At 46.5% G+C, this 72089-nt stretch overlaps 2 protein-coding genes across 2 annotated transcripts; both read right to left on the bottom strand.

Moving 5' to 3' along the window:
- Window positions 1–26898: 26898 nt before the first annotated feature.
- Window positions 26899–60381, bottom strand: LOC147959706 (uncharacterized). Its single transcript, XM_087532855.1, has 2 exons — window positions 60035–60381; window positions 26899–27259 (listed from the first exon to the last, which is right to left on the bottom strand). Exons 1-2 carry the CDS (start codon window positions 60379–60381, stop codon window positions 26899–26901), a joined length of 708 nt encoding a protein of 235 aa, XP_087388981.1.
- Window positions 60382–63056: 2675 nt separating this feature from the next.
- Window positions 63057–64429, bottom strand: LOC147959705 (uncharacterized). Its single transcript, XM_087532854.1, has 2 exons — window positions 64113–64429; window positions 63057–63411 (listed from the first exon to the last, which is right to left on the bottom strand). Exons 1-2 carry the CDS (start codon window positions 64427–64429, stop codon window positions 63057–63059), a joined length of 672 nt encoding a protein of 223 aa, XP_087388980.1.
- Window positions 64430–72089: the final 7660 nt, after the last annotated feature.

Genomic DNA, 72089 nt, shown 5'->3' with positions numbered 1-72089 from the left:
CCAATTGCGGAAGGCTACCCTGCCACTCTCGGCGCGGCCGCCTGAGCTGTTGAGCAGACTCGAAATAGAACAAGGGTGTTGCCAATTGCGGAAGGGCCCCTTTGTGTGCAGGCTTTCATACATAGGGCAGGACCTTCGAGGACAATAACCTCATATATAAAACGGAAATTGCTTAAGGTTTCGTATGACTTAGCTTTCCTGTCGCCGCACCGGCGTCCTTCACGTTTGCAGGCGGCGTCGTTCCCTTGGTTGTCTTCTTCTCCAGAAGCCATGACCACAAGGAACTGCTAAGCCGGCCGCTAGACCAGATTCTCACAACTGCGCCCCCTACCTGGCGCGCCAAAGATGTCGGTGGGAACGACACCTATCGGATCCCTGGGATCCCTTCTACGGTCGGCGGGTGCGGGGTCGTGAGAAGACAAGGTCTAAGAGAAAGCACATGGATCATTTACCCAGGTTCGGGCCGCGAGGATGCATAAAACCCTAGTCCTGCTTTGGTGGATGTATTGAGTGTTCTTGAGCTTTCTGAACTAGCTACGGTGGCCGCCCCGTTCCAAAAAGCCTGAATCCTTCTCCTAGTTGCCTCGGGCCTCCTTTTATAGGAAAAAGGGGCTGCCACAGTGGCACACAGGAGGTGGAAAGGCCTACAGTGCGCGAGCTTATCGCACGGCATTACGAGACAAAGTGCATTAAATGCGCTACACAGGTGTCCATTAGCTTTATCGGGGATGGGAACGAGGCTCGTCCTGTCCGTCGCCGCTTCGCCTCGCTTCGACACACACACAGGCTGGCAATGCATGCAATGCCATGTAGGCAGGCAGGAAGCTGAGGTGGCGCGGTGGTAGGGACTTTAGGAAGATCTGCATGCTTCCACGCACGTGCTTGCTGAGTTGGCCTGGAAGCTACATGTTGCCACGCAGGTGCCCGCCCAGCTGGTTGGGCTGGCAGCTGCATGCGAACGGCGGCGGAGTCTTGGCTGGTGCAGGCCTGGTAGTGGCCCTGCTAACGCCCTCGGCAAGGGTCATGCCGGGGGCTCGGCAAGGGTCTTGCCGTGGCATTGCTGTCATCCCCGGCATGGGTCTTGCCGGGGGTCTTGTGGATTTCCTCGGCTAGGATCCTGCCGAGGGTCGCCGTCTTCTAGTCCTCATCTGAACTCATATATTTATGAGTTTGTTGAAGATTTGCATGCCACCACAGAGGCGCCTCCCGAGCCCTGGTTCCAACGCAGCTGGTTAGGTTGGAGCCGGTGGGCTCAAGGGTGGTTCACTCCGCTGGCATTGGGCAAGTTGCCCCGGCAAGGATCTTGCCGAGGGAGTCCACCTCGCCCTCCTGCCCCCGTGCTTCCGGTATTGGCATCGCCTTGGTCGTCTTGTGCCTTGGCTTCTCTCCAGCGTCCCTCCTCTGCCCTGTTAAGTGTGGCCGCGACGCGTGGCTCTGACTGCCCGTGGAAAAGTAAAGGGGTCAAAAGGAGAGCCCCTACTTTTGTACACCGACATCACTCATAGCATATGACAAGGCTAATGGATTGTCAAACATGATGTGACGAAAAGAATTTTCACATGATATCCTATGGAGCTTAGCATCACAACTAGGAAAATCAACATGCTCATCATCATATTTACCATAAATTGGTAAGTCATGACATGAAGAATTCGCACTAGCATGAAGCATGGGAATAGGTGGATCAACATCATGCAAGCAATCATTGGTGAGATAGTCCACTAGTGGGACAAGAGAAGCACCATCACCTATGTTACCTTTGGAGCATCGCTCATGTGTTGTAGGTGAGGTGTCGAAGACCGAGTCGTGATCATCTTCAACTTGATGGAACCATGTGGGGGGTGCATCATCATTCACCATGGTCATCGTTGTCTCCATTGGAGGTATGGACTTGTCGAGGATAGGCATGTCGTCATGTAGGAGACCTAGCACCAAAGAAGAAAACACACTCGGAGTAGAGGTTAGGTCGTTAGAAATCATAGTGGCCTCACGTGCCGTGTCAACTACCTCACTCACTAAGTGTGGTGGCTCACTCACTCCCTCTTGGATGCTCTCACTCATATGGTTGGTGGAGTCACTCAAATGGCTCTCAACCTCACATAGGATGTCTGGCATTCTCTCAAGTGTGGGGCTAGTGGTGGTCACACTCATCCTCTCATAGGAAATGCTCTCAATGTCACGTATGGTGGAGTCACTCATGTCACTCATGTGGTGGTGGCTTTCCTCACATGGCAATTGGGGCATCTCATGGCATATGGGTGTCGGAGAGATGTGTGCAAATGTCTTCATGCTCAATCATATCGTTGCCGCAGCCGGGGATGAAGGCTGAAGATGGTACATCATCACTCTCCTACAAGACCAAAGATAAGGTCTCATGTGCGGTCTCGTAGCTTGACTCAGAGTATGTGTCCAATATGGGCGCCGTCTTCATGTTGTTGAAGAGGTTCATGCTCGTCGCCGTGGTCGAAGGGGATGGCCCTTGCTCGACTGTCTTGTCACCGTCTTGTTGTTGGAGGCCCATATGATGTGGCACCTCGTAGCTTGTCTCCATGACCAAAGGGAATGTCCCATGCTCGGCCATCTTCCGTGGGGGGCTTCCGAGATGGAAGTGTCGCCCTCACTCATAGGTGGTCGCCTCGTTGGTGAAGATGTCGATGTAGGCGAACTCATGGGAAGTAGGCGAAGATGCCGTACGTCCAAAGGCGAAGATGCCTTGATAGCACTTGGCGACGATGCCGAAGTGGTTGTTGTAGCCGTAGCTTTGTCTTGGTGGTGATCGTCTCACGGTCTTCTCTTATGGTCATGATGTTTGGACTTGGCGTGAAGTAGGGCTTGTTGGGACTTTTGCATTTGCGCTTGGTGACCATCATCCTGATGATGTGGGCGTTGTCGCACTTGAGCTTGGAGTAGATGTCGTTCATCATCGTCGTGCACATGTTGCTTGGAGGTGACTTGCCCTTCATGACGAGGTGGATCACGAATGTGATGGTGGTCGCCATGGAGATGTGGACGTGCACGACTTGCGCTTGTATCGCTTGGGCGCTCCGAAGATGATCTACTTGCTCGCCGCCGCCTAGAAGATGCCGAAGGGGAAGTAGACTTGATCAAGGCCAGAATATCCTCCATCCTTGCATCTTGCTCCTCCTTTTGTGCGGAAAGCTTGTTGTCGATGTAGTCCCCTTTTTCTCGCTTCAGAGTGGCGAATGTCAATGGAGAGGTTCTCGATGCGCTCTCTCAATCTTGATTGTGCGCCTTGCATTTGTCATTGTAGATCGAAGATTGACGCTTTGGTGATGTAGTTGTTCACACCATCGTTGTTGTCGAAGACCACAGATGAAATGCCTTGCCTATACATCACAATACTCGAGCAAATATGAGTGGGAGAAAGAGAAGAACGAATACCAAATGTACCTTGACCGAAGTTGAAGGTGGATCAATGATCACTCCAATGTGGAACAAGGAAATAGCACAATTGGTACCAAATCTTGTCGGTTTCTCACACCTACACAAATAAGGCTTATGGTGGAGCTCGGTGAGGATAGTGGCACAAAAATTTAATGCAAAATGTTAGCAAGAGTCAATAATGTTGAAAGAGATTCACAAATTCGCAAGTGTAACACGTAGACCAATAGCAATATGGGTGGCACACGGAAACACACACATGGATAGATAAATGGGGTTGTGCAACCAAGGATGAGCACAAAATGTGGAATCCACGAAAAACGCTCGTGTTGCACAACTCAAGAGAGACGCTAGCACGATTGCTCAATAGGCGGATACGACACTTGTGCACAACCTATAAGATGCAAAATGTATGAACTTTCTATCCCAAGTATGCTATGTATGTATGGCTCCCGGTGTTATGATCCAAGATGATCTTATATGCAATGTGGTATGATGCTATGGCACTTGCTTACGAGCTCTTTGTTCACTATTTTACTTTTCTTAAAAGCTTTTTTTATATGGCCACTTTGCGAAATGCACAAACCAAGATAGCAATTGCGTATATACGGGAACAATCTTGTGACACAAGGGATGATATGATACCAATATGATATGGTATGTATGCAATGTATGGTGTAGATCACTAATGTGCACAAGTAACGTTGCCGGCAATACTCAAATGGCTAGTCTCGATGGGCAAGTGATGCAAAATGGGCTAGGGATTAACAATGCAATGGCAAGGGAATATACAATGGAGGGATACCACGATACCAAGATGATATGGAGGTTACCGTCCGTGGCGATGATGAGTGGCGGTGTTCTTGATGGAGACACCAAGATGATGGATACTCGTCCCTAAGTAGACGAAACACCTTAGGAAACGGAAAAACCGCGAACTCAAAATCTCAAATGTCAAATGGTGGTATCGGGATGGGGTGGTGGTTTGGGAAGATCAATGGGATTGTGGGAATGCAATGATGGGTTTTGTGAGTAGGCAATGTGGAAATGGAGGGTAAGGTGGTGGACTATACACGGTGTCGGAGTTCGAAGCACGGTCCCTAAGTAGCCGAAACACCTTAGGAGACACAACTCACAACACAAACAAAATTGGGTCAAGTTGCGGTGGCGGAAGTGTATTGTGGGTAAGCCTATGTGGAAGTTATGGTGGTGTTGGTGGTTGATGAATAACCAACCATCCCTAAGTAGCCTAAACAGCTTAGGAGACTTAAATCACAACTCAAACAACCACTAATGCTAAGGGGAACAAAATTGGTTAGGTTGCGGAAGTCGGTGGTGGTTATGCGGAGGTTGTGGTGGAAGCCCAAGGCAAAGATGCCGAAGTTACAAAAATTTGATGGAGTCAAATGGTGATGGTAGTATTTTTGTGGGAAGGGGGATGTGAATAGCTTTTCAATGAGCGAAAGAATGCGAAAATCAGACTCCGAATGAATTAGTTATGGACAAAACGGTGAAACGGGAAGGCTGAAATCCGAGGGGCCGGATGTCCGGGGTGGAGCCCGGATTTCCGGGGCTGTCTGTCCAGAACCGAGCAGATTTGGTGCTCCAGGAGCCGGATGTCTGGCCCGACGAATCCATATCTCGTTTGGGGCGGAAATTTTTGAATTGGGGGCGGAAATGGATGATTCCAAAGGCAAAATTGAAGAGATTTCATGGATGGAAAGTGGGGAAAAGTGGGGATATGCTAGATCCACTTGAAACCAGGCAAATCCATGGATCAAATCCAACAAAACTTCATCAAACGAACAAATCACAAAAAATAGGGGCTATTTTTGGTGGGGATTTTCGAATTTTAGGACGAAATCAACAAAATTAGGCTAGAAAACAAAGAGGGGAGGCTCCGAAATCATGATAAACGTGGCTCTAGATACCAAGATGATGTAGGGCAGAACCCTAATCGGCCGATATTTCACGAAAGGAGCGGATCCCACGAAGAACGCAAGGAATACAAGGGGGAAAACGAGCGAAAACACAAGGGGAAACACAAGAGGAAACACTAAACCAACACGAATGAGTCACACATGTGCTAGATCCTCGAGTACATAAGGAAAGATACAGGATCCACGGAAAACTAAGGACGATACAAGGGTAGCCGGTCTTCTCCGTGAGGAGGTCTTGAGTTCTTCCCTAAAAGGGGTCTTGAATCCCCTTGGGGGATCTTCTTCGGTGGAGGCTCGAATCTCCGACGAGAAGGTATCCAAGTGGATGAGCAAAGCTATCACACAAAATATGAGCTAATCCTTTGCTAACCCTAAAACGTAGGTGGAGGGGAAGCATATATAGTCCAAGGGGCGAAGGGGTACATGGGCCTCGGCCCAGAAGCACTACACGCAAGCGGCTTCACGGAGAGCCGGATATCCGGGCTGGCAGGCCGGATGTCCAGGCTGGAGGAGCTGACTTTGTTGCTCTCTGTTTGGTGGTGTCCGGATTTCCGGGGGCGAGGCTGGATGTCCGGGACTTGGCGAGGCACCGGATGTTCGGGGCCTGTAGCACTTGGCGGCTGGGTGGCTGTTGCTGTAGTGGTCGTCTCCAGCGGCTGGATGTCCGGGCTGGGGCCGGATGTCCGGGTCCTGGAGTTGCCTTCTTCTCCTTTCGGCGTTTCTCTTCATCCATGGACTTGGCGGTTTGTCCGACTTCATGTGCATCTTCGGGAGGGTCCTCTTGATACCAAATCATGCATAACATTCCGGACTTAGGTAGTAGCCATGGCTCGAGAGGATCAAATGGGATATCACTAAGGAAAGAAGTCACCTCGTTCTCGAGAGCTCTAGCTCGGGCTCATGTCATGGGTCCTCTTGGCACTTGATGAGATAGTGATAGGTCCATGGGTATGACCATAGGATGCTCCGCATCACCTCGCCCCCTGCTCTTCATGTCTCTGGCCTCGAGCACGGCTCTGGTAGTCTTGGGTCTTTGCTTCCCCCGCTCCACCAAGCGTGGCCGCAGGCGTGTGGCTGTGACTGCCCACGCACAAGTAAAGGGGTACAAAAAGGACCCCTACTTTTGTACACCGACAATGATGGAATGGAAAATTGTGCTCAATTGATAGAGGACGAATTCTATAAAATGTTTGACAAAAAATCTTTGAATGATGAGCATGATTGCAATGTTGTTAATATAAATTCTTTGAATATCCAAAATGCTAATGATGATTGCACAAGTCAAGACAAAAATGTTTCTTATAAGCATGTCAATTTTTGCGGAGTGAATTGAGAATGCATTTGGACACCAAAAAGGGAAGATAAATTTTGTAAGAAGCATAATATTTAGAAATGAAAAAGTTGCAAGAGAGGCTAGATGATTGTACTGAAAGATGTAATTTTTTTAGCCACCCTTGTGAACTTTGCAATGAATGTGGTCATTTAAATCTCCAATGCAATTTATTTCATGATCAAATCGTGTCCAAAAATTGTGATAACTTGATTACCCTTGAGCATCATAAAGAGCTTAGTCTTCTTTTGGTGTATGAAGAAATGAAAGGTATAACTAAGGGTTTTCCAAATCCCAAGAGATTTCTTGGTTTTGATCTAGAAGAAATTTATATGTTTTGTGCGGTAAATTGCATTGAGAATCCTTATATTGCCAACTATCTAAAGTCAAGAGAACAAATAGAATATGAAGAGAGTACTAATGAAAAGGAAAATATTTCCCAAAACCCTCCTAGTGTTTACTATGATGAATCAGGTAAGGAGGAGGAGCTTCCTATCCAATCAATCTCTTCAACAAGAATCTTGAAAGAATCAATTAAACCCACACATGATGTGGTGAAGAAGAAGAAAAGAATAAAGAGTAGACGTAAAAAGGTATCTCTCCCAAATAATGTTGCTCCTATCACCATTGTGCCTCATGAAGGTGAATCAAATATGTTGATGGAGGATGATGATATTGAGTATGATTTTGTTATGCCTATTACTTGTTGTGATGATTCTGAGTGGGAAGACAACGATATCCCTTATGATCTTGAAAATATTTTTAGCACTTGCTTGGAAGAATACGATAATAATGTTTTCTATACTATTGGTGCCATTCATGCTATTGATAAAAATGATTGTGATGATATGGAAAACCACAAGGTTGGGGATGCTATGTTTAATGAGTATGATATGTTTGAAGATTTATTTGCTGGAAATAATGCTTGTCCTAAGCTTGGGGATGCTTTTCTTAATGAATATGATCCTTTGATTCCTTCTACTTTCGATAAGAAATGTTATTATGATGATAGCATGCCTCCTATTTATGATGATTACATTGATAAAAGTGGGTTTGGAAGAGTGTCAACTCTAGGTAGTAGTGATCCCACTATTTTGCAGGGTGTTGAATCTTATTACAATATTGATGAAAGTGGATTTGGAGAGGTCATGACTTTATTTAGTGATACATCCACTATTTTGGAAGAGGTTTCAATTGACTATGACAATGAAGTTTCTATCTATGATGATTATTATGATGACATGTATGCAATAAAGACTAATATCTCTACTGGCTGCCTACCCATACCTCTGCACTTTGAGTATAAAGCCCGAGCTCTCTGTCACTTTCATTCCACCAGCTGTAACCAAAGAAAAGCCAGATGGATCTTGGGTTGGGTGAGGTCACAAAGGAGGAGGGGGATGCCGTCGATGTGAGGGCTGTGGTAGTGGAGCAGAGGAGGAGGAGGAGGCGCAGGCAGAGGGCACGACGTGCTGCCAAGGAGGAAGTGGAGGAAGAGTTCAACAGACGCCTTGCACGCGAGGTGATGGATACTTCCAACTCCAATGAACTGGAGCTACTTTTCCCAGAGGGCAGGGGAAGGAACCATATTTAGATCATCAGTTGGGCTAGGGTGAGAGCAGCCACGGCTCCACATCCATCCACCAGGGCAAAGTGACATCGTTTCTTTGATCATTATGACTGAAGTACTGAATTTTTATGTTTTTAAGATTGTGTTGTGAGGGAGCAGATGGTTTAATAACTAAATGAATTCAACTTTCTACCTTTGAATGTGTTGTTTTATCTGCATATGTTTGTTATGTGCACTTTTGAACTGCTGTTTTATCTGAAGTTGAACTGATTTGCGGTCAAATGTTGCATGACTTGTATAATAACTATTTTCTACCAGCTAGCTGCCCACCTGCCTATTTATTATTTTTATAATCTGCGAGTCTCCCTGGCTATAAATTCTATCCATCTATGTGTGGTGTGTGGCTCAGTTTCCCCCTCCTTTTTCTTCCTTCTTCCAGAATCAGATCTAGGTTCCTCCCTCTTCTCTGTTGTTTTCTTCCCTTTTCCTGTGTTTTTCCATGGAGGATTGTTCATGCGGATGTCTGGCAAAGATGGCGCGCGTAGCTGATGGCTGTGTATACGAATCTGGTTTGGAGCTCATCGAGACTCAACACCATGGGCAACTTTCGTGTCTGCTGTACAACAACAATGGGTTTCGTGCACCCTATGTTTGTCGCCCGACAGTTGGGGACTTGAAGGAATCATGGGTATGTGTTTCTATTCGTTTTGTTTTCTTCTTTTTATAGGTCTCATTTTGAATCCCATGGACTGAATCTGTATTTTAGTTTTATCAATAGTTTGTCTACAATTTTTATTTGATATTGTCAGAATTTAACAGTAGGGATTTGTGTGTGTATTTGTTCATTACTTAACAATTTTTATCCATTTTTGTATAATCCTTGTTCTATTTTTGTCAGATGTTTTTACTATAGGTGTATTGATATGTATATTTCTTCAGTTTAGTCAGGTCATATGACTAATTAGTTTGGTGTTTTTCTTTTGGTTCCGATATTTTCTTTTCACTTTGTTATGCAACCGTTCCTAGATCTGTGTAAAAATTCAGTTATGTCACGTGTTCACTTTGTTTTCTACTCCCATGGCCATTTGCAGAACCCAGAATCAGGATTGTTGCTCCTAGTTCCGGGATTCTGAAGACGGAGACTTCAAACAAAAACGGGTATCAGTTGATGGAAGTTTCCTACCACATCGACTCTGTAACGAGCCGTAGCAGGTGACGACGCGGCGTGCCATGGCATCGCATGCGGAGGCGAGTCCGTAACATGACTTACCCCCATTATCTTATCTTTTTTAGGGGAAAAACCAGCACCGCACCGAGGGGCATAGTTGTACTGGCACATCTTCCTTATATGGACTTGCCCCCATTATCTATCTTAGGGTGTGTGGGTGCTTATGGGGCGGAAACGGAATAACCGCACTGCGCCTGTCAAACGAGAGCACTGCCGCGTTAGCACGAGGCCGAGCCGGGGGGGGGAGGGGGTCGGGACCCTCCTCCCCCATTCCGGCGTGGCTAAGCCAGGAACGAGCCGTAGCAGGCGAGACGCGGCCTGTCGTGGTGTCGCATGCGAGGCGAGTCCGTAACATGACTTGCCCCCATTACCTTATATTTTTTAGGGGAAAAACCAGCACCGCACCGAGGGGCATAGTTGTACTGATGCATCTTCCTTGTATGACTTGCCCCCATTATCTATCTTAGGGTGTGTGGGGTGCGTGTGTGGGGAGGGGAAATGAAATAACTGCAGTGCGCCTGTCAAACGAGCGCACTGCCGCGTTAGCGTGAGGCCGAGCCGGGGGGAGGGGGGTCCCCGTCCCCCATCCCGGCGAGGTCGAGCCAGGAACGAGCCGTAGCAGGCGACGACGCGGCGTGCCGTGGCGTCGCATGCGGAGGCGAGTCCGTAACATGACCTGCCCCCATTATCTTACCCTTTTTAGAGGAAAACCAGCACCGCACCAAGGGGCATAGTTGTACTGACACATATTCCTTGTATGGCCTTGCCCCCATTATCTATTTTAGGGTGTGTGGGTGCGTGTGGGGGGGACAAAATAACCGCACTACGCCTGTCGAACCAGCACACTGTCGTGTTAGCGCAAGGCCGAGCCGGGGGGGAGGGGGGTTGGGACACCCCTTCCTCCATCCCGGCGAGGCCGAGCCAGGAACAAGCCGTAGCAGGCGACGACGCGGCGTGCCGCGGCGTCGCATGCGGAGGCGAGTCCGTAACATGACTTGCCCCCATTATCTTATCTTTTTTAGGGGAAAAACCAGCACCGCACCGAGTGGCATAGTTGTACTAAGACATCTTCCTTGTATGGACTTGCCCCATTATCTATCTTAGGGTGTGTGGGTGCGTGTTGGGGGAAACAAAATAACCGCACTGCGCCTATCAAACAAGCGCACTGCCACGTTAGCGCGAGGCCGAGCCGGGGGGAGGGTGGTCGGGACCCCCTCCCCCATCCGGGCGAGGCCAAGCCAGGAACGAGCCGTAGTAGGCGATGACGCGGCATGCCGCGGTGTCGCATGCGGAGGCGCGTCCGTAACATGACTTGCCCCCATTATCTTATATTTTTCTAGGGGAAAAACTAGCACCGCACCGAGGGGCATAGTTGTACCGACACATCTTCCTTGCATGGAATTGACCCCATTATCTATCTTAGGGTGTGTGGGTGCGTGGGGGGGGGCGAAATAACCGCACTGCGCTTGTCAAATGAGTGCACTGCCTCGTTAGCGCGAGGCCGAGCCGGGGGGGAAGGGGGGTCGGGACACCCCTTCCTCCATCCCGGTGAGGCCGAGCCAGGACCGAGCCGTAGCAGGCGACGACGTGCCGTGCCGCAACGTCACATGCGGTGGCGAGTCCGTAACATGACTTGCTCCCATTATCTTATCTTTTTTAGGGGAAAACCATCACCGCACCGAGGGGCATAGTTGTACGAACACATCTTTCTTGTATGGACTTGCCCCCATTATCTATCTTAGGGTGTGTGGGTGCATGTGGGAGGGAAACAGATTAACCGCACTGGGCCTGTCAAACGAGCGCACTGCCGCGTTAGCGCGAGGCCGAGCCAGGGGGAAGGGGGGTCGGGACCACCCCTCCCCCATCCCGGCGAGGCCGAGCTAGGAATGAGCCATAATAGGCGACGATGCGGCGTACCGCGGTGTCGCATGCGGAGGCGCATCCGTAACATGACTTGCCCCCATTATCTTATCTTTTTTGGGGAAAAACCAGCACCGCACTGAGGGGCATAGTGGAACTGACACATCTTCCTTGTAAGCACTTGCCCCCATTACCTATCATAGGGTGTGTGGGTGCGTGTGGGGGGGATGGAATAACTGCACTGCGCCTGTCAACTGAGGGCACAGTCGTGTTAGCGCGAGGATGAGCTGGGGGGGGGGGGGGGTTGGGAGCCCCCTCCCCCATCCCGGTAAGGATGAGCTAGGAACGAGCCATAGCAGGTGACGATGCGGCATGCCATGGCGTCGCATGCGGAGGCGAGTCCGTAACATGACTTGCCCCCATTATCTTATCTTTTTAGGGGAAAAACCAGCACCATACCGAGGGGCATAGTTGTACTGACACATCTTCCTTGTATGGACTTGCCCCCATTATCTATCTTATGGTGTGTGGGTGCGTGTGGGGGGGGGGACAGAATAACTGCACTGCGCCTGTCAAACGAGCGCACTGCCGTGTTAGCATGAGGCCGAGCCGGGGGGAGGGGGCCCTCCCCCATCCCGGCAAGGCCGAGCCAGGAACGAACCGTAGTAGGCGACGACACGGCATGTCGCGGTGTCACATGCGGAGGCGAGTCCTTTACATGACTTGCCCCCATTATCTTATCTTTTTAGGGGGAAAACGAGCACCACATCGAGGGGCATACTTGTACTAACACATCTTTCTTTTATGGACTTGCCCCCATTATCTTAGGGCATGTGGGTCTGTGTGTGGGGGGTGGGGGGGACAGAATAACCGCACTTGGCCTGTCAAACGAGCGCATTGCCGTGTTTGCGCAAGGCCGAACCGAGGGTAAGGGGGATCGGGACCCCCCCTCCCGCATCCCGGCGAGGCCGAGCCAGGAACGAGCCGTAGCAGGCAACGGTGCAGCGTGCCGCGGCGTCGCATGTGGTGCCGAGTCCGTAACATGACTTGCCCCCATCATCTTATCTTTTTAGGGGAAAACCAGCACCGCACCGAGGGGCATAGTTGTCCTGACACATCTTCCTTGTATGGACTTGCCCCCATTATCTATCATAGGGTGTGTGGGTGCGTGTGGGGGGGACAGAATAACCGCACTGTGCCCGTCAAACGAGCGCACTGTCGCGGTAGCGCGAGCACGAGCCAGGGGGGGTCGGAAGCCCCCTCCCCCATCCAGGCGAGGCCGAGCCAGGAACGAGTCATAGCAGGCGACGACGCGGCGTGCCGCGGCGTCGCATGCGGAGGCGAGTCCGTAACATGACTTGCCCCCATTATCTTATCTTTTTAGGGGAAAAACTAGCACCACAGCGAGGGACATAGTCGTACTGACATATCTTCCTAGTATGGCCATGCCCCCATTGTCTTATCTTTAGGGTGTGCGGGTGCGTGTGGGGGGGACAGAATAACCGCACTACGCCTATCAAACGAGCGCACTACCGGGTTAGCGCGAGGATGAGCCAGGAGCGAGCCGTAGTAGGCGACGACGCGGCGTGCCGCGGCGTCGCATGCGGAGGTCCGTAACATGACTTGCCCCACGCATCGAGGGGCACAGTTGTACTAGCACATCTTCCTTTATGGACTTGCCCCTATTACCTTATCTTTTCTAGGATAAAAAGCAGCACCGCACCGAGGGGCATAGTTGTACTGACACATCTTCCTTGTGGGCTTGTCCCATGATCTTATCTTTAGGGTGTGTGGGTGCGTGTTGGGGGGGGGGATAGAATAGCCGCACTGTGCCTGTCAAACGAGCGCACTGCCGCGTTAGTGTGCGGCTGAGCCGGGGGTGGGGGAGGGGTGTCGGGACCCCCCTCCCCCATTCTGGAGAGGCCGAGCCAGGAACGAGCCGTAGCAGACGACGATGCGGCGTACTGCAGCGTTGCATGCGGAGGCGAGTCCGTAACATGACTTGCCCCCATTATCTTATCTTTTTTAGGGGAAAAACCAGCACCGCACCGAGGGGCATAGTTGTACTAAGACATCTTCCTTGTATGGACTTGCCCCATTATCTATCTTAGGGTGTGTGGGTGCGTGTTGGGGGAAACAGAATAACCGCACTGCGCCTATCAAACAAGCGCACTGCCATGTTAGCGCGAGGCCGAGCCGGGGGGAGGGGTGGTCGGGACCCCTCCCCCATCCCGGCGAGGCCGAGCCAGGAACGAGCCGTAGTAGGCGATGACGCGGCATGCCACGGTGTCGCATGCGGAGGCGAGTCCGTAACATGACTTGCCCCCATTATCTTATATTTTTCTAGGGGAAAACCCAGCACCGCACCGAGGGGCATAGTTGTACCGACACATCCTCCTTGCATGGAATTGCCCCCATTATCTATCTTATGGTGTGTGGGTGCGTGGGGGGCGAAATAACCGCACTGTGCTTGTCAAATGAGTGCACTACCTCGTTAGCGCGAGGCCGAGCCGGGGGGGGGAAGGGGGGCGGTACACCCCTTCCTCCATACCGGTGAGGCTGAGCCAGGACCGAGCCGTAGCAGGCGACGACGTGCTGTGCCGCGACATCACATGCGGTGGCGAGTCCGTAACATGACTTGCTCCCATTATCTTATCTTTTTTAGGGGAAAACCATCACCGCACCAAGGGGCATAGTTGTACGAACACATCTTTCTTGTATGGACTTGCCCCCATTATCTATCTTAGGGTGTGTGGGTGCATGTGGGAGGGAAACAGAATAACCGCACTGGGCCTGTCAAACGAGCGCACTGCCGCGTTAGCACGAGGCCGAGCCAGGGGAAAGGGGGTCGGGACCAGCCCTCCCCCATCCCGGCGAGGCCGAGCTAGGAATGAGCCATAGTAGGCGACGATGCGGCGTGCCGCGGTGTCGCATGCGGAGGCGCATCCGTAACATGACTTGCCCCCATTATCTTATCTTTTTTGGGGAAAAAACAGCACCGCACCGAGGGGCATAGTTGAACTGACACATCTTCCTTGTAAGGACTTGCCCCCATTATCTATCATAGGGTGTGTGGGTGCGTGTGGGGGGGGACGAAATAACTGCACTGCGCCTGTCAACTGAGGGCACAGTCGCGTTAGCGCGAGGATGAGCCGGGGGGTTGGGAGCCCCCTCCCCCATCCCGGTAAGGCTGAGCCAGGAACGAGCCATAGCAGGTGACGACGCGGCGTGCCGTGGCGTCGCATGCGGAGGCGAGTCCGTAACATGACTTGCCCCCATTATCTTATCTTTTTAGGGGAAAAACCAGCACCATACCGAGGGGCATAGTTGTACTGACACATCTTCCTTGTATGGACTTGCCCCCATTATCTATCTTATGGTATATGGGTGCATGTGGGGGGGGACAAAATAACTGCACTGCGCCTGTCAAACGAATGCACTGCCGCGTTAGCATGAGGCCGATCCAGGGGGAGGGGGCCATCCCCCATCCCGGCAAGGCCGAGCCAGGAACGAACCGTAGTAGGCGACGACACGGCATGTCGCGGTGTCACATGCGGAGGCGAGTCCTTTACATGACTTGCCCCCATTATCTTATCTTTTTAGGGGGAAAACGAGCACCACATCGAGGGGCATACTTGTACTAACACATCTTTCTTTTATGGACTTGCCCCCATTATCTTAACTTCTTTTGGGGAAAACCGACACCGCACCGAGGGGCATAGTTGTACTGACACATCTTCCTTGTATGGACTTGCCCCCATTATCTATCTTAGGGCATGTGGGTCTGTGTGTGGGGGGTGGGGGGACAGAATAACCGCACTGGGCCTGTCAAACGAGCGAACTACCGTGTTAGCGCGAGGCCGAGCCGAGGGTAAGGGGGATCGGGACCCCCCCTCTCGCATCCCGGCGAGGCCGAGCCAGGAACGAGCCGTAGCAGGCAATGGTGCGGCGTGCCGCGGCGTCGCATGTGGAGCCGAGTCCGTAACATGACTTGCCCCCATCATCTTATCTTTTAGGGGAAAACCAGCACCGCACCGAGGGGCATAGTTGTCCTGACACATCTTCCTTGTATGGGCTTGTCCCATGATCTTATCTTTAGGGTGTGTGGGTACGTGTGGGGGGGATAGAATAGCCGCACTGGGCCTGTCGAACGAGCGCACTGCCGCGTTAGTGGGCGGCTGAGCCGGGGGTGGGGGAGGGGTGTCGGGACCCCCCTCGCCCATTCTGGCGAGGCCGAGCCAGGAACGAGCCGTAGCAGACGACGACGCGGCGTACCGCGGCGTTGCATGCGGAGGCGAGTCTGTAACATGACTTCCCGCCATTATCTTATCTTTTTTAGGGGAAAAACCAGCACCACACCGAGGGGCATTGTTGTACTGACAAATCTTCCTTTTATGGACTTGCCCTCATTATCTATCTTAGGGTGTGTGGGTGCGTGTGGGGGGGACAGAATAACCGCATTGCGCCTGTCAAACGAGCGGACTGCCGCGTTGGCATGAGGCCGAGCCAGGGGGAGGGACCCCCTCCCCCATCCCAGCAAGGCCGAGCCTGGAACAAGCCATAGCAGGCGACGACGCGGCGTGCCGCGGTGTCGCATGCGGAGGTGAGTCCTTAACATGACTTGCCCCCATTATCTTATCCTTTTTACGGTTAAAACCAACACCACATCGAGGGGCATAGTTGTACTGACACATCTTCCTTTTATGGACTTGCCCCCATTATCTTATCTTTTTAGGGGAAAACCAGCACCGCATCAAGGGGCATAGTTGTACTGACACATCTTCCTTGTATGGACTTGCCCCCACTATCTTATCTTTAGGGTGTGTGGGTGCGTGTCGTGGGGGGGGACAGAATAACCACACTGCGCCTGTCAAACGAGCGCACTATCGCGTTAGCGCGAGGCTGAGCTGGGGGGGGACGAGGGTCGGGACCACCCTCCCCCGTCCCGGTGAGGCCGAGCCAGGAACGAGCCGTAGCAGGCGACGACACGGCATGCTGTAGCGTCGCATGCGGAGGCGAGTCCGTAACATGACTTGCCCCATTATCTTGTCTTTTTAGTGAAAAACTAGCACCGCACCAAGGGCATAGTTGTACTGACACATCTTCCTTGTATAGATTTTCCCCCATTATCTATCTTAGAGTGTGTGGGTGCGTGTGTGATGGGACAGAATAACCGCACTGCGCCCGTCAAACGAGTGCACTGTCGCGTTAGCGCGAGGCCGAGCTGGGGGGGAGGGGGGAGGGACCCCCCCCTCCCCCATCCCCCTCCCCATCCCGGCGAGACTGAGCCAGGAACGAGCTGTAGCAGGCGATGACGCGGCGTGCCGCGGCATTGCATGTGGAGGTGAGTCCGTAACATGACTTGCCCCCATTATCTTATCTTTCTTTTAGGGGAAAAACCAACATCGTTATGAAGTATTATTTCAATTATACTTTTTGATAATTTTTATTGTATTGTTATGAGTTATTATTTGTACTTTAGCCATTTTGTTTTCCCCCTCCATATTAATTTTTTATTGTATTTAATTTTTGCTATCATATTTGGAAACTGCCCAGAGATAGTGGGCTTTGCCCTTTTTCTTTTTCATCCACGATCGTGGGCTTTAGCCTTCGGTTTTCTCCCACTCACCTTTTAACCTCCGCTCTCCTCTGTTCCGCTCCCCTCCCCTCCTCAAATCGATTCCTTCTTCATTCCCCTCCTCTCGTATGCTCGCATAGAAGTTGCTTCTCCTGTTTCGCCGCGGGAGCATCGACCGGCGGGTTGAACTCCAGGGGTGGAGATCTGGGTGCTCTGTTTGCTCCTTTTCCTCTGCCATCGACTCCCCTTGCATCCCCATATGTACATATTTTCCCTGTATTTCTAAGTTATTGCTCTCGTGCTGTCTCAGGCTAGATTCCCAGGGTTCCTTGCTCTTGAACGAGTGGTTCGCGTTAGTGATACTGGATTCGGTGGTGGATTTTGTGTTTGATGGTAAGTGTTTTGCTTTGTATGGCATGCTTCATTTCTGAAATAGGCAAGAACCCTTATTTTTGTTTATGTGTCTTGCAGTTCTGGTTCGGTAGATTTTAGGTCTGTAGAACTCAATGGTACATCATCCAGTCCACACAAGTTGAATGCAGGTAATTTTTCTTGTAATTCGAATGATGTTTTATCAGATCTGGTGCTTAATAGGTTTTTAGTTGTATAGGTGTTGTCGTATGGAATTTACAAGTTGTATGGATTTTCATAGCTGTTATTTTTTTTGCACTGGAATGTGTGGTGTGTCTACTTTTTAGGTTGCTGTGACCGGCAGACAGGTTGTAGTACTGATCACCATGTGTAGTTTGAACTGTTGTCATGGCATTTGAATAGTTTGTAGCAGTCTGGGTAGAACTACTATGATGTTGAAAGAGTTGTCATTTTGAAGTTCGGTGTGCCAGTGGTGGGGTGATATTGTTTTATTGGGTGCACTTGTAGTGTTCATATAGTTGAACTGATTGTTTGTTCATGTACTTTTCTTTTTTACCTTTTGCTGATTATGATGTTGTTGTAGATGTTGGAGTGCCGGTGCCTCCTGATTCTGACAAACTAGAACACTTTCAAAAAAACCGGCAAAAAAGGGAAAAGAAAGTTGTTTCGAAGAGGAAGATGTCAGATCCAAATGCTGATGGCACATAGAGGCGTAGCCCACGTGTGAAAGCTACTTTCCAACCTTGTAATAGCAATGCTGATGGAGATAGTGTTGCTGTGAAGATTGGTCCAAGCACACTTGGTTGTTCTGTTCGCCGGAGTCCACGAGTTTTGTCAAATAAGAAGCCCTCTTCGTCTCCTCTTCCAGAGTGCTCTTTGTTGAAGGAAAATAAGAAGCATAAAGTTTCTCATGTGAAGGTGAACAAAGGTGTGAAGAAGCGTGCTCGTGTCGAAGGTGAAGATCCTGAATCGGAAGAAGATGATATCGAAGTTGATTATGAAGATGAATATGAAGTGGTACGTGTTTGTACTGTATGTGACTTACTAGTTGTACTTGCAATGATTTAAATGTGTCTGGGTTGGTATGCTGGCCAGGTGAGGGCTGGTCATTGTTTGCATCAATTGAGGGTGGTACTGATGTTGTTTTAAGAGTTGAACTTGTGCAATCTTTGTTTTTTCTTATTGCCTTCATATGTTTGTTTTGTTTTCTATATTCATTTAATTTAGTTGTGCCTTCTTTATTTTCATTTACAACCTGTTAGCATTATGAGTCTGGTCAAGCCGGTGAGAGGCAATGCTGGAAAAGTTGCTTTGGATGAAGGTGACCTACAACGATTGAACATAATTGTGCCATGTTCATTGAGAGAGATTGATGCTTGTGCTAAATTACTTGAGAGTCGCCATGTGGCTAGGGTTCATGCAGCTGGTTTTGGTTCTATCTTCAAGGTGAAGTCTAACATTTCCCGCCCTCTGATGGGAGTTTTGTACCTGAAGCTAGATCCTGATACGATGACTCTTGACATGGGTGAGGCTAACAAGAAGCTTCACATCACTAGCGGTGGTATACAACAACTATTTGGGTTCCCTCGTGGTGGTCGTTCTGCACCAAGGCCGTCAGAGGACGGATATGACAACGCTCTGATGAAGTTTAGATCGGAGCTTGACATTAGCAGGAACAAAGATATCAAGACAAAGGATTTTGGGGATAGGCTCAAGGTGCTTGTCAAGGATCCCAGCAAAGATGACCTTGCTCTCAAAGTGTTCTTCATTATTGTGTTTATGAAGGTTGTGTTGCCTGGGGCCGCCCCGCGTGTTTCCAGAGAGGCAGCACTGTTTGAGGATCTCGTCATTGAGGACATGGCTAATATGGATTATTGCTAGCTGATGGTTGATGAGCTTAGAAGGGTTGTTGTCAGGTACCAAGATGGTGTTACCCATGGGAAGGCAATCACAGGTTGTGCTATAGAGCATGTACTAATGTACCTTGACTGCCTTATCCGTGGCAAGACTCCGGAGCCTGACATGCGAGTCCCCCGCATATGTTTGATGGATCCTGACACGCTTTCTGATCTGGCTGATGCAGATTTGATAAAAGGCAACGCAGATCCAAAGACTTGGGTGTTTGGGAAGCTTCTGGTGAGTTTTATTCCTGTCGTGTCTTGCAGACCTTTTTTATTTAGGTAGAGCTATTTTTACTCGAGTGAACATGTGTATTGCAGAGTTACCTGTTTAGATTTTTTCATTTATTAAGCTTTGTGAGGTTTAGGTATGATTTTTAGTATTGTTGTGTCATGTGTGGTTGAAATGGATCTCTTGTTTAACTGGCCTGTTTGTAAATACTAACGAATTGGCACTGATAGTGAAAGATCGTTAGTGTTGTTGATTTAAATCTGTTAATATAATGTTTATTTTTCCATGTGTGTTGCATTGATTAATTAACTCTTTTTCCCCTTGTTTGTAGTGAAAAACTCAAGAGGAAGTTATCTTTTTCTAAGTGTATAAACGGCCAGTCCTGGAGATGCCGTTGTCTCAGGTTCCCAAGATTTCATCTCTGCACGATGAGTTGAGAGATGGCCGTGGTGTTGAGGGTGCTGGTTATGTTCCCCCTGGCTCTCGTAAGGCTAGTACTTTATAGAGGCAGGGTTTTGGTATTGATGTAGTTGTTTCTGTGTTGGAGTGTGCTGAGCATATTTTTAGTAATGTGAGTTCTGAGCTACAAAAGATCCCAACTACAGTTGAGCGTTTGAGCTGTATCAATGGTATCCTTCCCAAAGGTCATCAATTTAGTGATGAGGAAGCAGCGGACTATATTGAGTTGGAGAGAATTTTAATTAGTGATATGCATGATGGTGCTGCTTAACTAATTCAGAGCTCGGTTCATCTGTTGAACAACATTAAGCGTTTCAAAACTATGCAAGACTCTCGCTACAAGCCATATGAAGAAAGTGCCAATGTTGTTAGCAGGCAGATTGAGCAGGATGAGGCTGCTGCCACCAACAGCAGGGCTGGTGATGGTACTGAGGCTAATGTTTCTGACCACCATACGAACGATGTTGGCTTGGAGCCCCCTGTTGTTTATGTGAGTCAGTCGTTGATGTTTGCATTTTTTACTATGTTGTTCTGCAGTCAGTATTGTACTTGAACTTTCTCATGTTCATCTGTTTATTAATTTTTCTTTCATGAAGGAGATCAGTCATAATGTTCAGGCCGCTGTTGACTGTGGAGTTAATGATCCATCTACTGATAAGTGCAAGGTTATTTTTATTTTTTATTGTGTTTATATATATATATATATTCTTGAATTTTCATGCGCACCAATGTGCCTTACATGTTCATTTCTCTATCCCACACCATTAATAGTTTGTAGGTCATACCTACCTTTTTGCTAGTGTAGTTTAATTCCTTGTGTTTATTGTTGCTAATAATAGCATTTTTTTGCTTCATTACTATGAAACAGGGCCCTGTTGTTGGCGACGAGCCTTGTTCGACCATTGGTGATGTTCCTTTGAATGTTAGTAGCAGCAAGATCGATGATGTTGATGTGAATGCTGCTAAAGTTTTGTTTTTCTGTGCTTGCATTAATTTTATATGAAGTTTTCGTTGTTGTTTCTTTTTAGCCTTAACAGTTAGCCTGTGCACCTCTTGCTAGCTTTTTTGATTGTTAGTTTTGCTCATATTATTCACTTTTTCTGAATTTTTATTTTTTTCTTATTACTGATGTTGAGCATGAGGCTGCGGTTAGTGTTGGAGATGTTGCTTGTGGTGTTACATTGAGCAGTGGGCGCGATGTTGGTACAAAAGTTGCTGATGAGGATGTTGGTGCTGCCAGCATACTTGATGCCAAATCGTCTGGTGTCGGTATTGCTGAGAATGAAAATCTTTCTGATTGTGAAGATTTGCCACCGGAAAATTTCCCTTCTAGAAGGCTTGATTACGGTGATGCATTGCAAGATGCCTCTAGAGTGGAGGAGGTGCCATCTGAGGATGATGATTTACTTCTGTCGATTTCTTCTGGCCCCTTGACGCAGGAGGCGCTCCTGTCGTCCCAGGATTTTCTTTCTTCAGACCCTGAAAGCGCAGCCATATTGCTGTCCTCACAAAATCTTCCATCATCAAACCCTGAACCAGTAGGCATATTGGTGTCATCACAGAAACTCCTGTCGTCAAACGTTGATAGTGCAGGTAAGGACTTTTAAGTGAGGCGTACTTCTCATTTATGGCATTTTGGACATGTTCACTTGTAGTGCTTGAACTTATTATTTTTTCTTCCTTTTTCGCAAGCAGAAGGTGCTAATGTTGCTAAGGTTGATTTTTTCTTCTTCGTTGTTACGAGGTTGCGCACAAACCGTGGGAAACGGTTAGTTTGGGATTTTTCCTGTATCATTTTTGTATATTTTTCTTTCTCTCATATGACTATTGTTGTTATTGCACTACTTTTAATCCATGTCATGTTTTGTGTTTTCCTAGCGAAAAGCCGATGTTCCAAAATAGCAAATGTGATGCCAGTGTTGGTTCTGTTGCTAAAGCGTTTGTCCCCACTGGCACGGTCAACTCAGACAATGCTGACGTTGTTTTATATTCTCTACGTTAGAAGTACCGAGACACTGACAAGTTGATAGTTCCCAGTTGGGTGACGGTCAGTATTTTGCTTTCTACATAGGATGATAAGTTATTTTGGGAATTTTCTAACCGTTGTTGTTCTTTTTGTACAACAGACCAAGATCCGTGATGGAAATATTGATGCCAATGTGCTACAGTGGTTCACGAGATCAGGGGCTGATGGTTTTGACCAAGTAGGTTAACTTGAACTTATTGTACTCATGAACTAGAACTGTCATGTTTTCTTGCAAGTTGGGGAGGTGGGAATGAACTTGAGTAGCCTGCTCTTTACCCCTATACTTACGAATGATGTGTGCTTCTTTTTTTAATGCTGCACTTATTGTCGCAAGGAAATTGAACTGATATGTTTGTTGCAAGTTTGGGTGGTGGATATAAACTTGAGTAGCATTTTTTTGTAGTGGGTTTCTTACTCAATTATAACTTATGATTATCTGATTTGTTTATACTTCTGAATTTCAATTTCCCTCTTTTATTTTATTGTTTGGAGGATGAATTTTTTGTTTCTGTATGATTTGTTAAATTCATTTTTCCTCTGCGATTTTTTTGTCAGCTTCTTTTGCCTACTTTTGATCCGCCATCATTTGCGGTTGCCATGAAGCCTAGTGAACAATCTGGGAATTGGTGCTTGATTGTTCTGAATTTGAGGTTCCGTCATTTCTAGTGTCTTGATTCACTCTGCGATGAAACCTGGAGTGATGCAGTTAGATTCTTAAGGACTATGACAGATAACATAAAGAAGCTTTGGAGGGGGTCCAACGTAGACAGGGCCAAACCGTTCTTGCCGGCGCATATTGATGGTTTCTCTTGCGAGTTTGTGCGGGTGCCGCAGCAGCAAAACACGTGAGTATCCATTTTAATGATTTTATTAGTTGTTTTTGTTGCTTGGAGGATGGTCTTCCTGTATTTTGGAATTTTTGATTGTGTTCATGTATTTCGAATTTGTGATGTACCCTTTTGTTTTTTCTTTTGTTAACAACCATGATTGTGGCTTCTTTATGCTACCAAACTGCAAGACCTATCATTGCTGGGAGGATGGTGTGATTGAAATGTTGGATTACAGCCATGAAGGCATTCTTGACATTAGAAAGACTTTGTTGTATACTTACGCAACTAGCGATATGTTTGATGTTGACTTCCGGGGTTTGTTTGGTATCGAACCATGTACGTATGCATGACCTTTTGTAATTTTTTGAGCTTGTACTTCCTGATTAGTACTGTCATGAATTATGTATTTGAACTTACCCTTGATGCGCTCCTTTTTTTTTATTTTGGAGGTGAGTGGCTGGATCTTGGTGAGCATGACTATAGGATCTTTGGCAGCCAGTTCTCGGAGCTCGAGCGTGTAGCTATTGCTTTTAGCCAGGGGCGTTCTCTCGAAAAGACATGATCTGGTGTTATGAAGGGGCGGTTGGGATCTCTGAAAGGTTCTATGGCTGCTTGTGCAGAGAGCCCCTCTACACCCAAGAATCCCATTGTGGAATTGATAGACAGTGATGATGATGCATTTCACAAGATTGCTGGCATGGGAAGAGTCACCAGGAGCGCTGCTGCCAAGGGTGTATCTCGCCTTGCTACAATAGTGGCCCGTAGAGCTGGTGTTGCTAGGAAGGATCCTGCTTTGAATTCTAGCAATGTTGTAAGCACAAAGCGTGCGTCCAGAGCTCCTATAAAGTTTTGCTCCCCTATGCAGCAGCTTCACCCTCATAATTTCCCTCATATGGACAAGGCTCGCAAGTTGTATAATCGGTTGCTTAGTGATGAAGGACGTGAGAAGTATGCCGAGTGAGTATCTCTCATTATGTTTCCTCTTATTTTCTTCTGTTGTTTCTAACCGCTAGATAAATATGACCTGAACTGCTCCTTTTTATACAACTTGAACTGATATGATTGCCTTATCTTGCTTCCCCTGCCTTTTGTTTGTGTGTGTGCTATAGGATTGCGTTCTCAATGATGTCTCAGCCCGATGATAGCGTAACTACCTTCACTGGGAAACACATCTAGGAAGTTTTTGCACTTGGGCAAATGATGGATGGTGATGTAATGGACTTCCTCATTGAAGATTGGAAGCTAGATCCCGAGAGAAATGATGATTTTGCACCTGGAAAAAGGATATTGCTGAGTCCATATTTCATCACGGTAATCAATCAGATCGTTTGTTTCTGTGAAACAAGACTGCCTATTGTTTTACGAGTTTTCATAATACTTTGCTTGTTGATCCTTTTCCCTGTGTTTTTTCTTTTTAGCTTTTTGCAGGTTGTGCTTGACTGTACGTTTTACGGCGATGAAGATAAAGAGTTTAATGTGGAGAGTGCAGCGAGAGATTTCAAGAGCTATGTTAAAGATGGGGAAGACTTGCTCAGTGCCGACCTTGTGAGATCTACTAGCTGATTTTTGGTTTTATTTGTTTGCTGTCATGCTGGTTTTTATTTTGAATATTTAATATCTCTTGTTTGGTCATTTCTTTTAGATCATGATGCCTCTATTCAAACCTATGGTTTTATCAAAGGATAAGAAAGTGATCCACTTTTCCTTATATGTCATGAGTCGTTACCGAAGTAGCGTTGACATCCTTGACTCTTTACCTTATAAGAAGAACCATCGTTCTTCAAAGAACACCTATCATAAAGACTATGAGAAGATTGTGAGTGACATTTATTATCTGTACTGGATTAATTTTTCCATCTCTATGTTTCTGCTTTTCTGAGACCTGAAAATGTGCGGCTTCTTTTCTTTTTTTACAGATCTCTAGATTGGTCCAAGTAAAGAAGGTTGTGTATGGTGATGCTCAGTATAATGTGAGCAAGCAGCCCAAATGGGAGGTTTTGGCAAAGAAACCAACTTTTTTCAAGGTTCCACTTCAACGGGCGAATGAATGTGGCCATTATACTCTGAAGTATGCGGGAACCTATGATGGTGAAAAAATCATTGAGAACATTCGGAATAATGACATGGGTTCTAGTTGAGATTTTCACTTTCTATGTTTGGCTGATTGTCTATTCTTCTTTTTATGTGTCATGATTTTTGATAATTTGTTTTATTGTTTTGTAGCCTCGTATTGTTGATTGGAACGCTCAGATCTGTATACAGTTGTATTCAATCGGAATAATCAGGTTATGGTGCTGGAGCTTCCCAATGAGGTTCAGGATTTGGCTCCTGGTGCATAGAAGAAATGGTCATCATTTGCATAGTGAATGGGATACTTGTGTGATATATCTCTTGAAAGCATTGTAGGCTTTGTTTGTAGTGTTTGGATGTCTTGTCAACTACTATGTAATGTTTGGTGTATTTTGTGATGTTTTTAAGTGTGGCACAATGTTTAACAAACTTTTTTCCCATGATGATAGTGTGGTTGAATAGCTGTTTCACTTGTGTATGTTTCATCGGGAATTCATTTTGGTTAAGTTTTATTTTTTGTAGTGAAGTCTTATACACTAGTTGAATTGAAAACACCTTTTTTCAAGTGCATTACGAGTTGTTGCTGAAAAAGTGAGATTTATTTTATTTTCATCTGTCCCAACCTAAATTGGACCTTTATAGTTTATGTACCCTCTTTTCTTGTACTTATGGTATAGTTCTGTGAGTACTGAATTTGTAATCTCATGCAGCGTAAGGCTTTTAAAATATGGTGTCACAATAGCACTTGTGGATCTAGCGTGAGTGGAGTGACGCTTCCTTGTTATGTAGAACTGATGGCATATAATGTATTAGAACTAAAGTTTTTTTTGGGATTGAAATTATTTCGACGAAGTTGCTACATGATCTCTAGCCAGATTTTATTTAAGTATAAGAAATTTAGCAAAACTGAGAGCCAAAATTTTGTTTGAACTTCTTGAACTTTAGTCGTTGAACTTCATAGTAAAAGTTAAAGCACTGGTTTAAATTAGCTACATTTAACATGTAGCCCTATTAAGTTCATAATTACGTCACTAGTCAATGTGGAGTGATGCTTATGTTGTTTGTTTTTGTGAATGTTTGTCCCTGGTTGAACTGTAATCTATTTGGTTGAGTCTTGGCCTTATTTCTCAAGGAATTAATTGGTATCATCATAGCACTTACCAAATAAACTAAGTTGTACTGAGATTTCAATTGTGCTAGTACTGTGGTCATTTTATTTTTTGTGTTGTTTGAAACTAGTACCTCACTGGTTAATGTGGGCTGATGCTTTTGTTGTCTTTCTTGTGATTTTTCTCCTTGGTCGAACTGATATCTTTTTGATTTAGTTTTGGCCTTCTTTTTCCTAGGCGGCGGTTCTTCTCAAGACAATATTTGGTATCATCATAATACTTGTCGTATAGACTAAGATGTACTGATATTTCAATTGTACTATTGCTGTTATTCTTAGTGTGTCACTGTTTCAGGGAATGCGAACTGAAGCTTCCCGTTCCTTTTTATTTTTGTAGAATGGATGTACTATGTGTTCAAGTGTACTAGTACTTTTTAATCCTAGTATGCTAGTGACTAGGAAATCCGTACTGATGGTTCTTTGCTTTCCCTGTTGCAGTACTTAGTAATTTTCTAACTACTATTAGGATGACGATGTTAGTACTGAATGTTGACCTCGGCTGTAACTTAGTCTTTTGAGTGTTCTTCTGAAACTAAAAACTGATTTTTAGTGCGATAGTACTACCGTACATGACTAAGTTGTACTGAGTGTCTAAGGCTACTATTTGTTGTTGTCCTTAGTCTGCCACTGTTTATGTGAAAATATCCATGTGTGATTTGTTGCTCCATGAGTAGTGCTGCATAGCAGCTGTCAAGTTTCATTCACAACCCACTTCAACTTGAAATGATGGATAAACAAAATAGGAAGCTAGCAAACTTGTTGAACGACATAAGGAAACGATGTACTTGATAGACATAAGCAAACTTGTTCAAACCCTGACACACATGACATAAGGAAGCTGGTTCAACCTAACAAAAGCAAACTACAAATTTGAAACAACAAGATAAAGGACAAGCACAAGCGCAAGCAAAACGAAGGCAGACTTTCATGTCTCTTCATCCCGCGAAGTGGCAGTGGTAGTATGGGCCAGCCTCCTGCTCTTTTGAAATATCCCAACCTGTTGTGATGTTGTCAATTATCTTCCATGACTTGTACGTGGCATACACTTCTACTCCTGCATACTCGATGAGCTTGTCTGGCAGCGGGCTGATCCCCCACAGTTTGTGGTCTTCCTCCTTGTCGATCTTCTTCTTCATGCCTCTATAGAATGGGTGGATGACACTGGCTGAAACATCTGCCAAGGAGTTGTACTCTTTTCTGGTGGTTGGAACTCTCCACTTGCACTGAATATCGATGAAGTTCTTGGGGTTGATCTCCAAACCAGACTTCTTCAGCATCCGCTTGTCACCTTCAATGCTGAAACCGGCAAATGTGCACAATTTCTGCTCCTATAGGAACTCTTTGAGGTGCTTGGGCCTGCAAGGGGGAGACACATATTGAAGATTACTGTCCTTTTTTGAAGATTTAATTCTTCTGTTTTTTTGGTTTACAAGTGATAATCCATGAGGTAGATGCTTGTATAGTATAAGTCATGGACGGATGTAGTTCAGAAACTAGTACACAAAGTTATGAAGTTAAGTTCAAGTAACACCATGTCATTTTTCTTTTTTGGTATCTTCAGTGCTTCACCAAATGCTTCACCAAGTTTAAGAACCTATAACTAGAGTAAATGATCTATGTACTGCTTACTTCAAGTTTAGTTTACTTTTTGTTGAATAAAAGACCTAAACCAGTGCTTCACCAAGTTCTTACTTTTTTTGCTGCTGAAAATTACATCATACCAGGTTCAGAAACTACTTGTGATGTGGAGCATGCCACGATCATCCCCACTGACGCACCTACACCTCCAACGACACCACTTGGACAAATGACAAGAGCCCGAGCCAAGGCTATCGAAGACAAGGTGAACTCACTCCTCTCCGAACTTCCACTTTCTATGCATGAGACATGGTTACTACCTAAGTCCGAGTTGTTGTGCATGATCAGGTACCAAGAGGACCCTCCCGAAAAAGCACATGAAGATGTACAAGTCCCCAAGTTCACGGATGAAGAGAACCAACGGAAGGAGTCAAGTACACCTCCCAGGCCCCGGACATCCGGCCACGACCCCGGACGTTTGGCCCCTGGAGCTTCACCCACCACAGCCGCTCAGCCGCCAGGACACTACAGGTCCCGGACATCAGGCCTCGCCACCCGGACATCCGGCGCTTCCCGAGCCCCCAGATATCCGGCCTCCAGCCCAGAAATTCGGACCCCTCCAAACCCGAGAGCGACAAACCAGCCGCTCCAGCCCGGACATCCGGCCTCCTCAGCCCGGACATCTTGCCTCGCGTGAAAGCCCGGACATCCGGCCCAACGCCCGGACGTCGGGCCTCCCCTATCTGCGCATAGTGAAGGGTCGAGGCCCATGTACCCCTTCTCCCCCCTAGACTATATATACTCCTCCTCGTCCTACTTTCTAGGGTTAGCAAAAGATTAGCTCATATTTTGTGTGAGAGCTTTGCTCATCCACTTGGATACCTTCTCCTCGGAGATTCGAGCCTCCATCGGAGAAGATCCCCCAAGAGGATTCAAGACCCCTTTTAAGGAAGAACTCAAGACCTCCTCATGGAGAAGACCGGGTACCCTTGTATCGTCCTTAGTTGTCCGTGGATCGTGTATCTTTCTTTATGTACTCGAGGATCTAGCACATGTGTGACTTATTCGTGTTGGTTTAGTGTTTCCTCTTGTGTTTCCCCTTGTGTTTTCCCTTGTTTCCATCCTCGCGTTCTTCGTGTTCATCACGGGATCTGCTCCTTTCGTGAAAGATCGGCCGATTAGGGTTCCACCCTACATCATCTTGGTATCAAGAGCCACGTTGATCATGATTTCGGAGCCTCCCCGTTGTGTTTCTAGACTAATTTTGTTGATTTCGTCCTAAATTCGAAAATTACCCACAAAAATAGCCCCCAAATTCTTTTTGTGATTTGTTGGTGTGATGATGTTTTGTTGGATTTGATCCGCGGATTTCGTGTGTTGCAGGTCGATCTAGCTTTCCATCCACTTTTCCCCAATTTCCATCCACAAATTTCTCCGAATTTTCTCCAAATTTTGCCCGGATTTGACCTCTCCTCGCGAAGACCTTCAATTTCATCCCTGGATCCAGAGCCCGGACATCCGACCTAACAAGCCTGGACATCCGGCACCCCAGACATCCGGCCATCAGGCCCGGACATCCTTCCCCTGGCAGCATCACTTCCTCTCCACCGTCCGTTTTCCGTCCATTTTTCGTCAAATTTTGTTCCGGTGCCCACATATACTTCCGCCTACCTCCACCACTTCCGCATACCACCACCATATACCACATACACAACCACCGCTTACCAACTCCAACTCCGACAATTTTGGTCCAATTTTGCTTTGAGAATTTGAGTTGCGGTACCGTGTCCTACTTGTGTTTTGGCTATTTACGTACGGTTCGACATCAACATCACCGCCGCTCATCTTCGCCACGGACGCGTCATCAACAACGACCACCTCTACTACATCTTGGTTTTCATGCCACCATTTTGACACCATATCGTAAGCAAGAACGGTAACCTCATCTTGGTATCATGATACATCATTCTTGCCATTACATTGATAGCCATCATAGCCTTACTCCTTTGCGTTGCTTACCCATCGAGACTAGCCATTGAGTATTGCCGGCAACGAGACTTGTGCACTTTAGTGATCATACTTCCCATAGCATACAGACATCATTGTTGCATATATTGGTACAATCTCTTGTGTCACAAAGTTGTCATCGCATAGACAATTGCTATCTTGGTTCGTGAAGCATTGCATGAGAAAAGAGCTCAAACAACATAGAGCCAAACAAGCTTTTAAGCAAAACGAAAGATAAGAAAAGAGCTTTTTAGCAAGAACCATAGCATCATACAACATTAAGATTGTCATACTCGATCATCTTGGATCATTGCATAGAAACAACTTGCATAGAGCATACTTGGGATAGAAATCGTTGCATTTTTTCTAAGTAGGTTGTGCACAAGTTCTTTGTATCCGCCTATTGTGCAATCGTCCTAGCGTCTCTCTAGTGTTGTGCAACAAGAGCATTTTTGTGGATTCCACATTTTAGCTCACCCTTGGTTGCATGACCCCACTTATCTTTTTGTGTGTGTGTTTCTGTGTACCTTATATTGCTTGGTCTACTTGGTGCATTGCAATCTTATGAATCTTTTCTAATATTATTGAAGCTCACTTACAATTGCATCAAATTTTGTGACACCATCCTAACCAAGCTCCACCACAAGCTTTTACTTGTGTAGGTGTGAGAAACTGACAAGAACTAGTACCAATTGTGTTATTTCCTTGTCCTACATTGGAGTGATCATCGATCCACTTTCAACTTCGGTCAAGGTACATTTGGTATTCGTTCTTCTCTTTCTACCACTCACATTTTTCTTGGAATGATGGATAGGACAAGTGCTTCTACCAACCCACTCTTGATTGAGCACGACGACGACATGAACTCCTACATCACCAAGAGCCACCTCTTTGGTGCACAACGTGCTTTGCATCAAGAGCAACAAGCAATGAGTGACCGCATCGACAACCTCGCCGCCGACTTGCAACTCTCCGAGCAACATACAAGGGACTACTTCGACCACAAGCTCGACGATCACAAGCAAGATAATGACGCAAGGATGGACGAGATTCGCGCTTTGTTGCTCAACCGCTCTTCTTCCACTTCGTCCTCTTCAAGATGGACCTAGTCAAGTCGACACTCCAACTTCACCCTCTCCGGCTCAAGTACACCGACATTGAACACTCTTCACCGTGTCGCGTGCAATGATCGTCAAGCAAGCCTCAATCCTCTATGCGACACCGACTCTCAAGAGCACCGACAACATCAAACCCAAGAGGCTTTTGTACTAGCACGAGAATGGCAATGACAACACCAACATGAAGAGGAAGAGCGAGCGCGTCTACACCAAGATGCACAAGATGCCAAGGCACACCGCCAAGAACAATAACTCCATGAAGCTCAAGCACTTGCGGCACAACAAGCCCTCCGAGATTCAAGTCGAGCCATAGCCAACCGAGGCCGACAAGCTCGTGAACAAGAAGAAGCACTTCACGAAGAAGTTCAAGAACGGAGATTTCAAGCTCGCGTGCATCGTCAAGTCCCTCAAGTTCCTCCTAGAGCTCGACAAGCTCCTCCACAAGCTCGCCAAGAACATCAAGTTCATCAAGAGCATGAAGACAATGGAATTCATCCATGACAAGAGAAACATGAGGTTCACAACCCTCCTCACCAAGAGCAACACGAGCTTGACAATCATCAACAACATGGACGTCTTCATCCACGACCCCAACACAATGAAGAGCAATGCTACGACAAGCTTAAGTTCACCATGCCCAAGTTCAACGGAAGCAACGATCCCGAAGAGTATCTTTCATGGGCATTGAAGGTTGACAAAATCTTCCGTTTGCACAACTTTGAAGAAGAGAAGAAGATCGCAATGGCATCCCTTGAGTTCCAAGACTATGTCCTCATTTGGGGGGAACACGTTATCGAGCGTCGAGAGGCAAAAGGTAAACCACCCATCAGTACTTGGGTGCAAATGAAGGATGTCATGAGAGCACGCTTTGTGCCTACCTACTACAACTGCGACCTCTTCAAGAAACTTCAACTACTCAAGCAAGGAACCAAAGAGCATTGAAGAGTACTACAAGGAGATGGAGATTGCCATGATAAGAGCCAACATCACAGAAGATGATGAGCAAACAATGGCACGTTTCTTGAATGGACTCAACCATCCTATCAAGAAGATCATCGACTTCCAACCATACTCGAATCTCATCGAGCTAGTGCATCAAGCTACCAAAGCAGAATGTCAAGTGCAAGATGATTACAAGAATGACAAGTTCTCATCCAATTCATACGGCTTCTCCAACACCCAATCTTCAATGACTCCAACACCGTCTATCAAGCCTTCTATAAGCAACATCAACAAGTCGAGTTCCAAGAAAGCTTCATCAACTCCAAGTCATCCTCCTACTACAAGCAACTTCAAGCCGAGAGCTTCATCATCATCAACCCCCACCAATGAGAGCGTCAAGACAAGTTCCTTCAAATGCTTCACATGTGGAGGCCGAGGCCACAAGTCCTATGAGTGCACCAACAAGCGGGCCATGATCCTCAACGACGACGGCACCTACGACTCGATGAGTGAAGGAGAAATGGACGCTCTTGAGCAAGTCGCCATGCACCGGCAAGTGAACGATGAAGAGGAACAAGTCTTTTGCGATGAAGATTCAAGTCCTCCTCTTGTTGTCTCAAAGGTCTTGACTCTCCACATCACCAAGAAGAAGACCAAAGATGCCACATATTCCACACCAAGGCCGGCATCAATGGAAGATCCGTCAAGGTCATCATCGATTGAGGGAGTTGTCATAATCTCGCAAGTGAAGAACTTTGCTCCAAGCTCCAATTTCCCAAGATGAAGCACCCACATCCATACAAAGTGCAATGGCTTAGCGACTCCGGCACTATCCAAGTTGAGCATCGAGTACAAGTCTCCATCAAAATTGGCGCCTATGAAGACACCTTAGAGTGTGACGTCGTTCCAATGACCGTTTGCCACCTTCTCCTTGGACGCCCATGGCACTTTGATAGAGGAGTCATCCACAATGGTCGAACGAACCACTACATCTTTAAGATGAAGGGAAAGGAGTTCGTACTTCGTCCCATGTCTCCAAGCCAAGTTGTCGCCAACAAGCAAGCCACCCATCATGGAGATAATAGTGAGAGAGCGAGCCACCAAAAAGAGAGTGAGCGCCACAAGCCCAAATCGAGCACCTCCACGATGAGCGACAAGAAGAACTTAGTCCTATTTGCCACCAAAAGTGAGATAAGAGGAGTGTGTGAGAACCCATCTCGTGTACTACACTACGTCCTTTTGTGCAAGGACAATGCACCACAAGCTAACACCTCTCACACTCTTCCTCTAGTGTTGTCTTCTCTTTTGCAGGAATTTCACGATGTTTTCCCCAACGAGCTACCTTCGGGACTACCTCCACTATGTGGCATATAGCACCACATCGACCTCATCCCCAGAGCACCACTTCCGAACAAAGCTCCCTACCGCGTCAACCCCGAAGAAACCAAAGAAATACAAAGGCAAGTAAAGCATCTCATAGACCATGGACATGTGCGTGAAAGTTTGAGCCCTTGTCCCATCCCGGTCATTCTTGTGCCAAAACGAGACGGTAGCTTTCGCATGTGCTCCGATTGTAGACCTATCAATGCTATCACCATTCGTTATAGGTATCCCATTCCATGCCTTGATGATATGCTTGATGAACTTAGTGGTGCCACTATATTTTCAAAAATTGGTCTTAAGAGTGGTTACTATCAAGTCCGCATGCAAGAGGGTGATGAATGGAAAACCGCTTTTAAAACCAGGTTTGGGTTGTATGAGTGGTTAGTCATGCCTATGCGTCTATCGGAAGCACCGGGTACTTTTATGCGTCTTATGAATCATGTTTTTCACCCTTACATTGGTGTGTTTGTTGTGGTCTACTTCGATGATATCCTTGTTTTTAGCAAGTCTCTCAAAGAGCATGTCACCCATGTCCGAACTGTTTTGCAAACTCTTCGAAAAGAGCATCTCTATGCTAATATGGAGAAATGCCTTTTTGGTGTTGACAAGCTCATTTTCTTGGGTTTTGTTGTTTCCTCTAAGGGTGTTCATGTTGATGAGTCCAAGATCAATGCTATCAAGACTTGGCCAAAACCAACCAACTTGCTTCAAGTGCGTAGTTTTCTTGGCCTTGGGGTTTTTGAAAGTGCGTTATATCGACTAGAGGGGGGTGAATAGGCGATTTTTATGAATTCTTTACTAAGGAATTTGTGGGTGAGGAAATTCCTGAGTGAAGAACTACTTGCGGCAAAATAAGTACTCAGACGTAAACATAGCAGTGCATGAGCATGGTCTTCATGATGAAATGAAAACAAGTATAGAGTAGAGAAAGCGTAAACACAGGATAACACAGGATAAGACAAACAGACTGAAGAAATTGAACTGAGGAAATAGAGGAAGTATTCAGTCAAAGTCTTCAAACAGAAATGAACAAGCACTCAACACATAAATGAGGAAATGGAAGGGTTGAGGAAATGGAACCAGGTAGCTTGGTGAAGACAATGATTTGGTAGACCAGTTCCAAATGATGTGATAGTTGTATGTCTGGTTAGGGCAGCTAGGTATTTAAACCCGAGGACACACAGTCCCCGACACCCAGTCCTGAACAAGCAGCTCAGGACACTTAGTCCTCACCGTATTCCCCTTGAGCTAAGGTCACACAGACCACGCCCAATCACTCGTGGTAAGTCTTTAGGTGACTTCCAAACCTTCACAGACTTGGTCACTCGGTGATCCACAATTTCCTCTTGGATGCTCTAGACCATGACGCCTAACCGTCTGGAAGATGCACAGTCTTCAAAGGTAACAAGCATCGGATCCACGCAGGATCAATCTCTTTAGTGATGCTCAATTACTTGGGGTTTGTAGGTATTTGGGTTTGGGTTTTCCTCACTTGATGATTTTCACTCAAAGTCCTTGGAGGATGGGATGCTCTCAAATGACGAGTGTCAGTTTCTCTCGGAGCAGCCAACCAGCTAGTGGTTGTAGGGGGTGGCTATTTATAGCCTAGGGAGCAGCCCGACATGATAAGACATAAATGCCCTTCAATGATATGACCATTAGGTGGGTAGATATTTTGGGATAGCTGGTGCATAGCACAACAACGGTCGGAATTTTGAGTTGCAACATCCTCAGGGCTATCATGTTCCTCACTGTGTAGGCAATCCGCACTGGTGAATTCCTAACTCCTCAGTCAGAACAAATTCCTCAGAGACCAGAAGAACTTTGTCTCTGTCACTGAAGAAATTGACTGAACTATATGAGATTTCCAATGGATTCACTCGAAGGGATTGGTAGGTGTAGGATTTGAGTTGAGCATCACTTGGAAATTTTTCCTTAGTATTTCCTCGACCCCCGTTAACAGTACGGTGTTTCCTATGACTCAAGAAAGAGAAAATGAAACTACAAAAACAAACGTCTTCATGCTTCATGTTCCTCAAATGAATACCAATTCTTCAGGATTGCACCAATTTCTTCACTTTCAAAGTCTTCAGAAAGTCTTCAGAAATCGAAAGTCTTCAGTCGAAGAACTTCATTTTTAGGGGTCGACTTTCTCTGTAAATATCAAACTCGTCATAGACTTATGGACCTGTGTACACTCATAAACACATTAGTCCCTTAACCTATAAGTCTTCAATACACCAAAATCACTAAGGGGCACTAGATGCACTTACAATTTCCCCCCTTTTGGTGATTGATGACTATATAGGTTAAGTTTTCAGCGGGGATAAACATATGAAGTGTAAATACTGGAATTGAGGAATTTGATTGCAAGATATAGAAGAACTCCCCCTGAAGATGTGCATAGTGAGGAATTTGCTTTTGAAGCAATGCACACTTGAAGAGTAGAATCATGGAGATCTCCCCCTATATCTTCTAATTCATACACGTATTTAACATATAATATGAAGAGTTTGAAATGCATGATGAAATATGGTGATTGATGTAATTCAGCATGCGTGCATTAACATTAATGAGGAATAAGCATGCAGAAAAACTCAGCAAAAATATCAGGCCACCATAGAGTTTAAGATTACAACTTGATCCAGCAAAGTCTTCAAAAGAACAAGAGTTGTAACTTAGAAAAAAATGCCCATAAAAGTAGACCTGCTTGAAGATTAACTCAAATTTCTCCCCCTTTGTCATCGAATGACCAAAAGGATCGAAAATGAGGACTAACGCCCCTGAAGAATATCAAGTTGATGGAGGAGCGCCAGCGTTGTTGGGGTCGTTTGTCGTTGTAGGGCCTGCCGTAGTGTCGTCCAAGTCTTCATACTCGTCGGTGTCGCGGGATGGAGAATAGGAGCTGGCCACCAAGGTAGGAACTTTGACCTTCTTGAATTTCTTCAGAGGAGGTGAAGACCAGTCAAAATCTTCCTTGAGACCCATTTTCTTTGGATCTTCTTCACCATACAGATGTGATAGGACAGCCCAGGTGCGACCGAAGACTTCATGGAGGTAATAATGGTTTTTCTTCACTTCATTATGTGTAGCAGTCATGTTGTGAAGAATAGAACCAAACTGACAATGAACCCATTTATGATTTCGATCCACCTTATGGTGAAGACTAAGAAGCAGCTCACGGTCAGTTATCACACGTGGAGCTGTGGCTTGAGGAGTAGACTTGGGTGCACTGGCAGCAGAATCATGAGTGGTAGAGTCATCATTGGTGCAGTAAGATGCAGCTTTGCGAAACTGACCATCCAATGGACGAATGCCTTCATTAATGACAAGATGTGTCTTGCCCTTTTCATCAGTTGAAGTAAAAGTCTGCTTGAGGACTTCAATCGGGGGCAGATAGCTGAGATGATTCTGAAAGTCAGCCTTGTAGTTGAGTGAAGACCTTTTTCTGAGGAATCGCATAATCCAAGGAGCATAAGGCTTCAACTCAAACGGAGAGAGTTCAACATTTGCCAGAGTCCTCATGAAGAAATCATAATAATTGATTGGAATGCTATGAATGATGCTGAATAGCAGATTCTTCATGATGCCAACTATTTCCTCATCAGATGATTCGTGGCCTTTGATGGGACTCATTGTCCTTGTCAGAACGCGATAGACTGTTCTGGGCACATAGAGTAAGTCCTTTACGAGGAATTTGATCCTTGGGGCTTGACCGGGCTTCAGAGGCTTCATTAACACTTGCATGTAATGAGAAGTGAGTTCAGGTTCTTGGTACAGGCAGTGAGCTCCTTCACTGGGTGGACTGATGGGCAGGGCGTGAAGCAATTCAGAGGTCGGTGCCTTATAATGAGTATTATCGGTCATCCAGTCCAAGACCCAGGTGTTGATATCTTCAGGATCACCTGTGATATGCAGTGTAGCATAGAACTAAAGAATAAGCTCTTCATTCCAATCAACAATGTCAGAGCAAAAGCTGAGGAGGCCTGCATCATGAAGCACACTGAGCACAGGAGTGAAACAACGCAATGATTCCATGTCCACATGAGGAATATGCTCATGGTACAAGATTTTATCCTTGTTGAAAAGAATAGAAATTGGCCTGGCTAGCAGTCCAGAAGCGCTTCCTCCTAAGACGAGCAGAGTCATAAGGATTGTAGTCAGTGAAGAATACATGCTCGCCAAAGAAGTCATCAGCCTTGAATTTTTGTTTCTTCGAGAAGGGATCCTTTGGCTTGGGGTGAGGAGTGTTAGTCAATTGCGTCACAACCTCAGGGATCTCGATCTCAGGTTCCACAGGCTGAGGAATTTTAGGTACTTCTTCAGTGGCAGCCTAGGCCTTCAATTCTTCATTTACATTTTCATCAGCACTAGTGGCTGTAATTTCTTCATGGATGGACGGAGTTGCACGAGGTTCTTCAGATCCCATTTGGACTTCAGTAGTTACTGGGGACTGAGGAATTTGTTGAAGAGGTGTGAACAGAGGAGAGTTGGGGTGTTGACTTTCCCAAAAGTCATCATTCAGCACTAGTGTGGTGCATCCAATGTCCACATCGACTTCTTCATCCATTTCTTCAACGCCGGCCTCTTCAGCAGTGAACTGAGGCATGGGCGATGAGATAATTGGGGTTGAAGGGATTTCATTGACTTCAATTTCTTCATCCAACTGCCTTGACGAAGCAGCAGAAGGATTCTCTTCATCGGATTCACTTGGAATCACATATTGTTCATCAAAAGGAACAAGGTCCTTTGATGGCATGGTTGAGATAGGAACAACATCAATTGGGTTGTCAAATGAGCTGGTCAATGGCTTCATCTTCTTCGGGGCTGAAGAATCTGATGAAGTTGATGCCTTCCTTTTCTTCACTACTGCATGCTCTGCAGCCTTGGTCTTCTTCACATCTGATGGAGATGGAAGGATCGGAGTTGGTGTAGGCGCAGGAGGAGCAGAGGAATTTGGTTGAATTTCTTCAGGCGCAACTGATGCAGTTGCCCTGACGTCTTCACTTTCTTCAGGCACAACACTAGTGGTTGCCCTGGAAGTTTCTTTAGCGACTGGAATGCAGTCATCAGCCCTAGAATTAGCATTTTGTTCAGCAGCCTAATTGTCATCAGTGATGCTGGCATTTTCTTCGGTAGGCTGAGCAGATGCTTCAGCCTGAGGAATTTCCTGTTGCGTTGGGGCTACAACATTTGAAGTGAAGTTGTCAGCGAGTCTCACAAAACGAACCTTGGCTCCCAGCCAATCAGCATGGTATGCATAAAATTCATCACTGAGTTTCTTGATCTCAGACTGCATATTGACGAGTTCTTCAGTTGTCATAGAGACAACGTTTTTCTTCAGGTAGCGCTCCTTTTTGTACTGCGCTTTCTTGATCTGCCTGGCATTCTCAAACTTCCATTTTTCTTCTTGTATGAAGTGAGTCAACATATGACTTTGGCCAGGAGTCAACTTGAAGTCAGGCATAGGAGTATTTGGGTCCTTGTGCCATAGATCAATGTACTCAAGGAGCAACTTTGGATCCAAAAGCAGAGGCACACTTGTGCCCTTGGCTCTAGTGGCCTTGACCTTCCTATCTCTGATGATTTCTGTAAATTCATCATCATCAGCTTCTCCTTCATTGGACAACACTTGAAAAGCGACCTACTTCTTTTGAGGACTTGGTCGAGAGCCTCGTCCAGCAGTTGCCTTGGTCTTCAACAGAGTAGGACCAGTTGAAGAATGTAGTGGTGCTGAGGAACTAGCAGATGCTCCTGAGGCAATAGAGATGCCCGTTGTCCTTTGGCACATAGTGAGATGCGCAGGTGCTGAGGATTTGGTCGGAGCAGCTGACGACTTTGGTGGAGGAGCTGCGGATTTTGAAGTGGGAGCAGCTTGAGGAGTTGGCCGTGAGGGCTTTGAAGAATCTGGCCGTGAGGGCATTGCTGAGGAACTTGGCCGTGAGGGCATTGCTAGTGAAGCACTTGGCTTGTGAGTAGGCTTCTTTGGCATGGCCTTCTTTGGCTTGCTTGCAGAGGCCTCAGCAGTGGCAGCAGCAGCATCAGCAGAGTCTTCATTGAATTTCCTCACTGCTTCTCTTGCTTGTCTAGCCAACTTGGCCTGGCGCTTGGCCCATTCATCAGGATAATCCTCACCGCGCTTGAGGCTGGTGGGATCTGCTTCTTGTCCAGGTGCCAATGGAGGTCTTGGGCATGGAGGATTTAGAGCAAATTTCTTCATGCACTTGGGAGTAACATACCTGTACTCCCTCCACTCTCTTGCCATCTCCTCTCTATTCTTTGAATGCGTACTTTGTGCTCATTCTTGGTTTCCTTTCCATAAGTGGCCTCATCAGGAGTGCAATAGTCCTTGTATATGTCATCAGGGATCTCAAAAGCAGTATTGACCTCAGACTTCTTTCCTCCCTTCTGTGGCTTCTTTCCATCAGCCATTTTCTTCAGATGAGGAATTTGAACAATGGAATTCTCTAAAGATGTATGCAACTTTTCTTCGAGGAATGTTGCAAATGAGTTAAGTTGATGAGAACCTAGTGATTCAGCAGCTGACATGAGTACCTGTGAACAGAGTATAGTTGCGAGGAATATGGAGAGGTCATATGCGTTCTCAGAGGTTTTTCAAAAAGAGCAAGTTTGAGGAATTTGACCAGATGAGTCTTGAAGAATTTCACTAAGCGTTCTTTGTCTTTGGTTCCAGAGATATATAGATCGAAAATCCACACATTTGAGGAATCTTGAAGAAAAATATAGCTTAGAGAAATGAATCAAGAACAGATGACATGTGAGGTGTTCAGTGTGTGATGAATTTGAAGAATAAACACCTTTGAAGATTTTGTAGTTATCATTTGAATCAAGGAGGGCAGTAAAAGTAAATTTTAATTACCCTGGACGAAAACACGACGAACTCAGAGGTGTAGATGTGAAGTTCGTCAGTTCAGATCTTCCACGCCCTAACTTGGCAGAGGAAGACAACTACGGCGGCGGCGGAGTGAAGAAATCTGCAGCCAGCGCGAGTACGATGGCGACGAGGTCGAGGCAGTGAAGCTCTTCCTCACCAGCGACGATGAAGTAGCGGCGGCGTGGTTTGAGAAGCTCGAGCTGGAGTGAGAACGAGTGGAATAAAAGTGAAGTGAGGAAGGGAAGGGGTATTTATAGCCACTATGAAAAAACTGTTCGCCCGAAGAAATTGGACGAATGTGCCCCTGACTCTTCTCATTTGCTTGACATGTGTCACCCATGTACTAAGAAGTGGAGATAGTGTGAGATCATGGGTGAATAGATAAGTGTTGTCGTGGGATGTGGAACGGTTTGAGCGGCACAGTGAAGATTTTGAACGAGTTTCAAATAGAACGCACATGAAGAATTTGTGAATATAATGGGTTGAGTATAGCATAGAGGGGGAAGGGTCCGATCACATTCACTTAGCAGAAAAGGCAATATGAAGAAATAGCTATAAGTGAATGCTGTAGAGGACATAAACTCATATATATAGCCAATGAAGAAAAACGACAGTAATGGTGAAGACAATGTAAGTTGAAAAACAACTGAGGAATTTCAAAGAACTGGGGAAAAGCTCAATTGAAGATTTTCAACATTTTGTGGTGGCGTGACCCATCGTATAAGAATGATTATTTCAGACACCACGTACAATTGTCATAGGGTTCTGAAAATCAAATTCTTTGTTAATTTCTTCACACTTAGAATGTTAGTCTTCATTGATTGAAGAAAAATGTTTCTTCATGTGTTGCACATCTAAGTCATCAATTTTGCATAAGTGTTAGGATGAGTGTCCTTTTCAAAGAACATTCGAAGATTCTAGGATATTTAGCTCACAGCACAACTTGCTAAATCTCTTCTCACACAAGGGCTTAGTGAAGATATCGGCTAGCTGTTCTTCAGTCTTCACATGCTCAATAGGGATGTCGCCCTTCAACACATGATCATGAATAAAATGATGACGGATCTGAATGTGCTTTGTCTTCGAGTGCTGAACTGGGTTATGAGCAATCTTGATGGCACTCTCATTGTCACAGTAGAGTGGCACATTCTTCATGTTGACGTCATAGTCCTTGAGAGTTTGCTTCATCCAAAGCAGTTGAGCACAGCAAGAACCAGCAGCAATGTACTCAGCTTCAGTAGTAGACAGTGATATGCAGTTCTGTTTCTTCGAGGACCAACAGACCAAAGATCGTCTGAGGAAATGGCATGTGCCAGATGTTGACTTGCGATCCACACAATCACCAGCATAGTAAGAGTCTGAAAATCCAATGAGATGAAAAGCCAAGCCCTTGGGGTACCATAATACAAGTGTTGGTGTGTGAGCTAGATATCAAAGAATATGCTTCACAGCCTTATGGTGTGATTCCTTCGGTGTAGCTTGAAATCGGCCACACATGCAAACACTAAGCATAATATCTGGCCTAGATGCACATAGGTACAATAAAGAACCAATCATGGAGTGGTATACCTTTTGATCGAAGTCAGTACCATTTTCATCAGTGCATAGATGGCCATTTGTGGGCATAGGGATTTTGACTCCTTTGTAATCTTGCATGCCGAATTTCCTTAGTACATCCTTGAGGTATTTCTCCTGAGATATGAATATGCCATTGTGTTGTTGACGAATCTGAAGACCTAAGAAGAATTTCAATTCTCCCATCATAGACATTTCTTATTCCTCCCTCATCATATAACCAAATTCATCAGTATAATGTTGGTCAATACAGCCAAAGATAATATCATCAACATATATTTGGCACACAAACAATTCACCATCATAAGATTTAGTGAAAAGTGTTGGGTCAAGTGATCCGGGTTTGAAGCCTTTCTTCATGAGGAATTCCTTCAAAGTATCATACCACGCCCGTGGGGCCTGCTTGAGGCCATAGAGGGCCTTATTGAGTTTGAAGACTTTGTCAGGATGCTTTGGATCTTCAAAACCTGGGGGTTGAGCAACATATACTTCTTCCTCAAGCTTACTATTGAGGAATGCACTTTTCACATCCATTTGATATAAAGTGGTATCATGATGGTTAGCATAAGCAAGTAATATGCGAATAGCTTCAAGTCTAGCAACAGGTGCAAAAGTTTCATCGAAATAATTCCTTCAACCTGTGTGTAGCCTAGAGCTACAAGTCGTGCCTTATTCCTCACCACAAGGCCATTTTCATCTTGCTTGTTGTGGTAGATCCACTTTGTGCCGATGATATTGTGCTTGCGAGGATCTGTACGTTTGGTAGGTTCCTAGACGTTGTTGAGCTCGAATTGATGTAATTCCTCTTGCATAGCTTGAATCCACTCAGGCTTCAGAAATGCTTCATCTACCTTAGTGGGCTCTGTGATAGAGACGAAAGCAAAGTCCGAACAAAAGTTAGATAAATGTGAAGCTCTTGAGCGTGTGAGAGGACCTGGAATGTTGATGTCGCTGATGATTTTCTCAATTTGCACTTCATTTGCGACGTGAGGATGAGCGAGTTGACGTTGAGGAATTTGATCAGCATTTTCTTCAGTACCATTTTCCTCAGGTGCATCAGCATGACGTTCTTCATGTTCTGGAATAACTTCTTCAGCTGATTCTTCAGTAGGAATGACATCCTTTGTAGCCTTGAACTTAATAGATTCCTCAGGAGGTATTTCATCTGTCACAGGAGGTAGGTGCTCTCTTTGCGAGCCATTAGTCTCATCGAACCGCACATCTATAGTTTCAATAACCTTGTGATGGCAGGTGTTGAAGACTCTGTAGGTGTGCGAGTCCTTACCATAACCGAGCATAAAACCTTCATGTGCCTTCAATGCAAATTTATAACTATGATGAGGATCTCTAATCCAACATTTAGCACCGAAGACTTTGAAATAACTCACATTGGGTTTCTTGTCAGTGAGAAGTTCATATGCTGTCTTCTTGAAGAATTTGTGAAGATATACCCTGTTGATGATGTGGAACGCAGTATCAATTGCCTCAGGCCAGAAGCGAGGAGGCGTCTTGTACTCATCAAGCATAGTGTGGGCCATCTCAACAAGAGTCCTGTTCTTGCGCTCCACGACGCCATTTTGCTAAGTAGTATAAGGAGCAGATAACTCATGAGTAATACCAAGTTCATCATGATAGTCATCAAGGCCAGTGTTCTTGAACTCAGTTCCATTATCACTTCTGATGTGCTTGATCTTCACACCAAAGTTGGTTGAAGCCCTCGAGGAAAATCGTTTGAAGACTTCCTGCACTTCAATTTTATAAGTGATAATATGGACCCATGTACATCGAGAGTAATCATCAACAATGACAAAGCCATATAAAGATGCAGCATTGGTAAATGTGGCATAGTGAGTAGGGCCAAAGAGATCCATGTGAAGCAATTCAAATGGTCGAGTAGTAGTCATGATTGTCTTTGCTGGATGCTTGGCCTTGGTCATGTTTCCAGCTTCACAGGCTCCGCATAAGTGATCCTTGAGGAATTTGACATTTTCAATGCCAATGACATGCTTCTTGTTCGCGAGCGTGTGCAGATTTCTCATGCCAGCATGACCAAGTCGTCGATGCCACAGCCATTCTTCTGAAGCTTTTGCAAGAAGACATGTAGCAGGTTGTGGTCCTATAGAGAAATCACCAATATACAAATCTCCTCTCCTAAAGCCTTCGAAGACTTTGGAATTGTCAGTTTCCATGATCACAACACAACGATACTTGCCAAAGACAACCACCATATCAAGATAACAAAGCATTGAGACATACATGAGGTTGAACCCTAAGGACTCGACAAGCATGACTTTGTCCATGTGTCGATCCTTTGAGATTGCAACCTTACCTAGACCCAATACCTTGCTTTTCCCTTTGTCAGCGTAGGTGATATGCTTTAGATGTGATGGATATAAAACAGTGTCCATCAATAAGCTCCTGTCACCACTCATGTGATTTGTACATCCACAATCGAGGACCCACTCAGTGGCTTTGGGTTGATCATCCTGCAGATGAATTAGTGCAACTTACGAACTCATATACTTCACCAATGAAGAATATGGTATCAATTTCATCAGATCAATTTCATCAAGCAATAAAACAGGTAAAGCAGAATGAGGACATGAGAAATGAAAATTCATTTCTTCATGATTAGCTTGCGTCCTTTCATGCATATTCAGGTCTCCAGCAAATTCTTCAAATGATTAAGTTTGTCTGGAGACCTGACCCTGCATAAGAGATTAGTTCTTTTTCTTCACCACCCACATCTGAAGGGGTGGCAAAGAGTTCATCATTCTGCGAGCTCCATAAGAGAAAGGTGGCATATATGCCAATCCACTTCGTTTCACATAAGAGGGTTAGGATAAGCATAAGAGTAAGCAGAGAAATTCTTCGAGGACTTATGGACATAATGATTTGAAGAATAATGCACATATCCATAATCCTTAGATATTCCCTGCGAAACAGACGGGTTAGCATGATGGTGTTCATATGAGGACTTTGATCCTTTTGAGGAATTTGATCCATGAGAGGAGTTTGGTCCGTATGAGGACTTGGATCCATATGAAGAATTTGATCTGGGGTTCCTATTCTTCACAGGTGGTGTCATGATGACATTCTACTGAAGATTTTCGAGGCACCTTTTGGGAACCCAGATTTTCTTCATAGGAGGACCGTTCCTGCAGTTAGTGCCAACATATCTAGCAAATACTTCACCATTCTGATTTTTGAACATTTTATAGTTAGAGTGAATGGAATCATCAAAAGAATATGAAGATTCACATGTAAAGCTAGATAAAGTAGATGGATCCACTGAAGGTCCTTTGCAGCAACCCATGAGGTTTTGGGATACTTGTCGGTGTCAAAACCGACGGATCTCGTGTAGGGGGTCCCGAACTGTGCGTCTAGACCGGATGGTAACAGGAGGCAAGGAACACGATGTTTTACCCAGGTTCGGGCCCTCTTGATGGAGGTAAAACCCTACGTCCTACTTGATTAATATTGATGATATGGATAGTACAAGAGTAGATCTACCACGAGATCAAGGAGGCTAAACCCTAGAAGCTAGCCTATGGTATGATTGTTGTATGATGAAGTTGTCATACGGACTAAAACCCTCCAGTTTATATAGACATCGGAGAGGGTTAGGGTTACACAAAGTCGGTTTCAATGGTAGGAGATCTTGAATATACGCATCGCCAAGCTTGCTTTCCACGCCAAGGAAAGTCCCATCCGGACACGGGACGAAGTCTTCAATCTTGTATCTTCATAGTCCTGGAGTCCGGCTGAAGGTATACTCCGGCTATCCGAACACCCCCTAATCCAGGACTCCCTCAGTAGCCCCTGAACCAGGCTTCAATGACGATGAGTCCGGCGCGTAGATTGTCTCCGGCATTGCAAGGCGGGTTCCTCCTCCAAATTCTTCATAAAAGTTTGTAAACACCAAGAGTAGTGTCCGGCTCTGCAAAATAAGTTTCCACGTATTGCCACATAGAGAATAATATTAACACAAATCTAATCCGCGGACGTATTCCGCCGCGTGACATCACACTACGGCCAAGCCTTTATTCGAATCATTTTCACTTTTCCACCTCAGCGTGTTTTGCGAGGCGGTTTCCTTGGCACGTCTTGTCAAAGCAGAGATCGTGTCCCCCATTTACGGGATTCTCATCAATACGGACGTGGGTAACCGAACTGCGCCATTTATCACGGCGCTTGGGAGGCAAGCGAGTTTTACTAGGCTGGTGGGGACGCATAGTCGCATCCGCTCATGTAAGGGGATAAGGATCCACCTTTTACCTACGCCTTCTTCCTCCTTTGCCTATCCATCTTCTGCGCACCCGAGCTCCAGCGCCCAAGCCCGCACTTCCTACCTCAACCTTCTCCAACAATGTCCAGAGCGGGAGGCAAGTGTATGGTCTCCTCCGTCACGAAGGGCCATGTCAAAAGGCTAAGGAAGGCCAGATACCTATCCAAAGACATCGCGCACCGGCTTCCTGAGGAGGGTCAGCTTCTCCCCACCCCAAGGCCCCATGAGAGGGTAGTATTTCTTCCCCACTTCCTCCGCGGACTGGGTTTTCCTCTCCACCCATTTGTCCGCAGGCTCATGTTCTACTATGGCCTAGATTTCCACGATCTGGCCCCGAACTTCATCCTTAATATCTCGGTGTTTATCGTCGTGTGCGAGGCTTTCCTCTACATCCGCCCCCATTTCGGCCTCTGGCTCAAGACATTCAACGTCAAGCCAAAGGTGGTGCGTGGCAACCAGGCGGAGTGCGGAGGTGCCATGGCGGGCAAAATAGCCAACGTCCTATGGCTCGAGGGCTCCTTTGTGGAGACCTTGAAGGGGTGGCAGTCAGGGTGATTTTACATCACCGAGCCACGCGATCCGAAGTGGATCGAAGCCCCTGAATTCCGATCCGGACCCCCAATGCGGCTCACGTCCTGGAAGGAGACGGGCTTGTCGTGGGGCGACGAAGAAGAGGTGACCGGACTGCAAAATTGCATCCAGTCCCTGGTGAACAAGCAGCTCAAGCTTGTCAACGTAGTCCAGGTCATGCTCGTCCATCGGATCCTTCCGTGTCAAGAACGGGACTTGAATTTGTGGGAGTTCAACCCGGCGCAGCACCGAACTCTGAGCAGGCTCTTTGACACGATGTACGAAGATGTCTGGAAGGGGCTAACCAAAGGCGCCGAGGCTCCCACATCCACCTCCGAAGACCGCGGATTCAGCTCACAGCGTCCTGCTGGAGAGGTAAAATATTTTCATCTTTTACAGGATGTTAAGTTTTCTTCATAGTTTGACTCTATGCAGAATCTAAACTCCCTCACCTTTGACAGGATTGGCAGGCGAAGTCCGGACTGATTAACTGTCCGGCTCCCTTGCCCGAAGACCCAGCCCCTGCTCTCCTAGTGAAGCTGCTGGTTTCGGCACCTTATGTGGTGCCAGAGAAGAAGGCCAAGAAGAAGAAGGCCACGGGGACTCGAAAGAGTTCCCGGCATATGGTGGTGTCGGACTCGTCGTCCGATGAGTCCGAGACGCACTCCTCCCGTGAAGACGAGGAGGAGGAAGAAGAGACCTCTCCCCCTCCAGCAGGGGGAGGAAAGAAGAGGAAGGCCGCCCTAGTAGGGGAGGCCGATGGGTCCAAGAAGAGGAAAACCCCTCCGCCGGACTACGGCCCCGACGCCGACGAGGACGAAGAGGAGTGGCCGGACAGGGCCAAGTGTCCGGCGAAATCGTAAGTGTTCGGATACCGGAGTAACTCATGATATTCCTTTTGTTGCGCAGCTTTCCCTAATGTCGAATATAATCATGCAGCCCACCCAAGGACAGGCTCGATGAGTCGTCGAGCGGCTCCCTGGATTCATCGGACGTGAATTCAGTTCCGCCCGCTGCCTCCCACTGTGCTCCGGATGACGCCGAAGTGGCGTCGCGACAAGCTCCGGGGCAAGAGGAGGTGGTCCAGGAGGAGCCGCGAGGCGACCTCCCGGACTCCAGGAGTAAAGGGGACAAGACCCCCTAGGGCTCCAAGTCCGGCTTTAAGCCGGACACCGCGCCGGAATCATCAACGGTTCCGGACCGCGGCAGGCGAACTCCTGCCAAGAGGAGCAAGCCTATTGAGCCGGCGTCCTCCGTCCAACCGGAGGCACCGGACAATCTACTGGAGGTGCTTAAGGGCGCCTCCATTGACGAGGAGCTCCGTACCATCATGAGTACGGTGGTCCAGAAGGTTCGGTCCGCCAAAAGCGGACTTACTGAAGCTTGTGCTAGCCTTCTAACAGGCTTCGAGGTAAGTAGAAATATGTAAAAATATTACCGCATAGACAGTAGCCCCTGATGCTCTGTTTGGCATTCGAAAAGAAAAGCCGAATAGAGGAACTATTAAATATCGCAGGAGTCTAACTAAAAAGAAGTTAATATACGTATGCAGGCTTCGCTGCTGGCCACCGCCGCACTGACTGCGGAGGTGGGTGCCCTGAAGTAGGGCCTCGAGCGGACCGATCAAGAGCTCGGCCTTGCCAAACGGCAGCTCGAGGAGAAAGAAGGTAAGAGATACCTTATAGAAAAAATGCCTATAAGAAGACGCAATTGCAAAAAATGACAGGAGTATACTACTTATTATAGGGGCCACAACTGAGGTGGCGACCCTCAAGCAGGCGCTGTCCGAGGCCAAGAAGAGAGCGTCCACGGAGCGCACAGAGCGGGAGAAATTTGAGGCGCAGGTCGGCGAGGTGCAGCAAGAGCTTCAGGCTCTCATGAAAAAACATGAGAGTTTGGAGCTCGACTCGAAGACGCGAGCGTCCGAGCTTGCTGCGGCCCTTAAAACTGCCAAATCTGCCAAGGCCGAAGCCTAGAAGGTCCTCCAGGAATTGGATGCGGTGAAAAAGATAGCGGCGGGTAAGGCATTCTCTATGCAAAGCAGACATATAAAAGTAAACTACTTGTTACTTACCCGAATCTAGAGCTCTCCAGGGGCATTCGCAGATCTTCCCCGCAGCGTATCCGATGCCGCCGCATTCTACCGAGCCGAGGAAGGCAGCTCAACGGAGAAGGTGTTCTGGTCTCAGTACGCTGAGGCTGGACACCCTGTGCCCTTGAGCGACCAGCTGAAGCAGCTGGTCGAGCTCCACAAGGCGGCCGAACAGGCCCTGAAGGGCTTCATAGTTCGGCTATGGCCTGGAGAGGCCCTGCCTGGGAGCTACTTCGGACTGGTGCGGCGGCTGGTGGAGGCTTGTCCAAGGCTCGAGGTCATCAAGCGCTCCGTCTGCATCGAAGGTGCCCGTAGGGCCCTTGCCCGTGCAAAGGTGCACTGGGGTAAGCTGGACGGTGAGAAGCTTGTGAGGGACGGGCCGCCGCCGAGGAAGGAGCATCGCAAGACCGAGAACTATTACAAGGATGTTCTGGCCGGTGCCCGCCTTATGGCGGATGAATGCACCAAGGATGTAATTTTTGAATGAACTCGCTCGTGTTATCCTGTGCGCTGAAAACTTGTTCATATGCGCTAAGTAATGCTTGAATTTAAAATATTACTTTCTATGCAGCCGTTTATAAAAAATTGAGAGATGGCCAGTCGTCGGCTTCTTCCCCCATGCCACTAGTGTTGGGGTGTTCGGGATAAACCTGAGCGCTCCTTTTCCCATGATTGGGTCCGTCGAGGGAGGAGCTCAACACAACGAACAAGGCAATCGGACTATAATGCTTGAACACTCTCACTTAGCCATAGAACTCTATAATTTTAAATTACGGCGAAGCCCCTAGTATTCGGAAGACTGAGTTCATGGCGCTATCCACGCCTTGGCCGGACAAAGCCGGTTCCTCGCTCGAAGCGGCATAAGTCTTTAAGGACTCGAAAAACCTCTCGAACAGTGGCCGGTCTCTCGCCTCATCATGACAGTCAGTTTTAGCTTTCTCTACTGAGGTGCTCAGCCCAGCTCAACTGGGGCACAATCGCAGTAGTTCTCCTAGTGCTACCTTAGCCGATAGAGCGGAACGTAAGGCACCAAAACATAGGAGCCGGGCAAACCCAACTATTGACCCAAATCATGATTCGGAGCCGATGCATATAGTGCTATAAGTTCGGGGTGCCGCACTTGTGAAAGTGTACGGACTTCTCATGCCATATTGATGGGTACTGAAGCCCCTGGCGTATTTTTGCCGTACCGCAGTGTACGGATGCAACATGTTATTGATAAACATATATAAAAAGAGGATAATGCAAAAAATAGACAGAAAGCTATGCATTGTTTATAGAAAGGCTGCTATGAAAGCGGAACGATACAAAAAGTGCGATAAGCAAAAGAAATTGGACTATTTAACATGTCCTGGCCAGGGGCAGGCCGCGGAATTGTATCAAAAAACAGGTATACTACTCGCAATAGAGACCACCTGGGAGTTCCATAATGCGGCGTGGCTTGTCTGCTTTCTTGGATCTTGCATCGTTTGTGCGGCAGTTGAATTGCCGAACGGGTCATCCGAAGTATGGAGTCCTGAGAGTAAGAGAAAAAAAGAAAAAAGGAATCCGGCAGCCCCTGGTGCGGTTTAAGCCGTATTTCGGGCATGTCGTGATAGTGCCCCTTCCCCTGTGCCCATGGTATTTCAAGACCGTAGTTATGTACGCGAAGCACTGGTTTCGCTATATCGCGAGGGCTAGGGTTGGGGCCGCATTGCTACGCTAGCTCAGAACGTGCCAGGCGGTCTTTTTGTAGGGTACTCCGGGCGCGCTTGACAGTGTCCGGCTTTTTGAAGGCCGAACTGGAGAACTGCCTAGAGAGGCTGCTTTGTACTTCTGCTGCGAGCGCTGCCGTGTGCTCCTCCGTTTGGAGGGAGCGTTCGGTGTTCCCATTGACCGTGATTACTCCTCTAGGGCCTGGCATCTTGAGCTTGAGGTATGCATAGTGCGGTACCGCGTTGAATTTTGCGAATGCGGTTCGCCCGAGCAGTGTGTGATAGCCACTACGGAACGGGACTATGTCGAAGATTAACTCCTCGCTTCGGAAGTTATCCGGAGATCCGAAGACCACTTCCAGTGTGACTGAGCCTGTACAGTTGGCTTCTACACCTGGTATGATGACTTTAAAGGTTGTTTTGGTGGGCTTGATCCTCGAGGGATCTATGCCCATTTTTTGCACTGTATCCTAGTAAAGCAGGTTCAGGCTGCTGCCGCCATCCATGAAGACTCTTGTGAGATGAAATCCGTCAATGATTGGATCTAAAACCAATGCGGTGAAGCCGCCATGACGGATGCTAGTGGGGTGGTCCCTTTGATTAAAGGTGATCGGGCAGGAGGACCATGGGTTGAACTTTGGGGCGACTGGCTCCATCGCATATACGTCCCGTAACGCACGCTTCCGCTCCCCCTTGGGGATGTGGGTTGCGTATATCAAGTTCACCGTTCGCACTTGCGGGGGAAATCCCTTCTTTCCACCGTTGTTCGGCGGCCTGGGCTCCTCCTCGTTGTCTCTATACAGCCCCTTGTCTTTGTTTTCGGCTCTTAACTTGCCTGCCTGCTTGAACACCCAACAATCCCTGTTGGTGTGATTGGCTGGCTTTTCGGGGGTGCCATGTATCTGGCACAAGCGGTCGTGTATTCGGTCCAAACTGGACGGGCCCTGAGTATTTCTTTTGAATGGCTTTTTCCGTTGACCGGATTTGTAGCCTCGGAATCCGTCATTAACTGCCGTATCCTCATTGCTGTCGCTGTTAACGCGGCGCTTTTGTTTGTTCCGACGTGACCTGTCGCTTTTGTCCTTGGTATTCGAATTACCATGGTTCTTGGTTAAATTGTTGCTGCGAGCCAGCAAGCTGTCTTCTCCCGCACAAAAGTGGGTCATGAGTGTTGTGAGGGCTGCCATAGATTTCGGCTTTTCCTGTCCCAGGTGCCGGGAAAGCCACTCGTCACGGATATTTTGCATGAAGGCCGCTAAGGCCTCTGCGTCCGGACAGTCGACTATCTGGTTTTTCTTTGTTAGGAACCGTGTCCAGAATTGCCTGGCCGATTCCTCTGGCTGCTGAATTATGTGGCTTAGGTCATCGGCGTCCAGTGGTCGCACATAAGTGCCCTGGAAGTTGTCAAGGAATGCGTCTTCAAGGTCCTCCCAAGAACCAATTGAGTCTACTGGCAAGCTGTTAAGCCAATGCTGGGCCGGTCCCTTAAGTTTGAGTGGGAGGTATTTGATGGCGTGTAGATCGTCACCGCGGGCCATGTGGATATGAAGGAGATAATCCTCGATCCATACCGCAGGATCTGTTGTGCCATCGTACAATTCGATGTTAATGGGTTTGAAGCCCTCAGGGATTTTATGATCCATTACTTCATTTGTGAAGCATAGTGGGTGTGCGGCGCCTCTGTATTGGGCTATATCACGACGCAGCTCAAAGGAGCTTTGTCTGTTGAGTTCGGCCCGGCCGGATTTATTGCATCCGGAGTGACGAGCACCGTCACGTGCCATGGGGCGCCTGCGCGATCCGTAGATCGATCTTGTTTGCCTTGCCTTGTCCTCCAGTATGTCACGCAGGTCGGGCACATTTTCCTGTGCCTTAGTATGCTTGACGCGGCGTCGGGGCATGTCTTGAGTGGAGGGCCCAGAGGCCTCTTTGTCGCGGCCACGAGGTGGCCGGTCGGCCATGTCTTGCACTGGTGATGTAGGTGCTTCCTCCTCTAGTCGGGGTAGCAGCCTGCGCTTTGGGTAACTCTTGGAGGGGCATTCGAGTTCATACTCTTCGGCCGCAAGGACTTCAGTCCATCTGTCAGCTAGCAAATCCTGATCAGCTCTAAGCTATTGCTGCTTTTTCTTGAGGCTGCTTGCCGTGGCCATAAGCCTGCGTTTAAAACGCTCTTGTTCGACGAGATCCTCTGGCACGACGAACTCGTCGTCATCGAGGCTTGCCTCGTCTTCGGAGGGACGCATATAATTATCGTCCTCAACCTCTTGGTCCGCTGCCCTCTCGCGAGGGATGGCTTCTCTGTCCTCCTATGCTGAATCTTGCTGGAGGGGGTGTTCTTCGGCGCTATCCGGAGTAGTATTATCTCCCATGCCAGAATCACCGTTTTTTCTTTGGCGGGATTTAGATCGGCGCCGCTGACGCTGGCGCTTGGGCTGTTTCTTAGAGGTATCATCCCCCGCTGTTCCATCGCCATCTCCATCCTTTGGAGTGTCCACCATATATATGTCATATGACGAGGTGGCCTTCCAGCGCCCTACAGGTGCTGGTTCTTGTTCGTCTCCTGCATCGTCGTCCATGCCATCGATGTCTTTGGAGTCGAAGTCAAGCATGTCGGTTAAGTCGTCGACAGTGGCTACGAAGTGGGTGGTGGGTGGGTTTTGAATTTCTTCATCGTCCTTATGCCAACCTTGCTGACCGTAGTCCCGCCAGGTCTCTCTTGATAAAGAGAGAGACTTTAGAGAATTCAGGATGTCGCCGAAGGGCGAGTGCTGAAAGATGTCCGCGGCGGTGAACTCCATTATCGGCGCCCAATCGGATTTGATCAGCAAGGGTGCGGGTGGCTCGGAGTTCGGAGAGGAATCCGGCTCCTCGGAGTCACGGGCCATGCAGAGTGCGGGGCTGGAGTTCGGCTCGATCGCCTCTGAGATCGCAGCCCCTGAGGCAGCGTCCAACCGCTGATCCTCGATCGGCGCAGTAGGCTCCGAATCAATGGTCGGAACCGATGCGTGTGCGGCCTCCATGGCGCTGTTCGGCGGCAGAGCTATATCATGCCCATCGAGACAGTGCGGCGCGCTTGGCTGTGGCTCGAATCCGTCGAAGATCAAGTCCCCGGGGATGTCAGCCGTGTAGTTTAGGCATCCAAACCTGACCTGATGGCCAGGGGCGTAGCTTTCGATCTGCTCAAGGTGGCCAAGCGAATTGGCCCGCAGTGTGAAGCCACCGAAGACGAAGATCTGTCCGGGAAGAAAAGTCTCAGCCTGGACTGCATCGTTGTTGATGATAGAAGGAGCCATCGGGCCTAAAAGCGATGACACAGAGGAACTCTCAATGAAAGCACCAATGTCGGTGTCAAAACCGGCGGATCTCGGGTAGGGGGTCCCGAACTATGCGTCTAGGCCGGATGGTAACAGGAGGCAAGGAACACAATGTTTTACCCAGGTTCGGGCCCTCTTGATGGAGGTAAAACCCTACGTCCTGCTTGATTAATATTGATGATATGGGTAGTACAAGAGTAGATCTACCACGAGATCAAGGAGGCTAAACCCTAGAAGCTAGCCTATGGTATGATTGTTGTATGATGAAGTTGTCCTATGGACTAAAACCCTCTGGTTTATATAGACACCGGAGAGGGTCAGGGTTACACAAAGTCGGTTACAATGGTAGGAGATCTTGAATATCCGCATCGCCAAGCTTGCCTTCCATGCCAAGGAAAGTCCCATCCGGACACGGGACGAAGTCTTCAATCTTGTATCTTCATAGTCCTGGAGTCCGGTTGAAGGTATAGTCCGGCTACCCGAACACCCCCTAATCCAGGACTCCCTCAATACTGCTCAGGTTTCCAGCAGGTCCCATCAGCATTGATTTTCCTCTCAAAGGCAATACGCTCTTTCCTAGGGTTCCTGTTGAGGATCTGCCTTTTAAGCACGTCACAAAGAGTCTGATGCCCTTTGAGGCTTTTGTACATGCCTGTCATATACAATTCCTTCATCCCTACATCATCAGTGATACTAGCAATGCCCTCATATGAGGAATTAGTGATAGCAGAGGCAGTTGAATAATTTGCAGCAATGGAAGTATTTGAGCATTCAGGTGAAGAATTAGCAGTTTCACATTCAATGCACTTCAAACATGGAGGAACAAATTCATCCTGAGTAGCGCTGATCTGTTGAGCAAGTAATGAATCACTCTCCTTCTGAAGATCTTCATAACTCACACTTAGCTTCTCAAGATCTTGCTTTCTTTGAAGAAATTCATAAGAAAGCTTCTCATGATTAGATAGGAGAGTGTTATGATGACTTTGAAGGGTGTCAAACTTAGAATAAAGTCTCTGAAGACTATCAGCCAAAGCTTTCGATTGATCCATTTCTTCACCCAGCATATCATCGCTTTTATCCAGCATGTATTGAACTTTTTCCAAAGCTCTTTGTTGTTTAGTGGCAAGGGAAGCAATTTTGACATAACTGGGTCCAAATTCATCACCAAATTCATCATCATTGGACTCATATAAGTAGCATTCAATTACCTTGGCACCTTTTGCCATAAGACATGGTGCAGAGGATGATGATTCTGGATCGAAGGTCATAGCCTTGCACGATTCCATGAATTCTTTGAACCAGGGTTCATGGTGAGATCGATGACCTTCATAGACCTCAGAGAGTCGGTCCCAGATGAGTTTCGCAAGGCTGAGATGCATAATGTTCCTGAACTGATTTTGTGACAAGCTGGAGCAGATGATGTCCTTCGCCGTGAAGTTGAGATGTGTGTATTTGCGAATATCACCAGCCTCCGCCATCTTGCATAGGTCAGTAAGACCAATCTCGGTGACGGTCCAGAGTTCATTGTTCATCGCCATGAGGTGCTTCTTCATCATGGCCTTCCACTTGGGATAATCATGACCGTCAAAGATGGGGCAAGTCACAGTCTTCATTCCTGTGGTCGACATAACTAAAACTCCAGGCGGTTAAACCAAAATCACACAGAACAAGGGAGTACCTTGCTCTGATACCAATTGAAAGTGCGTTATATCGACTAGAGGGGGGGTGAATAAGCGATTTTTATGAATTCTTCACTGAGGAATTTGTGGGTGAGGAAATTCCTGAGTGAAGAACTACTTGCAGCAAAATAAGTACTCAGAAGTAAACATAGCAGTGCATGAGCATGATCTTCACGATGAAATGAAAACAAGTACAGGGTACAGAAAGCATAAACACAGGATAACACAGGATAAGACAAACAGACTGAAGAAATTGAACTGAGGAAATAGAGAAAGTATTCAGTCAAAGTCTTCAAACTGATATGAACAAGCACTCAACACATAAATGAGGAAATGGAAGGGTTGAGGAAATGGAACCAGGTAGCTTGGTGAAGACAATGATTTGATAGACCAGTTCCAACTTCTGTGACAGTTGTACGTCTGGTTAGGGCGGCTAGGTATTTAAACCTGAGGACACGCAGTCCCGGACACCCAGTCCTGAACACGCATCTCAGGACACTTAGTCCTCACCGTATTTCCCTTGAGCTAATGTCACAAAGACCTCGCTCAATCACTCATGCTAAGTCTTCAGGTGACTTCCAAACCTTCACAGACTAGGTCACACAGCGATCCACAATGTCCTCTTGGATGCTCTAGACCAGGACGCCTAACCGTCTGGAAGATGCACAGTCTTCAAAGGTAACAAGCGTCGGATCCATGGAGGATCAATCTCTTTAGTGATGCTCAGTCACTTGGGGTTTGTAGGTGTTTGGGTTTGGGTTTTCCTCACTTGATGATTTTCACTCAAAGTCCTCGGAGGATGGGATGCTCTCAAATGACAAGTGTCAGTTTCTCTCGGAGTAGCCAACCAGCTAGTGGTTGTAGGGGGGGCTATTTATAGCCTAGGGAGCATCCCGACATGATAAGACATAAATGCCCTTCAATGGTATGACCATTAGGTGGGTAGATATTTTGGGACAGCTGGCCCATAGCACAGCAACGGTCGGAATTTTGAGTAGCAAAATCCTCAGCTATCATGTTCCTCACTGTGTAGGCAATTCGCACTGGCGAATTCCTAACAACTCAGTCAGAACAAATTCCTCAGAGACCAGAAGAACTTCGTCTCTGTCACTGAAGAAATTGACTGAGCTGTATGAGATTTCCAATGGCTTCACTCAAAGGGATTTGTAGGTGTAGGATTTGAGTTGAGCATCACATGGAAATTTTTCCTTAGTATTTCCTGGACCACCTTTAACAGTACGGTGTTTCCTATGACTCAAGAAAGAGAAAATGAAACTACGAAAACAAAAGTCTTCATGCTTCATGTTCCTCGAATGAATACCAAGTCTTCAGGATTGCACCAATTTCTTCACTTTCAAAGTCTTCAGAAAGTCTTCAGAAATCCAAAGTCTTCAGTCGAAGAACTTCATTTTTAGGGTTCGACTTTCTCTGTAAATATCAAAATCCTCATAGACTTATCGACCTTTGTACACTCATAAACACATTAGTCCCTTGACCTATAAGTCTTCGATACACCAAAATCACTAAGGGGCACTATATGCACTTACAGGTTTCTATCGTCACTTTGTGAAAGATTTTAGCACCATTGCTTCTCCTTTGCATGGTTTGAGCAAGAAGAATGTGCCTTTTGTTTGGGGACCATCCCAAGATACCGCTGTCAATGAGCTTAAGAATTTGCTTACTCATGCTCCTGTGCTTGCGTTACCCAACTTTGACACACCCTTTGAGATTCATTGCGATGCTAGTGGTAATGGCATATGAGGTGTGTTAACACAAGAGAAGCGCCCCATAGCTTAATTTAGTGAGAAACTCTTTGGCGCGCAACTCAATTACCCCATATATGACAAAGAGCTATATGCTTTAGTCCGCGTTTTGCATGAATGAGAACACTATCTTCGCCCTCATGAGTTTATCATTCATACCGATCCTAAAACGCTCAAGTATATTAAGGGCCAAACCAAGTTGAACAAGAGTCATGCTAAATGGAGTGAATTTATTGATTCTTTTCCTTATGTCATCAAGTACATCAAAGGTAAGGAAAACATTGTGGCGGATGCCCTTTCCTGCATATACATGCTTGTTACTCAACTTGAATTGGATGTCATTGGCTTTGAGCATATAAAAGACTTGTATGAGAATGATCCTACTTTTTTTACTCCTTATGCCAAGTGTTTGACGCACACCTCTTGGGAACGCTATTACATCAAAGAAGGATATATTATGAGAGATAACAAACTTTGCATCCCCGAGTCTTCTCTTCGTTTGTTGCTTTTGCAGGAATCTGATGGAGGAGGCCTAATGGGACATTTTGGAGGCGACAAGACTTTCGCCACACTCTCGAAGAACTACTTTTGGCCCAAGATGTTTCGCGACATTAACCGCTTCACCAACCAATGCTCTACATGTCGCAAAGCTATGTCTAAAGCTCAATCCCATGGCCTTTACATGCCTCTCCCAATTCCATATCAACCATGGGAAGACATTAGCATGGATTTCGTACTTGGATTGCCTAGGACTAGAAATGGAAATGATTCGGTATTTGTCATTGTGGACCGTTTCTCTAAGATGGCACATTTTATTCCCTGCAACAAGATAGACGATGCTTCACATGTTGCTAATCTCTTTTGTAGGGAAATATTGCGTCTACATGGAGTGCCAAAGACTATCATCTCGGACCGTGATGTCAAGTTCCTTAGCTACTTTTGGAAGACCCTATGCACCAAGCTCGGAATCAAGCTACTCTTCTCCACGACGTATCATCCACAAACCGACGGCCAAACGGAAGATACCAACCGCACACTCTCCGTCTACTTCGAGTACTCATCAAGAAGAACATCAAGGAGTGGGAGGAGTGTCTACCTATCACCGAGTTCGCCTACAACCACGCAAGACACTCAACAACCAGCAAGTCCCCCTTCGAGGTCGTCTATGGATTCAACCCTTTGTCCCCATTGGACATTCTCCCTCTACCACTCCAAGAGCGCATCAATTTGGACACAAGTGCACATGTGACTCATCTCAAGAAGGTGCATGAAGATACAAGACATACTATCGAGCGCCAAGTACAACGACTTGCGACCAAGCTCAACATCAACAAGCATCACATGGTCTTCAACATTGGTGATCTCATGTGGCTACACCTTCGCAAGGACCGCTTTCCCCAAGAATGCAAGTCCAAACTTCAACCCCGAGCGGACGGACCCTTCAAGGTGCTTGCACGCTACAACGACAATGCTTACAAGATCGACCTCCCCCGCGACAAGTACAACGTGAGCGATATCTTTAATGTCAAGGACCTCTCGCCCTTCCATGGTGATGAAGAATTTAATCCGAGGACGGATCTTCCCCAAGGGAGGGGAGATGATGCGGAGCATCCCACGATCATCCCCACAGACGCACCTACACCTTCAACGACACCACTTGGACCAATGACAAGAGCCCGATCCAAGGCTATCGAAGATAAGGTGAACTCACTCCTCTGCGAACTTCCACTTTCTATGCATGAGACATGGTTACTACCTATGTCCGAGTTGTTGTGCATGATCAGGTACCAAGAGGACCCTCCCGAAGATGCACATGAAGATGTACAAGTCCCCAAGATCATGGATGAAGAGAACCAACGGAAGGAGTCAAGTACACCTCCAAGGCCCCGGACATCCGGCCACGACCCCGGACGTCCGGCCCCTGGAGCTTCACCCACCACAGCCGCTCAGCCGCCAAGGCACTACAGGCCCCGGACATCCGTCCTCGCCAACCCGGACATCCGACCCTTCCCGAGCCCCCGGATATCCGGCCTCCAGCCCGGAAATCCGGACCCCTCCGAACCCGAGAGGAACAAACCAGCCGCTCCAGCCCGGACATCCGGCCTCGTGTGAAAGCCCGGACATCCGGCCCGACGCCCGGACGCCCGGCCTCCCCTGTCTGCGCACAATGAAGGGCCAAGGCCCGTGTACCCCTTCTCCCCCTAGATTATATATACTCCTCCTCGTCCTACTTTCTAGGGTTAGCAAAGGATTAGCTCATATTTTTTGTGAGAGCTTTGCTCATCCACTTGGATACCTTCTCCTCGGAGATTCGAGCCTCCACCGGAGAAGATCCCCCAAGCGGATTCAAGACCCCTTTTAGGGAAGAAATCAACACCTCCTCACGGAGAAGACCGGCTACCCTTGTATCGTCCTTAGTTGTCCGTGGATCATGTACCTTTCCTTATGTACTTGAGGATCTAGCACATGTGTGACATATTCGTGTTGGTTTAGTGTTTCCTCTTGTGTTTCCCCTTGTGTTTTCCCTCGTTTCCCTCCTCGTGTTCTTCGTCTTCATCGCGGGATCCGCTCCTTTGTGAAAGATCGAACGATTAGGGTTCCACCCTACATCAACTTGCGTACATCAAGTTTAGAAAAACTTTTTAATACATCAACTCTATACACTACACTAGTGCATCAATATCAGAATTATGCTAGTACATCAAGTTCAGAAATTAATTTATTGAAACAATTTTCATAAGCTAATCCAGTGCATCAGTTTCTGATGCTAATCTGGTGAAACAATCCATTCACAATTTCAGAAATGCATGTAACTTGAGAAACATGTACTGAACGTTTAGTAATTTTTAGGGAGCGATTTTGGGTTCATCTAGTTGGGAAACAAGTTTCAGAAGTCACAATTTCAGAAAGTTTCAGTACTCAAGCATCCACTTCACAAACTATAGTAGTTCATTTAGTTGGGAAACAAGTTTAATGAAATTTTTAGGGAGTAGTACTAGTAGAGAGATTCAGACAAGAGATTCGCAGTTTAGAAGTCACAATTTCAGAAAGTTTCAGTACTCATGCATCCACTTCACAAACTATAGTAGTTCATCTAGTTGGGAAACAAGTTTAATGAAATTTTTAGGGAGTAGTACTAGTAGAATATATGAAGGAACAATAGTATGGGTTACCGTTTTGTGGCTGCTGTGATGTGGTACACCAGGCAGAGTTCCTCCAGGCACAACTGCAGGACTACTGCCATCTGGGGAGGTTCATCTTTGCTGGTGTACTCCACATCAACTCTGATGAAGCTAGGGTACAAGCGGCGGCCCTTCATCCTGAGCCTGCTCATCATCTCGCCAACCTTGTCTGATTCGCTGGTGCAGACGATCTTCAGTATCTCCTTGCCGTGGAGCTCAACCCCTGTGCGGGTTTTGGTGTACTCGCGCTTCTCGCCGGGGACGTGAACATCGTCGAGGTTGCTGCTCTTGTCGGACGTCTCGCCATGATGACGCTTGGCGGACGGTTTGTCCGCCATTGCCCTCCTTCGGTGACTGTGCGCTTGGAAGAGAGAAGTTTATGGGTTGTCTGCATTGGAGATGGAAGTGACAACGGTGGTTCTCGGAATGGAATGAGGCGGAGATGGAAGACAATGGGTTATTTCCAGTGCATGGACGGGGATGTGTGAGAGGCGGTTCATCGGGGACATGGCTGTAGTGGTCGTGGGCACAGTTGCAGTCTATCGTGGCAACCGCCCAGTGGGTGGCGCGGGTGGTGGCCTGGAAGAACCAACTGTCCAAGCCAAGGGTTATTATAGTCACACTGATCCCTCTTGTTAAGCTGTACTTATCAGCTGCTTATCCCACTTGCACGTCTCAGGGTTGGTGATGATGGCATTTTGCACTGTTTAAGTGACGTATGCTTTGTGATGTTTTTCCGTGTGGAGGTTAAGTCTTGTTTTTCCACTGAAGTCTTATACAGTAGTTGATCTCAAAAAAAATTTCAGTGCCCTAGAAGTTGTTTCTCAAAACTGGGACTTATTTTATTTTCATCTGTCCCAACCTAAGTTAGGCCTTTATAGTTTTTGTATTCTCTTTCTAGTGTACTTATGGTTTAGTTTTGTGTGTACTGAATTGTAATTTCATACAACGTACGGTTTTGAAAATTGGTGTCACAGTGGTGTGAGTGGCCTGACCCTTCCTGCTTTTTTAGTACTAATGTCATATGTATGTTTGAACAGAGTTTTTTTTGGATTGAGATTATTTACAAAAAAATCGTTGGTTGAGCTCTAGATAGATTTTATATAAATAAGAAATTTACCAAAATTGTCAAACAATATCTATTTGAACTTCTTGCATTTTAGTAGTTGAACTAGTCAGATTTTATATAAATATGAAATTTAGCAGAATTGACAAACAATATCTTTTTGAACTTCTTGCATTTTAGTAGTTGAACTTGAAAGTAATATTTAATTCGTTGTTTTAAATTATGTACATTTAACAGATAGCCTATTAAGTTCTCTGCTTTTTAGAGTTTCGTTGTTTTTGTATCACATTTTTTCCTTTTTTATCATCGTGGTGCAGAGCTAACAATATTTTTATTTTTATTTTTTGTATTTAAAATTATTGCCAGCGAACTAGTATTTGAACTTTTCTATTTTCAGTTTTCAAACATTTTTTATAATTTATATTTGTTTCCCCCGCGCTCTGCTTTGTTTAATTGGCCTTATTAGTGGTGTGTTTGGAGACGATGGAGGCTATTGGGCCGGTTTCCGGCCCAAATGACCCGCGCGGGCGATTTGAACGACTGCTAGATGTGCGTGTGCTCTAGGTTTAGTCCCACCTCGCTAAGGGAGTGGGCTTTTTGACCTGTTTATAAGCGCGTCCAAGTCCTACTCATTGAACTCCTCTAATACTTACCTGAGCGCTTATACACAGCGCTCTCTCTCATAACATGTGGGCCCTGTTCGGTTGGCCCTGCGTTGTGCGGATTACTAGGGATTCCCCGATGGTTCTGCCATGGGCTCGAGTTCAAGTATCTAGCTGTGTCAGGGCCTGCCTATCTATGGGCGGTCAACTTTTACCTTTTTTGGTTTGAATCTAGTAGTTGACTCCACCAGTAATGTGGACTGGTACTTTTTTGTTCTAGTTCTTGTGAGTTTTGTGGAAGTGTTATCTTTTCATTTGCATTTTTTGCCTTATTTTTGTGTTTGTTTTTGTGATTATTCTCAAGGGTCTTCTGGTATCATTTTTAGCACTATGGTACTTGCGTGTAGACTAAGTTGTACTGATAGTTCATTCATAGTAGCACTTATGTTCTTAGTGTGACATTTTTTTGGGGGGATTACGAACTGATGATTCCTTGTACTTTTGTTGTAGTAAGTATGTACTGTCCGATCAAGTGCACTAGTAATGTCATTCTTAGTCTACAAATGACCAATATAAGTGTGTGCTGATGCTTATTAACTTTTTCTGTTGTAGTACTTGCTAATTTTCTAGCAGCTACAGCTACATATGAATGAGAACAGTACATGAAGTACTAAGAATTTCTGCTTCAACTTTTGAAGCGCTGTTAAGCAACTCAAATTGTGCTGATTGATTTCAACGTTATGTTTTCCATACAATACTGAATCGAAACTACACATGGGAAATCGTTGTGTGATTAGTTGCTTCATAACTAGTACTAAAGAGCAGCCACAAAGTTCCATTCAGAAGCTACTTTGAATTTGAAATGATGGATTAACAAAATACGAAGCTACCAAACTTATATAATGATATAAGCAAAACAATGTACTTGATGACATAAGCAAACTTGTTCAACAGTGGAAAGCACGACATAAGAAGACTGGTTCAATACTGACACAGAAGACATAAGCAAGCTAGTTCAACCAAACAAGAGCAAACTACGAATTTGAAACAACAAGATAAAAGGCAAGCACAAGTGCAAGCAAAACGAAGGCAGGATTTGATGTATCTTCATCCCACATAGTGGCAGTGGTAGTAGGGGTCAGCCTCCTGCTCTTTTGAAATTTCCCAACCATTTGTGATGTTGTTGATTATCTTCCATGACTTGTATGTGGCGTACGCATCTACTCCTGCGTACTCGATGAGGTTTTATGGTAGCGGGTTGACCCCCCACAGTTTGTGGTCTTCCTGCGTGTTGATATTCTTATTCATGCCTTTGTATAATGGGTGGATGAAGCTGGCTGCAATATCAGATGTTGTTGATTATCTTCCATGACTTGTATGTGGCGTACGCATCTACTCCTGCGTACTCGATGAGGTTGTATGGTAGCGAGCTGACCCCCCACAGTTTGTGGTCTTCCTGCGTGTTGATATTCTTCTTCATGCCTTTGTATAATGGGTGGATGAAGCTGGCTGCAATATCAGCCAAGGAGTCGTACTCTTTTCCGGTGTATGGAACTCTCCAATTGTGTTGAATGTCGATGTACTTGTTGGGGATGATCTCCAAACCAGACATCTCCTGCTTCTCTTTGTCGCTTACAATGCTGAAACCAGCAAATGTGAACAACTTCTCATGCTTCAGCATCTTGTTGAGGCGCTTGGGCCTGCAAGGGGAGATACATTTTGAGATTAGCATCACTTTGATGTTTGAATTCTTCATTTTTATTTTGTTTTACAAGCAACGAATCCATGAAGTAGATGCTTATATAGTATAATTAATGGAGGAATGTACTTCAGAAACTAGTAAACAAAGTTCTGAAATTAAATTCAAGTACACCATGTTATTTTTCTTTATGGATTATAAATAGTTTGAGTCAATGATCTATGTTCTGCTTTAGTACTAGTTTAGTTTACTTTTGTTGAATAGGACAACACATACCAGTGCTTCACCAAGTTCTTACTTTATTTTTTGCTGCTAAAAATTGCATCAGACCAGGTTCAGAAACTACTTGTGTACATAAAGTTTAGAAACAGTTTTTAATACATCAACTCTATAAACTACACTAGTGCATCAAGATCAGAATCTATGCTAGTACATCAAGTTCAGAAATTAATTTGTTGAAACAATTTTCAGATGCTAATCCAGTGCATCAGTTTCATATGCTAATCTGGTGAAACAATCCACTTCACAATTTTAGAAATGCATGTAAATTGAGAAACATGTACTCATGCATCCACTTCACAACTATAGTAGTTCATCTAGTTGGGAAACAAGTTTAATGAAATTTTAGGGAGTAGTACTAGTAGAATAGATGAATGAGTAGTAGTATGGTTACCATTTTGTGGCTGTTGCGGTGTGGTACACCAGGCAGAGTTCCTCCACGCACAACTGCAGGACTGCTGCCATTTGGGAGGGTCGTCTTCCCTGGTGTAGTGCACACCAACATCGACGAACCTAGGATCCAAGCCGCCAGCCTTTCTCCAGAGCCTGTAGATCATCTCGTCGGCCTTGTATGGTTCGCTAGTGCAGACCATCTCCAGCATCTCCTTGTTGTGGAGCTCAACCCCTGTGAGGGTTTTGGTGTACTCGCGCTTCTCGCCGGGGACGTGAACATCGATGAGGTTGCTGCTCTGGTCGGACGTCTCACCATGATGACGCTTGGTGGACTGTTCCTCCGCCATTGCCCTTCTCCGGTGACTGTGGGCTTGGAAGAGAGAAGTTTCGGTTTGTTTGTAGTGGATATGGAAGCAGCAATGGTGGTTTTGGAGATGTGGCAGCGATGGAGTTGATTTTGGGGCTTTCTGAGGGCGTGGGGGAGGCAGTTCTTCCCGATTGTGGGGGTAGTGGTCGTGGGATCGCCGTTTGCAGTCCCTTGTGGCAACCGCCCAGTTGGTGGTGCAGGTGGTGGCCTAGAATACCAACACGGTCCAAGCCAATTTCTTTGCCAGGTTATTAATCTGGTCGCACTGAGTAGTCTTGTCAAGCTGTACTTATCAGTTCCTTATCCCACTTGGTCATCTCAGGGTCGATGATGATGGTATTTTTACTGTCTCATGATCCGTCTTGTCAAGTTGTACTTATCAGCTGCTTATCCCACTTGCACGTGTCAGGGTTGGTGATGATGGAGGTTTGTACTCCTCTACTGTGGGTATTTGGACTGGTGATTGAAGTGTAGTTGAACTAACCAAATACCAGTTAGACTATGTGTGTCATGCTAATCTTTTTTAAAACAATTTTTGTTTTTTTGAAAGGATTGTTTATATCAACATAATCTTCGAAAGTATTTTTACAGATAAATTAGTTCTTCATCAGTACAGGTATATTATGCTTGCACTTTCATTTTTTCCGTTTTCTTGAGGTAATTATTTTTATGTACTGATGGACTTTCTGAACTAGGACTGGCAGAACTAGACACAGCTTGTTTTGACATAGCCTGTTTTTGAAACGATGTTTTTTGAGGTGTTAACGGGTGTGTTTGGTTACTCTGCCTTGTACTGAATAGTGAGAATTATCAGTACAGATGTACTATAAGAGTTTAAATTTTCCTTAACACATTTTTGCTGAGTTGCTGGTCGACAGTAGTGTTGACGTTTACATAAATCCAGATAAGTTTTTTCAAATATATTTGTGACTGCATTCAAAAGGATTATCAAATGGTTTACATAATAATCTCACTTGTCTAGCGGGCACAAATCACAAATTATATCTTAACTATAATACTGATCGAGAAATTGATGATAAAGCTAAATAAGTTTTGGTAACGACAATGTTTCTGATATGATTCCTCATTGTGTACCGAGGCAATCGAGAGTACAAGCTTATTTTTCAGTTGACGCAGCAGCATAGCCACTATGGATTCTTTAGTCTTGAGCTCCTCCTAACTGGCCCCGAATGTTGTCCCTTCCCGGCGCCCTTTCCTGGTTGAGCCTTGGCAGCTTCATCATCAGTTTCAGTTTCCTCGTCCCCAATAGTGTCATCTTCATTGTCTTCATCTGATCGGTCATCATTCTCATCAAACTCTTCTTCTTCATCCTCTTCTTTTGATTTTTTGGAACTCTGGACCTTGCTCTGTTTCTGTTCAGCGCCACAGATCTCCTTGCCCACTTTGCATGTGCGGGCATTATGTCCGTCAGTTACCCCACACTTGCAGCAAGTGTAGCTATTACGTGTGTCATCTCCATTGGTAGATACCTGGGCGGCTCCAATTTGCTTCTGCAGCTTTTGCTTGTTGACAATGACATCTGTGCGAAGGCATGTGCTGTAATTATGATTGGTCATGACGTTGCAGAATCCGCATGCCCTTATCCCGAGAGGTTTTCCATCCGGGCCAAATTCCACGTGTCTTATGGGGCATGGCGGCTTTTTGGCTCCTACTTTTGCTGCTTACGTCTTACTCTTCCTCCCCCTTGTGTTTGAGAATATGGGTGGTTCAATTACCCTTTCCTGCTGCTGGTGGTAGGATCTCCTGTTGTCATGTCGTTCGCCTACAGCACCACCAAGCTCATGATCTTGCATGTGATCATGTTGGTGATCTTGAGTGTGCGCATGGGCAAGCTCTGGTTGCTGTTCCTACTCTTCCTCATTGTCAAATGGGTCAATAGCTCCCACATGGTTCATCTCGAATAAGATTGTAGCAATATCCTGCTCAATGGCTTCATTGCCCGCGACACCTCCATCTTCAGCATAATGCATGGCATCGAGTTCTTGTTCAAGTTTGTCCATGACGACCAGTGACCTCGCCATTTGCTCTTGGCTTCTCAAGCTTTTTCTGTCCACCCTCATGTTCAGCTGCAGAAGTGCGCTTTCAATGCAGTATTGGGAGGCCTTGTTAGACGCTACTGTCCTCAAGTCATTTCTGTTGAATGTTGGCTGGATGTTCGGGCGTTTGGTGTATCTCCTTAGGATATATTTCTCTGGAATGCCGACAGCCTTAATTGTCTGCATCATGCACAGGACATGCACGCAGAAAATACTTGTATTTTTTGTAAGAGGTGCATGTTTTTTGTCATTTCATTCGAACAAAAACTTTGCAAAAATAAGTAGTATAGTATGTAACATCTTTTTTAGTCCTCACCTGTGTGGTCCCATAGCTCGCACTTGCAGTCATATATTTCTCCCACGGGGTCTACAACCACCTGGAAAGCGTGATGAGACCACGTAGAAAGTTTTTGTGGGTTGTTGTAGCGCACGAGGTACTTTGTGGGCTCTTCCGTCTCTGTCGCCGTGAAGAGTGTGGCTCAGTTTTAGCCTTTTTCTGATCTCGCTGTACACAACTCATGAGTAAAGCTTTGCCATTTGGGTGTCAAACCCATAGAAGTTCAACGTGTTTTGTTCCTTCTACCCAAGCAAGAGTGATGACCAAATTATTAGTTTTCTCACAGCAAAAACTTGTCTAACTAATAAAATTTTACTTTAGTAAGCATGTTATTTTGTCTCACGACAGGTGATAGAGCTATAACTGGTTACCCATTGTCTTCTCGTTCTCTGTCTGCCTCCTGGTTTTGACGCAAGAGTTTACCTGGCTGAAAAACCGGTGGAGGTTTTGTCTCTCACTCACGAAGTTCTTCTTGAGCACATAGTTCATGCTCTCACTTCGTTGTGTGGATGTCATTTTGGCACGGAAAATTTCTTTGAAGTAAGATGATATCCATCTCTCACGCTCGTTCCACATGGCCACCATCATTGCATCATCATGGAGGTTGTACTTATCCATGAGTCCTTTCTAGGCAGCCTCAAACTCAGTTGGCATGAGGGGCCAGTTGAGGATTGATGTGAATTCATACTTAAAGTCTTTGTGGAGGTTGTACAGGTATGTGAGGTGTTCCATGTACTTCTTCATAATGTGCCAGCGACACAGCTTGTGTACTGTGTTCCTGAAAGCATCTGGGATCACCAAAGCCATTGTTGGGCACTGGTCTGGTAATGAGAAAAGAGACGTGGAGTGGTCGGCAGATGGTAGTGCATATATACAAATAGAACTGACACAACATTTTTACTATGTTATTTTCCTTTGGGGGGGGGTTGGGGGTTGTTTTTGGCGGTTGTACCTGTGAGGATGCATGTAGGAGCCTTCCCTCTCATGCAGCTTAAAAAAATGTTTGGAGCAGCCATCTGCATGAATCTGCATCCTCACCTCTTATCAGGGCGGAAACAAAGAATGTAGTCTATAAGTGGTTGTTAGTACCCACAAACACCCCAGGTGGCATATGGTACTTGTTGGTCTTATATGTGGTGTCATGCAGTGACCAAAGTCTTGATATGCCCCTCGGCAGCTTGCGTTCACCTAGAATATGTTCTGAACTCTGTCGGACTCATCAAGTTGTATGTCGCAGAAGAATTCCCTATTTATAGCTTTCATCTCCCTAAAGAAGTTGAAAGTCTTTAGGACATCGTCCACATCATCCATCCTTGAATTCTTTGCTTTGCGGTATATTAAAAGTGAACAGTCATTCAAAAATGCATGTTGAACTGGCGTCAGGTCATGTGTTGTGTAATATGTTTGTACTGACGGAGGAAAAAAGACGGAGGGGGTTTATGGGAGGAGAACAAGTTTGTACTTACATGTTAATTAGGTCTTTGGCATTCATTTCAAGGAAGTAGCTACCGGGGTCATCACCGCCCAATATGCTCATGATTTGCGCGTGTTCAATGCCTTTGAACTACAGGTACTTGACGTACTCCAAGATTGTTTTGTCAAAGTTTTTGTGGGAGTGCAAGAAGACAAGCATTTGGGGGAGAGCTATAGCCTGTGCTTGTGTTCCTAGACTATCTCTTTTACGACAAGTGTTCCATCCTTTTCCCTCTTCAGCCTCATTTTAGCCCCACAGTTAGTCCTGGCTATCGTCTTGTTCCGCTGTCTATTTTCTTTTGACACCTTTGATTCATAGGCTCCATAGCACGTGCAATAAAGGTAGACTCTGGTGTGAACCTTGGAGCATTCCCTGACGGCAAAACCCGCGTGCTTTGTATAGATGTTGTAGAAGTCCTTTGCTTCTTTGAAAGATTCAAAGCGCATCTCTAGCCTTGGCATAACATAAGCTTCAATGCTAGGTGGTTGCATGCAACAATGAGCAAACAAAAACGCAGTTATGAAAATGTTAGATGGGGTGGTCATAGTACTAGGGTACGGACTGTGCTTGTATGTTTTTTTCTGAATGGATACTTACATGTGTATAGATCTGTGCTGCCTCCGGTGTTTGCTGTTCACCCTGGTGTATGGGCGCAGGTGGTGTCACCCTTGGCACATCTAGCAATGCATCTCTTGGAGGGAGCAATGTTGATGAAGCTCTCCGTCTCTCATTGTAAGACCGTCTTCCCTCAGATTCGTTGTGAGGTTTCTCCTGTCTATATGGCTCATATCTTCTACTTTGCACCCTGCTAGAGTGGCCAACATTTCTGTCTCTTTGGCCTGGTCTTCCCGTCGCAACCGCTTTTGCAGCACGGATGATTGATGTTGACAGAGCGACTGGTGGAAGCTTGTGTGTCCTTGCCTTTCTGCATGCGCTAGGGAAGGAAAACATTTGTTGTTGGGGAAATTGTTGACCTTGTTGCAACCCAGCTGTGGCAAATCTTGTATTCCTGGATATTGGTGTTTTCTGCATAGAAGAACATGTCCGTGCTTCTGATGATTCTGGTGTAGCTTGAAATCTTCCTGTATTGTTGAAGTATCCAGGTTCTCTTTCTGGTGTTACCCAACCAGGCGGTGCCGCATATCTGCTTGGCTCATCAAACCCTCACTACTGGAATTAGCTTATTTGCCGTCTGCCAACTCTTTGCCGTCCGCTGGCTGACGGCAAAGAAGGTCTTTGCCGTTAGCCACACGAAAACGGATGGCAAAGATGTGGTTGATGGCAAACAAGGTCTTTGCCATCAGCTAATTCTTTGTTGCCCGCTGGTTGACGGCAAAGAATCTTTGCCGTCCGCTAGTAGATGTCAAAGAGGTGGGTGGGTACAGTTATTGTTTAACCAACTCAAGCCCACTGGCCCCACCTCTTTGCCGGCAGTTGGCTGACGGCAAAGAGGCAGGTACGTTAACGGCCGTCCCGCCCCCGTCCTCTGTCTCTTTAGTTTTAGTTTTAGTTTTCGTTTATTTTAGTTTAGTTTTTTTAGATTAGTTTTAGTTTAGAAGAAGTAGAAGGAGGAGGAGGGAGAAGAAGAAAGAAGAAAAGAAGAAGAAGAGGAAGAAGAAGAAGAAGAAGAAGAAGAGGAGGAGGAGGAGGAGCAGAAAGAAGGAAGAAGAAGAAGAAGAAAGAGGAGAGGAGGAGAAGAAGAAGAAGAAGAAGAAAGAGGAGAGGAGAGGAGGAGAAGAATAAGAAGAGAAGAAGAAAAGGAAAAAAGAGACCCCGACCCAACCCCCGACACCCTAACACCACACCCCGACCCCGACCCTGACACCCTGACACCCCTACCCTGACACGACACCCCGACCCCGACACCCCGACACCCTGACACCACACCCCGACCCCGACCACCGACCATTGACACCCCCACACCTGACACCCCGACCACCGACACCCTGACCCAACACCCCGAACCCGACCCCCTACACCCTGACACCACACCCCGACACCCTGACAGCACACCCCGACCCCGACACCCTGACACCCCGATCGACCCCGGACATGATGATGATACAAAAACATCATATATATTTGTGTTGATCGGGTGTATTTTTATTATGTTCATGATTATGATACACTTAAATTATATAAATATTATTATGTTCATGTCAGGTATCAAATTTTTTTATGTTGTACTAATTTCGTTTACTTTTTGTCATTGTAGGTGTTGATAGGATGGTGGGCAAGGGTCCAGAGCGCCCCGATCCTCCTGTGAGCGCTACTGGGAGGGGTGGTTCCATTATTCCAGCCCAGCCCCTCTGGAGAGCGCTACTAGACAGTATGCAGACAACTGCGGCAGGCGCTTCTTCTTCGGCTGGGAGAGGTCGGGGGAGGACGAAGAAGGCTGGTAGAGGTGGATGTGGCAGCGGGAGAGGTAGGAAGGCTGTTACGCCTTCCTCGCCGCCACCTTCAGCTGATTCACCCGACCACAGGACTGCTCTGTCTGATGTGGACTCGTCTCAGACTCCGGTCCATGAGCCTCCTATCGCTGATCCTTCACCCCACCAGACTCGGGTCGTCGATCCTTGGCCCCACATGAGTTCGGTCCCAGAGTCTTCATCCCAGAAGACTCCGGTCATGGGGTCTTCATCCCAGAAGACTCCGATCCCGCAGTCTTCTTCCCATGAGACTTCGGAGGCTAGTGGCCCGGAGGATGGTAGCGAGGACACCTTTTCAGATGATAGCTACATCGACGACGAGTTGGTTGAGAAGGGCAAGAAGGTCTACAAGCATGGCTGTACAAAGCTCCCGCCCGTGCCGAGGACCCCCGGCTAGAGGTGGTTGATTGCGCCTAAAGTGTTGCAGTAAGTGCATTTACTATTTTTAACCTTTTGCCTTCATGTTCCTTCAAATTAATATCTAATGCGTTGGCCTTGTCATACTGCAGGGGCTGGGTACACCCCTGTGGTGTCCGCAGGCCCAACCAGGTCCTTGGCGTGCTTTGCCGGCATCACTTCCCTAGGTGGGTCACGTTGCCCGGTGAGGGTCAGGTTCCACAGCTAGCACTGACCTGGGAGCTATACTCGGTTGCCCCGACCCCGCCGGAGGAGAGGGTCGATGGTGTCTTGTGCGAGACGGTGGCCAACATTGTGTTCCGCCAGTTTTGGGTAATTTCTCATTTATAGAATTAAAAATCAACAATACCTACTGATTGTACTAATCAATGTTGTCTTGTTTGATTGCAGACCTTCTACAGGGTTTCAGAGGGAGAGGAGGAGGCCGCATGTATGGTTGTTGAAACCGAGTGCAAGCGCCTACTTCAGAACTTAAGGCACGTGGCTCGGGTGCAGGCCGTTCGAGACTACTACGCCTCGAAGGGTATTAGGAGGGGCAAGAAGAAGTGTCATGGCAAGTTTCTGAGTAAGGAGAAGTACATGCAGGTAATTACCTATTCTTAAGGCCTTGAACTTAGTTTTCTTGATTTGATTCGTAGGCGTAGCGCTGAAATTTCTCTTGGCTCACTTAGGTTCCCCCAAGATGGTGTGTGGATAAGATGGAGTGTTGGGAGGCGTTGGTGGATGCGTGGTGCTCTCCCAATGGAAAGTCGAACACCAAAGGGCCAAGGATAAGCGCGACCAAATGGAAGGTGTGCCACACCATCAAGGGAGCTCCAACCTGTTTGAGTACGGGGATAACTGGGTATGTGGTTTGCTACATGATTCATGCAATTTTATTCTTCATGCTAGCATTTATCCCTTCCAAAATGACTTAATTAATATGC

The sequence above is a fragment of the Triticum urartu genome, chromosome 7A (genome assembly GCF_056163025.1).
Source record: "Triticum urartu cultivar PI428250 chromosome 7A, HENAU_Tu73, whole genome shotgun sequence".
In the NCBI taxonomy this organism is placed as follows: Eukaryota; Viridiplantae; Streptophyta; class Magnoliopsida; order Poales; family Poaceae; genus Triticum; species Triticum urartu.
This window is presented reverse-complemented; position numbering and strand designations above follow the sequence as displayed.

Coding starts and splice junctions, on each gene's coding strand:
- LOC147959706 (XM_087532855.1), bottom strand. CDS start 60,381: ATGGCGGACAAACCGTCCGCCAAGCGTCATCATGGCGAGACGTCCGAC. Junction 27,260..60,034: donor ATCACAGCAGCCACAAAACG/GTAACCCATACT, acceptor TGCCGGTTTCAG/CATTGAAGGTGACAAGCGGA.
- LOC147959705 (XM_087532854.1), bottom strand. CDS start 64,429: ATGGCGGAGGAACAGTCCACCAAGCGTCATCATGGTGAGACGTCCGAC. Junction 63,412..64,112: donor GCGTGGAGGAACTCTGCCTG/GTGTACCACACC, acceptor CTCCCCTTGCAG/GCCCAAGCGCCTCAACAAGA.